General features: G+C 39.9%; 2 protein-coding genes and 1 non-coding gene across 4 annotated transcripts; 1 reads left to right on the top strand and 2 right to left on the bottom strand.

The window, feature by feature from the left end:
- Window positions 1-2,356: 2,356 nt before the first annotated feature.
- LOC140851335 (small nucleolar RNA R71) lies at window positions 2,357-2,463 on the bottom strand. Its single transcript, XR_012134087.1, has one exon. It is a non-coding gene; the product is annotated as a small nucleolar RNA R71 (small nucleolar RNA).
- A 21,258-nt stretch (window positions 2,464-23,721) lies between these two features.
- Window positions 23,722-29,988, bottom strand: LOC105050218 (bZIP transcription factor TGA10). 2 transcript variants are annotated; one of them, XM_010930150.4, is made up of 11 exons: window positions 29,662-29,987; window positions 28,796-28,896; window positions 28,030-28,082; window positions 27,777-27,911; window positions 27,479-27,544; window positions 27,297-27,356; window positions 27,051-27,128; window positions 26,882-26,954; window positions 26,514-26,785; window positions 25,209-25,448; window positions 23,722-24,093 (listed from the first exon to the last, which is right to left on the bottom strand). In XM_010930150.4, exons 1-11 carry the CDS (start codon window positions 29,757-29,759, stop codon window positions 23,947-23,949), a joined length of 1,323 nt encoding a protein of 440 aa, XP_010928452.1. In that variant the 5' UTR covers window positions 29,760-29,987; the 3' UTR covers window positions 23,722-23,946. The 2 variants fall into 2 exon arrangements, with proteins under 2 accessions (XP_010928452.1, XP_029121970.1); XM_029266137.2 differs by lacking the exon at window positions 27,479-27,544 and having other exon boundaries at window positions 29,662-29,988.
- Window positions 29,989-54,844: 24,856 nt separating this feature from the next.
- On the top strand, window positions 54,845-68,957 carry LOC105050216 (uncharacterized). The gene is made up of 9 exons (XM_019852585.2): window positions 54,845-55,401; window positions 56,288-56,428; window positions 59,422-59,844; window positions 63,642-63,746; window positions 65,566-65,706; window positions 66,671-66,874; window positions 67,184-67,276; window positions 67,504-67,615; window positions 68,452-68,957. The coding sequence occupies exons 1-9, from the start codon at window positions 54,886-54,888 to the stop codon at window positions 68,493-68,495; spliced, it is 1,779 nt and encodes a 592-aa protein (XP_019708144.2). The 5' UTR covers window positions 54,845-54,885; the 3' UTR covers window positions 68,496-68,957.
- The last annotated feature ends 3,132 nt before the right edge of the window (window positions 68,958-72,089 follow it).

The raw sequence follows: 72,089 nt of genomic DNA, 5'->3' as shown, positions 1-72,089 counted from the left end.
TCCTAAACCTCCCTAACAGCCCTCTAAAACTTCTTAGTCCCACATCTAAAGTTTTGAAAATCTTATAACCCCCAAATACCTATAAAAAGCCCCCAAAGGCCCTTATTTTAAGGATTCTGGCCTTCCGATCAAGCTTGTAACCCTAGATAGTGGGGTTTTTAGCTTTCTTCTCAAGCCTCGAGCTTTGAGGTTTTTGTAATAAATTTTTTTTATATAAAATCTTATTTTTATGCAATTTTATCTCTTTACATTATGCAATTTATTTTTTTTGCAATTAGGATAGTTTAATTTATGCAATTTAATTTTATGCAATTAGGTTAGTTTAAATTATGCAGTTTAAATTTATACAATTAGGGTAGTTTAATTTATGAAATTAGGGTAGTTTATTTTTCTGTATTTAAATTTTGCAAGTAAATTTAGATCATGTCTAGCTAAGCATCCCTTCTAGGGTTTGCGATGAAGCTAGATCATGAGTAGGGGTTTTACATAGGGTTCTTTCTTTTTCTTAGGGTTTCTTTTTCTTCCTCTTTTGCCAAGAATTTTTGATGAACTACAGTTGGGTCAGAGTCCCTTCATAGTTCATGCTTGATTCAGTGCATAGGAGGAGAAAATCCTAAGGGATCCTAGTTACTACTCCCCTGTAAAGAATCTTGATGGGTTATCGTTGGGCCTTAGTCCCTTCATAATCTATGCTTGGGAAAGACAAGAGGAGTAGTCATTAGGATCAATAAGAAAAATTCTAGGTAGAATTTTCTAATCTAGATCTAATGGATTCAAAAATCCTAGATCCTTAGTCTTATTGTCTTTAGCAAACAACTTTCGATTTTCGATTTTCGTTAAAGCTCGCTTGAGCATAGATTTGAAAATCATTTTTAAACTAAGTTTCTGTGGGATCGATCCGTACTCGCTGGTCGTGCTACTCTGCACACTGTGCACTTGTAATTTTATTTACAAATTTTAAGATTTGCACATCAAGTTTTTCTCGCCGTTGTCGGAGATTTGGCGTTTTAAATTGTTTTCAAATATTTGTTCTTCGTGCTTTATAACTCTCTTTCTTTTTTCTTTAGGTTTCTAGATTTAGTTGGTGATTGCTGGAAAACTCAGGTACGCTTCTAGTTTTTTTTTTTTTTTTAGTTAATTACTTTTCCTTTTAGACCTAATTATTTAAATTTACTTAATCATAAAAAAAAATAAAATAAAATAAAATAAAATAAAAGACATTTCATAATCGTGAAGTAAAATATCAAAATAAAAAAAAAATTTAAATTAAAATCTTTTACATTCTTGGTCATCTTGTTTATTTGCATTTGCATTTTCATAATTAATCTAAGGGCATCAACCCATTAACAAGATAAGGTGGGGATTTCATTACCCTTCCTTAGCCCAAAAACCATCTCCATCATATTGCATTACCTAGACCTTTAATCTTAAAATTAATTAGACGTCAACCTTAAGGAATTCGAGCTCAATAGGACAAGGAACCCTAAGAGTTCTACCAAGTTTGAGTTGTTTGATTAGTTGGTGTCTAGGCAAGTCCCTGAGGGTGGTTTGTTAATTGGTTCAGTTGCTGGCATGGCCAACTCGTTTGGTGTCTAGAAAGGCAACGATGAGTGAACCTCCCACCTCTTATACTTACCTGGCTAACTAGTTGATCAATCTCCACTTGGAAGGCTTGAAGGGTCATCTTGGAACAGTTAGGAGTTGTCTAGATTTAGGTTAACCCTAGGATAGATTGAGTTTAATTTATTGTTTCACTTGTTTGAAAAATAAAAAAAAAATTATTAAAATTTAAATTAATTTGGTTACTTTTCTTTAGATTTAGGACTCCTTAGGATCTTTTCTTTAAAACTTTTTCTCTTTTCTTTCTTTTTCTTATACATAAAAATTTTATAAAAAAAAATTGTATAAACATCGAGAACCGTACACCTCGTGTGTGGAGAAGAATGTCGGGTCGTCTAGTTAGAATTGAGTCAATTCCTGTTGTTCCAATGGCTGAACCAATCCAACCCATGATCCTTAAGGATTTGTGTTATCCAGTTGGCTCCATCCAACCATCTTGTATCAGGTTGCCACAACCCACAGCTAACAATTTTGAAATCAAACCTCAAATCATAGATATGCTTCCAAAATTCACAGGATTAGAGGATGCTTATATATTTATTAGAGAATTTGAGGAGGTATGTGCAACCATGAAACTGCAATTAACAGAGGATGAGATCAAACTTAGATTAATCAAATTTGCCCTTAAGGATAATGCTAAGAAGTGGCTTTAAGTCTGCCAAACCATTCTGTCACTACCTGGGAGGGCTTTGTGAGAACATTTTTGAAAAAGTATTTCCCCCATCATAAAACAGCTAGGATTAGGAATGAAATAAATCAATTTTACCAACTAGCTGGTGAATCATTTTGGAAGTACTTTGATCGTTTCAAGAATCTTTTGACCCAATGCCCACACCATGGAATAGAAACTTGGAGACTATGCCAGATCATCTATGAGGGGTTAGATTCAAACTCAAGAACCATGCTAGAGTCCATGTGCCAAGGCCAATTTATGGATAAAGAAACTACTGAAGCTTGAAAATTCTTAGAAGACCTAGCCGAGAAAAATTTACAGTGGGAAACAACTAGGGAACCTGATAAAGCTACACCTTCAAGAGGAGGAATGCATCAAATTCAACCAACCCTAGCATCAGAGGCCAAGATTGCAACCTTAACACATAGATTGGAAGCCTTAAAATTACAGAGACCAGCCAATGTAAATCAAATATCTGCACCCATGTGTAAAGGGTGCAATGCACCAGACCATGTCTTAGAAGAATGTTCCTACTCGAATGAGTGTGCACAGGTGAATGCCACCTATCAAGGACCATTAAACAATCCTTATGCACCCACATATAACCCAGGTTGGAGGAATCACCCGAATTTCTCATGGTCTCAGAATCCTAATGTAGGCAATCCAAATTTCAATCAGCAAAATCTAAGGTCCAACCCAGTGATGAACAACCCGCCAGGCTTCCATGATAATGACAAGAAAATTACCTCTTTAGAGAAAAGCCTAGAAGCCATGATGAAGACACATACCAGCTTTATGCAAACCACGGGTCAACTTATAAATAATAACATCCAAGCTATAGCCCATCTGAAAATGCAAGTAAGTCAGCTGGCTTCGACCATTAGTGAACGAGAACATGGTAGGTTACCTAGCCAACCTGAGCCAAATCCTAGGAACCAAAATGGTCCACGACCCCAACAAGAAAACCAAGTTAATGGTGTAAATGCCATTCATACCTTAAGATCGAAAAAATAAATAGACAATAAGGTAGTTTCACTTGATGATATAGAGGACTCATCTGCCGAGTCACCTTCTAAAACTACTACCTTTCAACCTCAAGCACCAGAAACTGAAAATTCACCTAGTCCAGTACTTAAAAGTCCTAGAGCTCCTTTTCCAAATAGACTGAAATCCAATAAATCTGAATATTTAGACAAAATTTTAGAGGTATTTAAACAAGTCCAAGTTAATATTTCTCTTTTAAATATAATCCATCAGGTTCCAACTTATTGTTGGGAATAGTGTCCCAAAGCCAATCGTCAGCCTGTTGACGGTTGTGCTCCTTTTGTATTAGTACATGAATTATAAATAAATAAAAGTTATTTTGATATTTTTTCATCACAAATGTTTCATCTTCTAATGAACTCCTGTGTTGTGGTGAAGTCCTTAGGACTATTTAGACTCGACAAAGGAGGATTTGTCGCTTAGTCCTTAAACATGTTCGCGACCAAATGATACGTTGTTACCAAGGACGACAACGTTTATCGAGCATAGGTCATTGTGTGCCATATGGGTTGGTTGTCCTCATAACCAAAGAGTGTGGAGATACTGGTATGGCATACAGGTGAGATGTAATGGTACATCTGCACTGAACGTGACCAACTCCGGAGCTATTTCTGCTGTCAAGATTTGCTCCGATGGGATATGGGTATAAATGTCCCTCCGACCTGAGACCGCCATGGTGACTTGCAAGCAACTCACTGCACTTAGGCACTGGACTACCTGAATTTCTAATTCAGTGACGGAAGGTTGCTGGGTGTAGTCAAGTACTTGACTTGTCGGTGCGTGTGTCAAGATGGGATTGACCACTCCAGTTTAGGAGCTGTGTACAGTCGTGTTTCAATTTAGCAAAATCTTGGCCAGGGTAGTCCTAGTGAGGAGTCACAGGACTAATTGAGTTGAGCACGATTCGGATGATATCATCAGAGTTGACAGTTTAACCTTGAGTCGTCCTAAACACAGGGGTCAAAAGGGATGAATTATACGGTAACCATATTCACGTAGGTTCTGAATGTTGCGATTGCGATTATTCGACCTATCCGATCGTCGGGTACCATTGCTAGATGGTCACTTCGATTAGTACAGAAATTGGTTCCTGTGCTACCGGCTTAGGTTCGAACCTGCGGGGTCACACACATTAGAGGTTCCTTTCTGATCTGATGGCTGATTATGAGTCTTATCTATCTGGGACTCTATGATTGAGAATTAGGATTCTCTAATCATGAGTTCCACACATTTTGGGTACCGGGGTCAAAATTTTGAATTTCAAATTTTGAATTTGAAATTTGAACTCTTTGATCAAGGTTTCATATCGATGGTCTCTGATGCCTGATTGCCCATCGAATTTGGACTCAATATTTATGAGAGGTTTAATTAGTGATTTAATCACTAATTAACTCAATTTGATTGAGTAATTATTTTTGGATCAAGTCCAATTGAATTGGATTCAGTTTGGATTGACCCGATTAGGTTAAATGTTGACCTAATCGCTAAGGTGGTTTAGTCCCTGATTTGATCAGGGGTTAGGTTTAGTTAATTCCTGATTTGATTAAGATTTTATTGAGCCTAATTAAGCTTAATTATGTTGGGTTTAATCTGGTCTAATTGTGCTTAACCTATTTTAAACTAGGTTGGCTCAATTTGAATCAAACCACCTTGTTTTAAATTTCCTGCGACACCCAACTTCCTTGCACCCATTTGAATTCACGAGAAGAAACTTCTCGTGAAATTTTTCTCACACAAAATCTTTCCCCACGCCCTCATTTGTGCGCCATATGGATGGATAAAATAATTAGTTAGCCATTCAAATTCAAAGCATGTTTGAATTTGAATGGATAACTTATCATTTGCCCTTTCATCCTTATCCATTTTGTGCGCCACATTACTTACACGAGAAAAGGTTTCTCGTAAAATATTTTCCACACATAAAGAGCCACGCCCCTTCTCTTCTCACGCCCAAAAGGATAGGGATAAGTTGATTTTCGTTTGAATTCAAATTTGATTTGAATTCAAATGTGTAACCTCTTGTCTTTATCCTCTCACGCGGATAAGACACGTTCGACGTTGTTTTAAAAAGAGGAGAAAGGTGGGACGTGCGTAGAAATTTTAGGAGAGAAACTTTGGGGCATGAGGAAGGCTTCTGTGCAAGGTGAAGGTCCAAAACCTTTCGAGAGAAAAAGAAAGAAAAGAGAGAAAATTGGACGCAGGGTTTTTGATGTGTACCCTAGGATTTCTACCTAGGATTCGGGAAGTGAGATTGGTGTGCCACGAGTGTCGTGAGTCCACCAAATTTTAGAAAGAGATCCATCAACCTCTCAAGCAACCATGCAGATGATCTGAAGCATCCGAGAAGTCAGCATACATCGATCGAAGGAGTTCGATCAACATCTGCCATCAAAAGGGTGAAATCACGAACTAGCATTCGTGAGGAGCTGATCAGACGGGAGCTTCGTGTGGACGATCCGCAGAGGTCAGACATTTGTGTGGCTACGACGTGACAATCAGAGCCCTCCGACGGTGATCAGATTGCTGTGATCGACTACCCGCAAAAGGTGATGTGTTCTGAACACAGTACTGTAAAACGTTTACTGATTCAAATTTGAATTTCAAATTTAAATGCATGCTGTTGTATCATATTTAGATCCTAGTGTAGGGTTAATTAGTATTAATTAATGAGATTAATTAATAATTTTATTATAAAATAGTAATTTTGAAAAAGTTTTAAAATTATCATTTTGCCCCTGCACTAAATTTTCGCTACACTTATGCCAAATTTTTAAAAGATCTTTGCACTAGGAAAAGGACCACTAATGTACCAAAGAAAGCATTTTTGGCTGCAAGTGTCAGTTCATACCTATCTAGCCATGTGCCAATTAAATATAAGGACCCTGGAGCTCCAACAATTTCTTGTGTTATTAGAGAAACCAATATAAAAAAGGTCTTGCTAGATCTAGGAGCTAGTGTGAATATCCTTCCATATTCGATGTATGAGCAACTAGGATTAGAAAAACTTCAACCTACTGGGATCACATTACAGTTAGCCGATAGATCTCTCAGGATCCCTAAGGGAATGGTCGAGGATGTTCTGATAAAGGTTAAAAATTTTATTTTCCCTGTAGATTTTATTGTTTTAGAGACTGAGCCAGTTGCGAATCCTAAAGGACATATACCTGTCATTTTAGGAAGACCATTCTTAGCTACAGTCAATGCTGAAATCAATTGTAGAAATGGTCTAATGAAGTTATCCTTTGGGAATATGACCATTGAGCTTAATGTTTTTAACTTAGAACAGGAATCCTCTTCTCATGCTGATGTCAATGTAGTCCAAGATGGTATTTATGAATCCATTGACATTAGTGATGATGAAGTCGACCTAGAGTCTAACCCCTGGTTAATCCATGAGTCTGAGGATGTCAATGAAATACTTAAAGAAAATCAGATTAATCAGGAATCGACACTTCCTACTGAATCAATCATTGAGATGGTGAAATCATCACCTAAACCATCGATAGAGGAAGCACCCATTTTAGAATTGAAACCCCTCCCAGAACATCTCAAGTATGCATATCTAGGACCCAAAGAAACTTTGCCTGTAATTATTGCATCAGACCTAGATCCCAAGCAAGAGGAGGAGTTAGTGTCAGTTCTAAAAGCAAATCAAGAAGCAATAGGTTGGACCATAGCAGATATCAAAGGAATAAGCCCTTCTATAGTTCAACATAGAATATACTTAGAGGAAGAGGCTAAACCAACAAGAGAAGCCCAAAGAAGGCTTAATCCAGCTATGAAGGATGTAGTTAAAAAGGAGATTCTGAAACTCCTAGATAGTGAAATAATTTATCCTATTTCTGATAGCTCTTGGGTAAGCCCAGTTCAAGTAGTACCCAAGAAATCTGGGGTAACAGTGGTCCAAAATGATGCAAATGAACTTATCCCAACTAGGACCCAAACGGGATGGAGGGTCTGTATAGATTATAGAAAGTTGAATGCTGCGACAAGGAAAGATCGCTTTCCTTTGCCATTTATTGATCAAATATTGGAAAGACTAGCCGGACAAGAGTTTTACTGTTTTCTTGATGGATACTCCGGTTACAACCAGATCCCCATAGCCGCTGAAGATCAAGAAAAGACTACATTCACATGTCCATTTGGTACTTTTGCCTATAGACGAATGCCCTTTGGACTATGTAATACACCGGCAACCTTCCAGAGATGCATGATCAGCATATTTTCAGATATGATAGAACGATTTCTAAAAATTTTTATGGATGACTTTTCTGTTTTTGGTCTAACCTTCTCCGAGTGTCTGAATCACCTGCAATTAGTTCTAGAACGATGTAAGGAGAAGCACTTAGTTCTCAACTGGGAAAAATATCAGTTTATGATCAAACAGGAAATAGTTCTTGGCCATGTCATTTCTAAAAAGGGGATTGAAGTAGACAAGGCCAAAATAGATCTAATTGCAAGTCTTCCACCACCTAAATCTGTGAAAGAAATACGTTCATTTTTAGGTCATGCTGGATTCTATAGAAGGTTTATTGCCAACTTTAGCAAAGTAGCACGTCCACTGACTAATCTTTTGGCAAAGGATACCAAATTTGAATTTACTCATGAGTGCTTGGAATCTTTTGAATTTCTAAAAAAAGCACTTGTATCAGCTCCAATCATTCATCCTCCTGTCTGGTCTGAACCATTTGAATTAATGTGTGATGCGTCCGATCATGTTGTGGGCGCAATCTTAGGTCAACGGATAAATAAGCTGCCTAGAGTGATATATTATGCAAGTAAAACCTTAAATGATACGCAGCTTAGCTACACCACAACTGAGAAGGAGTTCCTTGCAGTTGTCTTTGCTTTAGAGAAATTTAGATCTTATTTGGTTGGGACCCACACCATTGTTTACACCAATCACTCAGCCATTAGACATCTCCTAGCAAAGAAGGATGCTAAGGCATGCTTAATCAGATGGATTTTGCTCCTTCAAGAATTTGACCTAGAAATTAGGGACAAGAAAGGCACTGAGAACGTTGTAGCAGATCATTTATCCCGAATTCCAGTCGCACCACCTAGTGAACCACCCATCAATGAATCTTTTCCAGATGAGCAACTCATGTCTGTGTCTACTGAACCTTGGTTTGCTGATATTGTAAATTATTTAGTCATAGGTAAGATACCTTCTCATTAGACTAAGCAGGATAAATATAAATTCTTTGCCCAAGTGAAGTATTTCATTTGGGATGATCCTTATCTTTTTAAACAATGTCATGATCAAATTATTAGAAGGTGTATCCCAGATAATGAAGTCATGAATATTTTATCTTTTTGTCATGATCAAGCATGTGGGGGTCACTTCGCGTCTAAGAAAACTGCTGCTAAGGTTCTCCAATGTGATTTTTATTGGCCCAATTTGTTTAAGGATGCTCATGAATATTGTAAAAGTTATGCTCAATGTCAGAAAATGGGTCGAATCACCAAGCGACACATGATGCCACTCAACCTAATCTTGGTAGTTGAAGTTTTTGATGTTTGGGGGATCGATTTCATGGGACCATTTTCAAATTCTTTTGAAAATGAATATATTCTAGTAGCAATTGATTATGTTTCAAAATGGGTAGAAGCAATTGCATGTAGAACATCCGATAGCAAAATGGTCATTAAGTTTCTTAAAGAAAATATTCTCTTCCGTTTCGGTATTCCTAGGGCAATCATTAGTGATCGGGGAATCCATTTTTGTAACCGACCTTTTGCAATATTGATGAAAAAGTATAATGTCACCTACAAATTGGCCACACCATATCATCCTCAAACTAGTGGGCAAGTTGAAGTGTCAAACCGACAAATCAAACAGATCCTGGAAAAAACTGTTAGTGCCAATAGAAAGGATTGGTCTTTGAAATTAATTGATGCACTTTGGGCATACCGAACCTCTTTCAAGACCAATCTAGGAATGTCTCCTTATAGGATTGTGTTTGGTAAACCATGTCACTTGCCTATTGAGATAGAACACAAAGCCATGTGGGCCATCAAACAACTAAATACAAATTTGAACGACGCTGGAAACCATAGGAAGCTTCAGTTGAATGAATTAGAAGAACTTAGAAATGAAGCCTATGAAAATGTAAGGATATACAAGGAACGAACCAAAGCATTTCATGATCAATCAATTATGAGAAAAACTTTCAATATCGGACAAAAGGTGCTCTTATATAACTCTAGATTACATCTGTTTTCAGGAAAGCTTAGGTCTAGATGGACATGACCATTTTTAGTAAAGGAAATCTTTTCACACGGAGCTGTTGAGATAGAAAATCCAAGTAATGGTGTTATCTTTAAAGTTAATGGTCAACGATTAAAATCATTCTTGGAATTACCTGTCAAGACTGTTGAAGATGCCATGGTTCTTTATGAACCAACTTATTCTGATTAAATTGCTTCGAGGTTTGGTCTGGCTGAAGACATAAAACTTAGCGCTTCTGGGAGACAACCCAGCTTATTTAATTTCTAATGCTTTCTTTATTTTCGTTTGCTTAGGACAAATAAATTAGATAAACTCCATTGGGGATAATGTCGGTCAAGTTGGGGGGGGAGCTTGAACAAAATCAGGTGTTATCATTTCCTTTTCCTTCCACTATGAGTTATTTTTTGCATTTAATATATTAAAAAAAAAATTAAAATAAATTAATCTAGAAAAGAAATAAGAGTAAGTTAGAAAGTATTTGCTAATAAATGTAGTGAGTCATGGAGAAGATTAGCTGGTTAGACTCTTGGTGGCCTAGGTCATTTAAAGACTATTAGCACTTCCAATTGCACATGCACACTAACAAGGTAAAGTAGGTGTTAATTGTAAGGCCAATTAAGGATTTGAGTATTATTTAAATTAGATAATTTTCTCTACACTCTAATTGAAAAAATTTGAATTTAAGGAAAGAGCTACCTGCCTGAAATAAAATGCAAAACATAGAGTAAATGTGGATTGCCCTAAGCCTAGTAACCGGGTCTCTTCACCTAAGTCAAGTGTTGAGATTCGGATCAAACGGTGGTGGGAAGGCCAGGATGCTCGGCAAAAAAAAAAAAAAAAAAAAAACAGTGTGAAAGCTATCTTAGTTCTTTGTTTAATCTGGGGTGTATAGAAAATTAATCGAACTAAGTTATGAAAAATGATACAATTGGCCTGTACAAGTTAATACTGAAATATTAAGTTAGTTATCACTCACACAAGTGCTATAAAACTTTAAGTATACTCTAAGAAAGCTCCTAAGTAGACTGACTACCGATTCTAATTCGAAGCTCATTACTTAGTAATACTAGAAAACTTCTTGAATTTCGATCTTAAATTAATTTACAAAGGAAGGATCTTTTTGGAATATGATCTTATTTTGGTACATTGCTAAGGGACTAGCAATGATTAAGTTGGGGGGTGTGATTTATGTCACAAATTGACATAAAAAGTATCAATTAATATCTAAATTATCTAATTTTATTAGGAAATTGATACTTGTTATTATATTTTATAGAAGAAGAGGTCATCAATAGAAAGAACAAGGAAAGAGGATTCCAACGGCGTAAATTTTATGCAAAATAGAGTTAAATTGACCCAGAAATTGAAGAATGAAGAAAGAAGACTCAATTGGATCAAACTCGAGTCAAATCAGATAAAAATTGATCAAAAATCAACTGATTTGGTGATCTGGTTAGCCGCCTGATCCACAGCAACAGGCGCCTGGACCATGGACCCATCGACGCACCATAAACCAGCCAATCAGCGAGTCTCGGCTCACCGCAATGCATCGCGAGCCTGATCCACGTGCGCGGTCCAGGGCTCATGAGGAGAGAGAAAAAGGTCTGAAGGGCAACCTGATAACTTCACATCACTTGATGGTCCGATCTTCTCTGATAAAGATCCAACGCTCCATATTTTTTGCACCATCGGACGGTCACCATCGCAGCCGATCAAGATCCAACCGTAATCAAGACAATTGCAAGAATCAATAAACACTAGGACAACACGGGATCCTTCTGCAGCGCGATCCAACGGACGAAATCTTCCAGCGCCTTGATCGGACTGTCCGCGATGCATCCGACCTGATCCCATCTCTGCAGCGCGATCCAACGGCAGCGCTTCACCCAGATCGTGATCCGACGGCCCAGAATCGCTTCCGGCTTGATTTATTAGATGAATTGGGTCCTTTAGATGAAGATCGGACGGCTGAAAAAATTTTTAGAGTTTCTTGATGGATTTAAGTACTTTTTAAGCGAGATTTGAGCCCCTAAACCCTCCTAACAGCCCTCTAAAACCTCTTAGTCTCACATCTAAAGTTTTGAAAACCTTATAACCCCCAAATGCCTATAAAAAGCCCCCAAAGGCCCTTGTTTTAAGGATTCTGGCCTTCCGATCAAGCTTGTAACCCTAGATAGTGGGGTTTTTAGCTTTCTTCTCAAGCCTCGAGCTTTGAGGTTTTTGTAATAATTTTTTTTTATATAAAATCTTATTTTTATGTAATTTTATCTCTTTACATTATGTAATTTATTTTTCTTGCAATTTGGATAGTTTAATTTATGCAATTTAATTTTATGCAATTAGGTTAGTTTAAATTATGCAGTTTAAATTTATGTAATTAGGATAGTTTAATTTATGAAATTAGGGTAGTTTATTTTTCTGTATTTAAATTTTGCAAGTAGATTTAGATCATGTCTAGCTAAGCATCCCTTCTAGGGTTTGCGATGAAGCTAGATCATGAGTAGGGGTTTTACATAGGATTCTTTCTTTTTCTTAGGATTTCTTTTTCTTCCTCTTTTGCCAAAAATTTTTGATGAACTACAGTTGAGTCAGAGTCCCTTCAAAGTTCATGCTTGATTCAGTGCATAGGAGGAGAAAACCCTAAGGGATCCTAGTTACTACTCCCCTGTAAAGAATCTTGATGGGTTATCGTTGGACCTTAGTCCCTTCATAATCTATGCTTGGGAAAGACAAGAGGAATAGTCATTAGGATCAATAAGAAAAATTCTAGGTAGAATTTCCTAATCTAGATCTAGTGGATTCAAAAATCCTAAATCCTTAGTCTTATTATCTTTAGCAAACAACTTTCGATTTTCGATTTTCGTTAAAGCTTGCTTGAGCATAGATTTGAAAATTATTTTTAAATCAAGTCTCTGTGGGATCGACCTGTACTCACTGGTCGTGCTACTCTGCATACTGTGCACTTGCGGTTTTATTTATAAATTTTAAGATTTGCACATCAGTAAGATTTGATCCCATTTCAGTTGATCCAACAACCAAAGACTTTACCAACTTAATATGTGTATATATATACATATATACATACACACACACATATATATATAGGCACACACATGTACATACATACGTACGTACATACATACATACATACATACATTCATACATACATACATACATATATATATATATATATATATATATATATATCACATATATCATTGCATTATCCAAATTAAAAAAAAATTTTGAACGATTATTAGCGACGGAATAAAATTTTCATCGCTAATTATATAAATAGCGCTGAAACAACTTATTTTCATCGTAAATAATATTTTTCAGGGACATAAATTTTTTCAGCAAAAAATTTTTTTTATGGTGGGAATTATTAGCGACAGAAAAACTTTTCCATCGCTAATAATGTTATTAGAGATGAAAATATATTTTTCATTGTAAATATTTTTTTTGTTTAATTTATTTGCGATGAAAATTAATTATTGGCGACGAAAAATTATGTCGCTAATACCCCGCATCCCTTCACGTCCCATCAGAAATCTATTTTTCTTCCTCTCCCCTCCCATGGCATTTGGCCTCCCACATTCTTCTCCCTGCCTCCCGCATTCTTCTCCCGGCCTCCCTGCCTCCCGCGTCCCCTCCGGCTTCCTCTGCCATTCGAAGCTCTTCTGCCGCTGTCGCTGCCGTTGAGGTGAGTCGTGTTAAGCTCTTTTTTTTTTGGATTGTGTTTGGGCCGGGGACGGGGGTGAGGCCAGCATGCTGCGGCTGGCGTGCCGGGCACGGTGTCAACGTGTCGAGGACAGCCGCCTGGGCCGAGACGACGGTTTGCGACCGCATGGGGCCTGTGAGCTGCGGCCACACGGCGGCCGACGTGCCGCGATCGACGTGCCGTTGACGGCTGCTTGGGCCGAGAAAGCGCGCCTGTGCGCTTGCGTGCTGGGACCGGCGTGCCAGGGATGGCCGCTTGGGCCGAGATGGTGGCCTGCAGCCGCATGGGGCCTGTGGGCTGCGGCCACACGGTGGCGGCATTCCACGACCGACGTGCCAGGGATGACCGCCTAGGTCGGGATGGCGAGCCTGCATGCCTACGTGTCAGGATCGGCATGCCGGGCATGGTGCCGGCATGCTGTGGCTGGCGTGACACGGCCGGTGTGCGTGCCGAGTCCTAGGGCTGGGGCGGGGCGGGTCAGGTCGGGCTGGATCGGGTCGGGTCGGGCTAGGGCTGGTCGGGTGGAGTCGGGTCGGGTCGGGTTGGGTCGAGTCGGGCCGGGATGGGGTGGGTCGGGCCGGGTCGAGTCGGGCTGGGGCGAGTTGGGTGGAGTCAGATCCGGTCGGGTCGGGCTGGGGCGAGTCGGGTGGAGCCGAGTCGGGTCGGGCTGGGGTGGGTCAGGTGGAGCTAGGGCGGGTCGGGTCTGGTTCGGGCCGAGTCGGGGATGGTAGGGTCTGGGCCGGGTCGGTTCTGGGTCGGGCCGGGATGAGGCGGGTTGGGCCGGGTCGAGTCGGGCTGGGGCAAGTCGGGTGGAGCCGGGTTGGGTCAAGCTGGGGCGGGTCGGGTGGAGCTAGGGCGGGTCGGGTCGGGTCGGGTTCGGTCCGGTCCGTGCCGGGTCGAGGATGGTAGGGTCTGGGCCGGGTCGGTTCCGGGTCGAGCCGGGATGAGGTGGGTCGGGTCGGTTTGAGTCGGGCTGGGGCGAGTTGGGCAGAGCCGGGTGGGTCGGGTCAGGTCGAGGTGAATCTGGTGGAGCCGGGTGGGTCGGGTCGGGCTGGGGCGATCGGGTGGAATCGAGTTGGGTCGAGCTAGGGTGGGTCGAGTGGAGCTGGGCAGGTCCGGTCCGATCCATGCCGAGTCAGAGATGGTAGGGTCCGGGCCAAGTCGATTCCTGGTCGGACCGAGATAAGGTGGGTCGAGTCAGCCTGGGGCGAGTCGGATAGAGTCGGGTCGGGTCAGGTCGGATCGGGGCGGATCTGGTGGAGCTGGGGCAGGACGGGTCGGGTCCGTGCCGGGTCGGGTCGGGTTCGGAGAGTGTCGGGCCAGGCTAGGGCATCTGAATTATTATAATTATTGCATATAATTATAATTATTGCATATTATTTTTTAGTATTACTGCTGAAGTTAGTTAATTATTTGATTGATTATTTTTTCACTAACACAATGCACATTGCTGTTCTTGTTACAATTAAATTATTTTATGTACTGTTTTATATACTGCTGAAATTATAAATAAAAAAGATATTTTTATTTTAGAGAAAATTCTATTGAAATTTTTGATCAAAAAAATTTTAATACGAAGTTATTTTTTTTTTATAAATTAGAAATCCATCTTCGAATGCATGTTCAAAGATGGTACTTAAATTACATTGAGCCGTAGATTCTCGTTCAAGTTTCGATTTTCATCGAGATCGAAACTTAAATGTCCCATATTCAGACTTTTTAAAAAAGTAATAATATTATTATTGTTAATAGTTGATATTTTATTTTATTATATGGTATTCAGTAGTTATCTGTCCATTAATCTCCAAGTATGTGGTGGATAAGGTGCGTGGGTACCATATCCACATCGTATACTTGGAAAACCATGGAGAGATAGTGCTGAAATTTTTATAAAAATGAGATGAAATATCTACTAATAACAATAATGAGATTATTATTTTTCTGAAAGGGATAGGGTCACACCTGTTAGTAATGATTTGAAAAGAATAGGATCATGCATTTTTACTTCATAAAGGGATAGGGCCACACATTTTATGTGTTAATGTTCAGTCTGCATGTCCTTTTTAATATGTGTTATTTTGTATGAAGTGATTCAGATCTGGATCCGAGTCGGAATTTTGCCTGAAATTTGAAATGCGATTCAGTCCGAAATTCGAATCGGGATCCTAAATACCATGAAACTTTTTTTGGTTGTTAATGATTTTATATTTATTGTTAGATGAATATCAACAAAAGTTGGATGAATACTAGAAAAATTTTTTTGTCTGAATATTAAGATTTTATTGACTTTACACGGTATAAGGCTGACAGTGCTAGTCGAATAAAGTGTCCATATAAGAGATGTGTCAATATGGCATATCGTCACATAACACTTGTTGAGGAGCATTTGCTACAATATGGTATGGATAAGAAGTATACTTGTTGGATATGGCATGGAGAGGGTGATCCGACTGAGGTGGTGCGCGACGATGACGATACTGAAGATGATAGTGATACTGATGGACCTGTCGAACATAGTGGTATAGAAGAATTGTTAGATGATTTACATCAAGATGCTTATTCAAATGTATGGATGAATATTGCTGCATCTGAAAGCAATTCTGATCATGAATATAATATCCAACTTGAGGTAGAAGGGACCTCTAAACAGTTTGCAAAGCTTGTAAGGGATGTATGAGAGCCACTTTATCCAAATTGTACAAAATTTTTCAAGTTAGAGTTTTTTATAAAATTGCTTCATATTAAAATCATGAACCGATGGAGTCAGAAGTCATTTGATCAAATTTTAACATTGATTAAAGTAGCTCTGCCCGATGGAGAGAGATGGTTGAAATCATATTCTGAAGCAAAAATATATATGCAAAAAATTAGACTTGGCTATACTCCTATACATGCCTGCAAAAATGACTACATATTATTTTATAAGGATAACGAACAAGCAATTGAATGATCGAATTGTGGTGAGCCTAGATACAAAATCAATAATAGAAAAGGAAAGAAGATACCTCAAAAGATTTTGAGATATTTTCATTGATATCAAGACTTCAAAGATTGTATATGTCCACAAAGATAGCTGAAGAAATGATATGGCATTATGAGCAACGGATCTTGGAGGAGAATAGATTTAGCCATCCGACTGACTCTTTAGTGTAGAAAGACTTCGATACAAAGCATCTGTACTTTACGAGTGACCCGCACAATATCAGGCTTGGTCTAGTCACAGATAGATTTAATCCCTTTGGCAATATGAGTACCTCTTATAGTATGTGGCCTGTGATGCTAGTTGTATACCATGTGTCATCTCGAAAGTGCATGAAAGAATCATTTATTTTTATGTCACTGTTGATTCTGGATCTGAAAGCACCAGCTAATGAAATTGATGTATATCTACGACCTTTGATTGATGATCTGAAGGAGTTATGGAAAAATGGGGTTCAGACATATGATTATGTGAGTCGAAGTAATTTTAAGTTGCATGCTTCGATTTTATGGACTATAAATAATTTTCTGATATATAAAAATTTATTTGGATGGAGCATCAAAAGATATCTGGCATGTCCAATAAGCCATAGGGATGTATCCTCCTTATATTTAAAGTACGGACAGAAAATATGTTTCATGGGTCATCGACGGTTTCTTCCTCCTAATCATTCTTGGAGGATCTGTTATAATCAATTTTTTGATGGTAAGTCCGATCAATGTCCGTCACCCAAGGAGTTAAGTGGATCCAAAATTTTAGAACAACTTGAAGTCATTGAAAATATCCAATTTGAAAAAATATCAGGTACTTGCAAGCGGAAGTGTACTGAAGCTGAGCTGAATTGGACGAAGTGAAGCATGTTTTTTGAATTACCGTATTGGAAGCAGCTACTACTTCGTCATAATCTAGATGTAATGTATATTGAAAAGAATATTTGTGATAATATCATCAGTACTATATTGAATATTTCAGAAAAAATAAAAGATGGTACAAAAGCTCATCTTGATCTGCAGAAAATGAGAATCCAGTCAGAATTGCATTTAGTTCATCGAGGTGAGAGATGTTTTATGTCACCCGCATATTATTCGCTGTTTGAAGAGGAAAAGAAGAATTTTTGTGGATGCTTCAAAATCATAAAGTTTTCTGATGCATACGCTTCAAATGTATCACGATGTATTGAGAACAACGACGGTAATGTCTCTGACATAAAAAGTCATGACTCCCATGTGATGATGCAACGTTTGCTTCCCGTGGTCATGTGTGGCTATTTGAGTAGTGATGTTCAAACTGTATTGATTGAGCTGGGAGTATTCTTTTGAGAACTATGTTGTCGAAAATTGAAGATTAACTTACTTGAGAGATCAAAGAAAGATATCGTACTCATTCTTTGAAAGTTAGAAAAAAAATTTTCATCATCATTTTTTGATGTTATGGTGCATCTGGCTATCCATCTTCCAAAGGAAGCTCTTTTGATTGGATCAGTACATTATCGATGGATGTATCCTATTGAAAGGTAAAGAAGTTATATGTATTTTGTCATATCAATTATAAGATGTAAATATATTTATAAAATTTAAATTTATTTTTGTTTGTAGATTCTTATACACCTTAAAAAATATGTGCATAATAAAGTAAGACCTGAAGGGTCTATAGCGGAAGCATATGTAGCTATCGAGTCTGTCACATTCTGCTCGATGTATCTTGATAATATCGAAATAAAATTCAATCGTGCAAATCGTAATGCAGACTGTGAATGGGGTGATAATGAGCCAATGTTGTTTATATTTAAACAAACGGTTCGATCTATTAATGCAAGAAAATTTGAATTTATGGACGTAAACGAGCTATTTAAGGTACATTTTTACGTTCTAAACAATTATGAAGAAATTGAAGATTTTATTGAGTAAGTATCATCTTATGATACTGTTTAATGATAAAAAAAAATTTTCATGTCGGTATAAAATTAAAAATTATAACTTCTTACAGTGAGCACAAGAGTATACTATGTAGAGAGAATAATATGGATGTCGATGATCGACATAGAAGAAAATTTATAAAATGATTTGATGATTTTATAAGTTGTATTAGTGATATGTTATTTATTTACTTATAAATAATATTATTTCAATTAATATAATTTTTTATCTTATGATGCAGATAAAATATAAGTATTTCAATAAAAAAGTGGGTGCAACCGATAAGTTGCACGATTTAGCATGTGATCCCGATTGAAGGGTTAATCACTACACATCCTGTATTATTGGAGGAATGAGATTTCACACAAAGGAGCTTGAGATGCAACGATAGATCCAGAATAGTAAAATTGCTACAACAAGATATGAAGGAGAAAAAGAGATTGATTATTATGGTGTACTAGTAGATATTATAAAACTGAAGTATGCATCCAATAATTCTGTATTTTTATTTTAGTGTGAATGGTGAGATATTAATAATAAAAAGATCGGGATTCATGTCGATTTACAATTTATCAGTGTAAATCTTGCACAAACATGGTACCAAAATGAGCCGTACATATTAGCAACTCAAGCGAAACAAGTAATATATTTGAAAGACCTAAAGTATCGAGGTAATTGGCATGTCATACAAAAAATAACATCTAGAGGCATATATGACATACCAACTCGATTAGAGATGGATGAAATTTTAGATTTATATGAAGAGAAAGCCTTTCAGTAAGAAGAACAAACATCAGCCAAGTTTTCGGTTGATGAAAAACTTGTAACGGCACCTTTGAATAGGGCTGATCTCCCATCCAACGAAGTTAAAGCTGATTTTGTATCTAATCTGGATGAGTCGAAGGGCAACGATCAGTTCAAAAATGACGATGAGATAGAAGACGATATATATATCGATTACTGTGATTCGGATGAGGATCTACACATCGAAGAAGATACAAATATTGATGAGTAGATATTTATTCTTCGTTCAATTTTGTGTTGCAATAATGGTATGCGATATAATTGTATTCATTAGAATATTATTTAATTATTATTATTATTATTATATAATATTATATTTATTTACATCTCAATTCTTGCAGATATGGCATCAGGAGATAGACGACGACGGTCGCATTCACAATTACCCGCAGACAGCTTGAAGGTTGAGGCACCTTCACCAATCTCTATGGCCTCTTCGGCTCCAGTGTCAGTGGGTCCTGCACTGGCAGGTCCCAGTGAGGCAGATCCCAGTGAGGCTGGTCCTAGTGGTATTAATCATTACACTTCATATATAATCAAATTTGATTCTTTTATTTGGATCATACTAATGATTTATTTATTGTTGTTTCAGGTCAGTCTACATCGGTGGTCAGACGAGGACGAGATCTATCGAAGAACCTCGCTTTAGAGAGTTGGAGACGTGAGCACCCGGGACAGTGTCTCTGGATAGAGATACCGGCCGGCTACACCAGACCCATTAGGGGATGGTGTGAGCCATAGTAGATCGAGCTGGGCATCATATGCCACAACTATGCCCTGGTGACGCTCTTCGATTGGCGTCATGTTGTCCCAGCTCAGAAATAGATTTTCTACACCCACTTATAGGTAAAATAAATTATATTATGAATATTTAATTTGCATAGAATTCTTCTAATGTTTGTTATTGGCAGGGTGTATTTGATATCATTAATTTCGAGGATGATTGTGTGAGGCGAGCTATCGATACCCATCTATCCTTGTGCTTCAAGGATTATCGCGGTCACATATATCAGCATTGGTACCGGGGTGGTACAGGCTGATGGGTACTGATGGGCAGGAGGCAGCATGGCTGCAGCCCTACGGCTGCATCACCATCAACGATTGGACTACCATATGCTGGCATTACGAGGATCCGGCATATCAGGTTACACATCTAAACTTTTTTTTTAGATTTTAATAATTTAATCATTTATTCTTAAATTATATTTATTATCTACTAATTTTACTGCTAATTTTATAGAAATGATGTGCCCAGAATGGGATGAACCGGACGAGACAGACCGTGCCACATTGTGGGGGTTCGAGATCATTTGCTTGCCATATGGAGCACATGGTACGTATTTTTTAAATTTTTAATTAGATATATTTCTTTAATTATTTATTTTTTTAAATAATTCTCAAATTGCAGAGAGATGCTGAGAGTGGTAAGCTTTTTGGATCGATATCTACCAGCGGACCCACCAGCGACGGTCGGAGGAGTGGACGACGGAGAGCCAGGAGCTCTTTGTAAGTTTTTTCAATTAATTTTTTATTCATAACTTGATCTTTATTAGAAAATTAAAATAACACTAATTTTTATTTTTGGGATCGTATGACCAATATGAGATCCCAGCCTACCTCTGAGGGCTCGACTGCACCCACAGATGATGAGATCTGTGATCAGGTGCTCAGTACGAGATCCTGTTATGTTAGGGGTCTAGGATATAGGATCACTGCTCCTTCATCTTCACGATCATCTAGGGCTGAGATCCATTCTACGTGCCAGGCTCGGTTGATGGAGGTGCAAAGACAGATTGTCGAGGATCGACAACAGACTGAGCAACAAGCTCAGGAGCTGACTGAATGTATCGATCAGTATCAGCAGTTTCAGATCCAGATGATGGATCAGATGGCACAGATGGAGCAAATGATCTAGATGCTGAGGCAACAGCAGGCCGGTCCGAGCTCCATCGTCGGTTCGAGCTCCGTCGAGCATTCTCCATCCCCACCTCATTCTCCACATACCGATATGTGACGGCTCTTTGATGTATTTTTTTTAAACTCTTATAATTTTAATTTGATATAATAAAATAATAAAATTTATTTATTATTTTATTGTATAAATTTTTTATTCGAATTTTTTAATTTATAAAAAAATATTATACATATAACTTAAAAAAATATATCTAAAATTTAAAAAAAATAATTAGCGATGAAATTATTACTGACAAAATTTCATCATAAAAAATCTATAAAAATGATTTAATTTTTTAAAAATATATAATTAACAACGATGAAAAATTTTCGTCGCAAATACTTATTAGCGATGTAAAGTTTCGTCGAAAAAATATTTATTTACGATGTAAATATTAGTCGCTAAAGTTTTTTAATTATTATTTTTTTATTAAATAAATTTTTTTACGATAAAAAATTTTCGTCGCTAAAAGTGAATAATAGCGACGAATATATTTTTGTCGCTATTAATTATTATTAGTGACTGTTATTTTCATCGTAAATTATTTTTTTATAAATAAATTTTTTCATTTTTTATTTTTTACAACTAAAATATTTCATCGTAAATTAAGGTTATTTGCGATGAAAATAGATTTTTCACTGTAAAATATTATCAACGACAGTATTTTTTGCAATGCAATTTTAGCGGCAAAATTTTCGTCGCTAATTATTATTAGCGACGAATTTGACTTATTAACGACGAAAATTTTTCATAGTTAATAACTTTTTTTTTTGTAGTGCCTCCTCACACATACTCCCTCTTGATCGGAGGGTGGAGCTATGTTATGGTGTAGAGATGATCTTTTTAGTTCCATATTGATTATGAATCAAGAAAGAGTATGGCTTATATGGATTAGAATTTTTTTTTTTTTGTGAGGTACCTTTTAAAAGTCAAAATCGTGAGGCTTCATGTGATAGCGCTAAAGATCCAAATGGATAATATCTGATGTATACCGGTGTGAAAATATAAACTAATTATTTGAGCTATCTGACTCTCCTGGCCTATGATCGCAACAATAATTACATGCAATTAAGCTCTGCACCACTGACACAAAGTCTACTTATATGCGGATACAGCTAAGTTTATATAAATCTCTGGTGTGGGACTAATCATAACCCACTTCAAGTTTCTATGTACGCATTCACGTACCCCACTGCTACCATCCCTCTGGAGATTTCAATTTTAACTCACAGTATATGACTTTCAATTTTTCTTTTTTTTTTGATTTTTTTATGCATAATATGTAGTTTTTAATTTTGCAATGGTGGGTTTCTATATGCCCAATTCAGAATAAATATACGTACATACACACAATTAATACATATATATATATATATAATAAATAGTGAAAAATGCTAAATTTTGACTAAATTTAACCATCCATCACCAGACTTGGAATATTGAATGATCAAAACATCATGCAAACCTGAAATTATCGCAAATCATATTGTGAATTACAATGTCATTTCATGCATGATGCTGGAACTTGCACGGCAAGTTGAACACTCGTGCGTGTTAATATTTTATTCTCTCACGACATGCACATGCCTCCTCTTTTCCACCTGGCGCAGATGGGATTCTAGGCGATGACCAAGAAAAAGCTCATGCTGATGTTTGTGCAGTCCGTCTACTTCGTAAACACATTGCCGATTGAAAAATTAACTCTGCCGCAAGGATTCAAGATAGAGCTAGAAAAGGACCCAAGGCTTACAAGGCTAAAGGTTGAATGAGAACAAACAAATGCTCCGACTACGGCTTTGTATCTTTAGCAATATATATCTGCCTTTCTACATAAACCGTTTCATTAATAGGATTTTTAATTGTCTCAATTCCTCCGTTTTTCAGCTTAGAAAAAGCAAGATCATCCAAAGTACAGAGTAAAATAATATAAAGTATATTATAGCCTTTTTTTTCTTGGGAAAACCTAACTAGCTAGCATACGACTGCATATAGGTTTCTTATGTGAATGTGCGTTTGTGGTCAAATCACATGCTATCATCAGAGTTCACTTTGTAGCCGTTTCACATGTAAGATAATAAAGCTCGGCTTTGAGCTTTCTTAGGCAAAAAAAAAAAAATAAAGGAGTCAAGGCCTTTATTCCACTCACAAAATCTGAAAATTAGTAGCATGAAAGAACGAGATTCTGCAAGTAATTGATCTCAAACCTTGGTGTTCTTGTAGTTTGAAACCTAGGTTCCATACGGACGGTTTGTGCTACGTCATGAACATGAAGCCCTTTAGTAGTTTGTTAGCCAGTGAGGAGTATTTCTCCCGGAAAGTCCTGTCTAGCTAAAAAGCCATCAGCCTTCTTGCATGAAAAACAAAAACAAAGACGAGTAGATGACCACAGCAAAAAACTCGAAACATAAAGTTTTCAGCTTTAAAAAAAAAAAAGGAAACGCAAAATACAAGCTAAATAAGATGTGGCCAGCCAAAGTCAATACAAAACCCTTACTCTGCCGCCTTCACCAAACATTACAAAGACATGCAGGGTAGGGGGAGCCACGCAGTGACGTGTGTACAAGTGGACCCACCCATCCCTCCTCTCTGTGCTAACACCTAATAGTCTTGCTTTATCTTCTCCTCCTTAAAATTAATTCTCCTAAGGATCTTCTCACCTCCCTTCTCTTTCTCCTCCCTCCATCAACCAAGTCGTCAGGAAAGATTGCCTCAATCTCTACTTCCCACAAATCACCCCCATGATAATTAGGAAAGCTAAGAAATAACAAAAGAAGATGGATGTGAAGTCTAGGCCACATTTCATCGATTCAGTGTGTCTACGTATGATATATCTATCTATACATCTTTAGAAAGGAGTCAAATGTATCCCTCTACTTCTCCATAGAAATCCCATTCAATACCTAGGAAAGAGATGGAGGTGGCACGTACGCTACTATAACCTTACTCCCGATCTCCCTTTTTTTTCCTCCTTTTATGTTGCACTCGCAGGGTTTAGAGAATCACTATTGTCTTGGTCTCGAGAGCCACAGGGAGCTCAGTGCACGGAGGCGGTGGAAGTACTCTGCGATGGCTAACAAGCATCTGGCCATTTGACGGGTTGTCAAAATCTGGTGAAGCCGGTGGAAGGTCTGCTGCCTCAGATTATCTGCCTGTAAGCATGCATTTTCTTAGAATTAATATTAACCTCATATATAGTGTGTATGTGTGTGTGTGTGTGGGTGGGTGGGTGGGTATACATAATACATTTGCACGTGTGTTGGTGTCCATCATGTCACCATTGGAAATATGAATGCCTACTTCATCATAGTTGACCATGTGAAGAACGTGGGGACAGAAGGTTGATTCACCTAAATTTGTGAAGAAAATGAGGAAAGATCGATGTTGAAAAATTTATTCATCTGGTGAGGAGGAGTTTTATACAGTGGGGTTTCTCTCCTTCGGAGGGAGTATCTATCCCCACTGGAAACAAAGTTGCTATATTGACCAAGATGTCACATGTGTGTGATGTTTCAATCTGGCAAATTAGCATGTTAAGGAGGGGGTATGAGTTGTATCTTTCATGCAGAAGAAGGATTTACCTTCATTCACACGAAGCCACCTCTGGATCGTATAATCATTGTTTCAAGATCTGTGCAGCATGATGATGAGGGAGTTCGGAGTACTTTTAAAAGACCGATTATTCTTTCGCACCAAAGGTACAACCCGAACCCTTGATGTCATATGGATGATGGTTATGGTGAGGAACTCTTGAAAATAATTGAATCTTGCTTAATTACCTCAAGTCCATCCAATACATGCCAGCGTGTGCATGCATTTGCCTACTTATATATTTATAACTAATTGAAGAGTGTGGTTGTACCGGTTTCTCGGAAAACTACTTTTATTACCAGAATAACACCTAACCTATTTTACTAAGTTGCCCCCACAACAACCCCCATGGCAGTGACTTTTAAATAACTAGGAATTTAGTACGACCTTCTCTCTCTGCTCAATCTCATACCCTTGTCTCTTACCTACAGGGTGTGAGTCTGTCTTGCGAGACGTGACCTGTACGTATGGTTCAACAAATTATAAAAAAATAGTACATAAGTGATAGTCTAATGATGTTCATGTAGGTGAGAGTAATTAATTAGGGTGGCATCTGCGGTTGTATTGCAGAATGACTGCTGTTTAATAATGTACGTTTCTAATTAATTATCTTAATTTCAATTACGGGATTAATTAATTATTTAAAAAAGAAAGTATTAGTGATGGTGGTGCTTACTTGTCGAACAAAACCCTCAAGGGAGGTGAGCTTGCTCATGGCAATGACCATTTGGCCCATGTAGTTAGCCATATTGGACGGGCAGCTCAGCGCATCGGAGGCCACGATATCCGACAGAGACTGGTTGAGGGCTTCTAGCCCTTGGCTCAGCGCTTCCTCCGTCTCCTGCGTCGACTGTTGCAGACCACACACCCCCAATATCTGTTGCTCTGTAAGTGGCTCTAGGTGGCTCAAGAGCATCTAAATGCCCATATATTTTAAGCACATAAAAAAGAGCTAAGTAAGTATGTATTTGTTGTACAGTTCTAAATAATACCGTACAATAAAAAAAAAAAAAGAGGGGAAAAAGAATTCCAACTGGCATTTTCTTATTGAAACTGATAGTGGTTGTACTGTTATCAGTGGATATTTCAATAAACCACAGTATAATGTCAGCTTTACTGCATATAGAAATGCATGAAAAGAATAGGTGTCATATAGCTATTTATTATGTGAAGAACAAAAGCAAATCTGTAAATGAGTTGAGAAATTAGGGGACCATGCTTGCACGGCTCAACAGTAAGTTTTTATGTGAGGTTTGATTCCTTTTCTCCTTCCATGTCGAAACCGACACCACTTTATGGAATATCTGAAGGCAAGGCCACATCTCCATCAATTATAGGTAAAGGAAAACCTTCACCCGTCAACTATCTTCCCAGTGCCCGTACCCCCAAGCCCAACTCCTCCACATCAGTAGTCTATGACATGAGGTTCATGTCAAAATTTTTTATAAAACTAAATTGTTGCTGGAATCACAAATTAATTTAGACGGAAAACACAATCCTTTCATTGTTGGAGATTGTTTCAACTATTCCCATAGCCATATCTAAATGTTGGCACCCATTATATATTTCAAACTTACAAAAATTTGTGAACTTTTAAAAGGTGGATTACCTATGATTACAGTCACCGGTTGTTGCCCTGGGTATATATGAACAGTCATCTTTTTGACAATGATGAGAACAGCAATAATCGGTAGGCAATTAATGGAGTAGAGATAGCTAGTTGGTCTTACCATTGTTGACCAATTTAAGCCTTTGAAACCCGGCATGGACATTAACATTGTTTTGTTAAACCCTTTTGCGTTGGGACTTAATTAGAGGTCTACAGTGGCAGCTGAACTACATGCATCTCCTATTGCATCAAATCGTGTCCACATCAGTGCCAGGGACGTGTCTCGTTGAATTTAGTGATAACCACATGCTGGATATCCATGCAGAATTGGGAACATGCAAAGGGATAGAGAAGGGTTAGGGTTTGGAGAACCTTGATGAGCTCGGAGGGGCGGAAGTCACCCATCCACATGAAGCAACGCTCGGCGGGGGTCTTCCACATGCCGGCGATGAGGTGGAAGACGTCGGACTTGATAACTATACTCTTGAGGTTCACCATCTCTTCATAGTGGGCGACGCAGTTATCCACAAACATCCGGAGCTCGGTCTCTGGTAGGTGCTCTTGCACTGCAGCCCGGAGGTTGCACATCCGCCGGTGGTGCTCCTCAAGCCACTTCGCATACTCCATATCAAACATCGCCGCATCTGAAAACAAATATGATTCATTGTAACAGAAAAAACTGATCATTTAAATACTATATATAGAAGATTATCGATATGTTCATATGTATATGATAATGCCTGAGCTGAGTGAGCTGATCCCGGGTGGGAAACCTTGGTCCCCAAGAAGTGCTCCACCACCGAAGAACAAACCCTAGTTAGGAAAATATGACTGTTATTCGAAGGGAAAAAAAAATGGCTCTATGATTGAAGCTCAAATGGTTGAGTGTGTTGGTATAGAACTTCACACCTGAGCTCTTGCCCTCTGGAGCTCTTGTTCTAGCTGAGTTAGCTTGATCCTACTGTTCTCGAGTTGTTGGACGTAAGCCTGTTGAGGAAAGAGAGAGAAGGAAAAATAAATAAATGAGACTTTTCTATGGTTGATTGTTTCCAGGGATAAGTAAAAACCCAACTAAAACAACATAAAGGGTGGATTAGATGGTAGTTTTCTTCTCCTTTATGTTATATTCTTTCCTTTTTCTTTTACTTGACTGACCTTCTTCCTTAGCCTGCTTTTCCTGGCTGCCTCCCTATTCTGAGCTAGCCTTCTGAGCGTCTGCCCACAGAAATCAAATTACAGATAGTATGGTAGAGCAGAAACTTACTCTACCTTGGGAAAGCAGCAACTTAGAAAGCTCCAGATGATACATAGCTCTCTTTTATGCAGATGCAACTTACCTTAGGATCTGGTGTTCTGGGCCCTCCTTGTTCTGAAATAGATTTGCCCTTTCTATTTCCTTCCTTCTATCCATATGAAAGAATAACGGTGACCAACATATTTAAGTGGAAAACCCACTCTGGGTTCTCTCAAGAAGTTGTAAAAAAGATCATTCCAATCGTTGAACTGAAAACCAGACATGGCTTCAATATTGTCTTTGTGTTAGCCTCTTCTTTTTTTTTTATGTGTGTTTGTGTTTTTGGTTTTGTTTGGTGGGGAGAAGGGGGGGGGGGGGAGTGCGGGAAGACTGTGTTTCACCTTTACTACTGCTTTGATATCCTTCCCAGTGTCTGGCAAAGCTGGGGGATCGCTTATTGGGTTGCCCAACTCCATGATTTGATCTGATGACTTCTTAGTACCACTGCCCGTTGGAGAAACAAAGCTAATGCCGCCCTATAAAAAACAAAGAAGCATATGAGAAGTTCATGTGAGCTAGACCAGCTCATCAAATACTCCAACAAAAAGTATTGACGAAGAAACAAGGAGAAGGTCGTGTTTTGAATCCCCGTACCTTTGTAGATGGCTCTACATGCATGGGCTGAGAAGGGAAAATGTTCAGAGTCCCTGCATACATGAAGCCCTGCAAGCATTAAACCCCTGAAGGTACGTGCACCTCAAACGTCCCACTGGAAGACCATTAATAGAGAACGGTCTCCCTCGGGAAACATGCGCACCACCTTTTATTTCCACATACAACCATGACGGCAAAATCGGATCTTTTAGATATAATATAGAGCACTGTTGTGTGCGCGTGTCTGAGAGAGCGAGAGAGAGAAAGAGAGAAATGCATGAGATACAGATGAGACACAACTAGCGCTTCATATTTTTCCATGACCTTGTGGAAAGGTAAAGAAAAATAGAACCATAGAAGTGTGAAATAACGAGAGAGCAGATGGGAAGGAAAGGGAGACAGCAATTTTTTCCTGGCCTTTTCAGTGCAGGAACTTGAATCATGAGTGGTTTGTTATATGTCACAGTCTTTAGGGAAAAATATACTTTTACTTGTTTTCCAAAAATTCGATTTTGTAAACCTATCAACACAAATCTGGTCAAATATGCAGGACAGCAAGATCTGTTTGCCATGATCTTCTCATGACCCCAAAAAGCTTTTCTTGAAGGGAATCTCTACAGCTATCTCATATTCCCCATATCCCCTACAAATCTATAGACCTTGTGACATGATAACCTTTTGGATATCCCATTGAAATCAACATAGGAGATGAGGCCCAAAGAGGACAGAATTAAAAGAAGAGAAAGAATAATTGGAGGGGACTCACGTCTTTGTTCTTGAGCTGATGGGGAATCCTGCCCATTAAGATACATGAACAAGGCTTGGTCCAGCTCCCCCAAGTCAAAGGCCCCAGTTTCCTTACTTTTGCTATCATATCAAGAAAAGAATCCAAACAAGAAAAGAAATCAAAAACAAAGCTTTTTTCTATGAAGCAGTTATGAAGGCCAACTTTGCAGTTAATTTACACCATGAATGAACCAACTATTCTATAAAAACACAAATTCTAACTCTGGAATTTAGCTTTCCTCGACTTTAATCACATGAAATAGAATCCGAGACATGAGCATCTCAACTCAACGAAAATTCCTACACGTACACGGGTCTTTCACTACTCCATTTGTTATCAATCCTTCATTTCCTCCCCACCGAAAAAACATCTAAGCTGGTCTAATCTACAAAAAATCAATATATACAAGATTCCCTAAGAAAATGAAATCCAAATCAAAACCTGTCCTATTTAACAGACACCAAAACAACCTTTGCACCATAAAAGAACCAACTTTTCTTAAAAGAAGAAAACATCTCTGCATAAATTTAAATTTTAGCTATCTTCCACCTTGATCACAGGGAATAAAATCCCAAGACTCAAACTTGGTCAACCTTAAAATCAAAACTACAATCCCACCACGGGTCTTCATCTACTCCACTCCTAACCAATACTAATCTAACTTTGAGTCACAAAATAAACCTCTTTCCCCCGAAATAAATCAGATTCTAAGACATGCTTCGCGCTCTCTCTACTCCACCTCTTTATCTCTCATCAAACTAAATGAACTAAAACGATTTCAAAGCCTCGTGATCTCTCTTCTAGTTCTCATCATAATTAATTCTATTATCTCAAGCGTTAATTACATGAAGTTTCCATGCGTCGAAGAGGAGGGCTGGATCAAGCCAAAAGAGATATGCTGCTCTTGCTGCTGCCTCAGCGTCGAACTCCCTTTATTTGCCATCAAATTCCTCCGAGGCTCTCCCTTTTCTCTCTATCTCCTTGTTTCTCTCTCTCCCACCAGCATCAAGAGAGTCCATTAATGGCGCAACCAACTTCTGTTTTTTCCCATAGGCGATCTTCGCGGCAAAACAATATAAAAAGCCAACTTTTTCTTACTTTTTTTTTTTTGGGCCTCTCGTATGATCTTTCTCTCTCACCTCTCTGTTGTCTTCCTTCTTACTGAGAGCACGCCTTGAGACCTTGAAGGAAGCCGCCTTCCAGATAAGGCGGGGTGCGGAGTGACGGTAAAATGACCGCCCCAACCTAACGCCTGGACGAGGACAAGAACCGCGGTAGACCAATTGAAAACTACCGCTGGGAGAAGGTGGATACCGCTTTTGCTGGTGACCCGAACACGAGTGGCGGTTTTCCGAGAGCGGGTTTGGCTGCCTTCGTGGACTTCAGACTAGATTGCCCTTGTCTGCCTCTCCTATGGCGGTTTGTATGGGCATTAACTAGGTCGCATCAAAGGTTAGGTGGGCGTAAGGCTTATAGAAAAGAATTCTAATTTTATCAGAATTTCATTGCAGATCAGGTTTCTTTGAGGTCTATGACTGATGGACTTTATTTGGAAGGTTCAAGGAGGAAATGTAGGAAGTTAAGGGCTATAAATTTATCAGTTGCTTGGTGTACATGTTCCTTGATGATGGTGATGCCAGCATCCTCAGAAGCTAGTTCTAAATTGTTGAACCATGGTTGGAAGTAGGACAATAGAATTTTCAACTGATATTTGAGATTTGTAGTGGTTGAGAGGGGAATTCTAAGCGTCATGATCAATTGAGACAATCTAAAAAATGACTGTTGCAAATCTAGCTAAGGTATCCAGTCATGTTCATACTAATTCTGTATTTGAACAAATGTAGTATGATCTTTGGCACCATAGGCTAAAGAATGTCTTGCCTCGACCCAGAATAGCAAGGTTCCTACAACAACAATAGTGCTAAAGAAAGGGCTGAGTGAGGTGCACATGCTTTGTTCTTGGTAACGCGAGATTAATTTATATATTTCTTCTACCGTAGCTTAATTATTTAACATTGTTGTATTTTAAGCATGGATGTTACAATTCTTGAAAAAGAAAAATATACCATAAGATTAGGAAAGCAATCCACTGGGTCTTATATAATAAATAAAATTACATTAGAGAGGGATAAGAAGATTTTTTTTTTTTTTAAACCAACAAAGAAGGATGAGAAGATCAAAGTAAGCAACTCTTCCATTAGATTTAAGTCAACAATGATGAGAGTTGCTTTTTGCATATTTATTTATTTTCTTGCATAATATCTGTAAGCACAATGCATAAAGAATCTAATTAAGAAACATGCCACCAATGCGATCACGAAAGTTCGTACGTACACAAGTATCACTTAAAATGCCTTTAAAAACCTTTATCGAGCTGCTGGTGCACAGCTTATAGTTGGTACAGCTGAGTACATGAAAAACTTAGTTGTGACGTGGAAGTCTAAAGATTTGTTTGGTTGGTGCGAAGAATTTTATTTTTTATAAAATAATTTTTTTAAAATAATTTTTTTTAAAAATTATTTTTTATAAATAAAATTTTAATATATTTAATTGATCATAAAAAAATAATTTATTGTAGAATAGCTGATTGAGTATTTATTTTTCTGAAAAAATTACTTAAAATATTTATTATATCCTTAGCAAATATAAGACCATATATTTTTACTCCTAAATTTTATATAAATATTAATATAATATTTATATTAATATAAGTATAATATTAATATATTATAATACAATATTAAACCATAATAATTTATTATGTTAATATAATACTAATATATATTAATATAATATTAATATTTTAATATAATAAATCTATTAATATAGATATAAATATTATATTATATTATATTATTATTAATACAAATATTATATTAATATAAATATTAAAATAATATTAAAATATAATAAATATTATAATATTAATATTATATTTATATAAATATTAAGATAATATTAATATAATATTATATCACTATTCAATATTTTATCTTAATTATCTATTGATATTTTGTAAAACCTTAGAAATTGATCTAAAGACATATTTTGAAAAAGAATAAAATATCTTATCTTATGAAAAATGTCAAAATTTATTTTTTTTTATAAATTTTTATTTTTTATAAAATTTAGAAGATAATTTTTTATAAAAAAAATTTTCTCTTTTAAAATTTTAATTAAATAAAAAATTTCTTATCTTTTTTTCAAAAAATATTTCTTCCCTCCTTCACTTCCCGTCAACCAAACGACCCTGAATGGTTACCATTAAACGGTCAGAGGCAACCATCAATCCATGACAAGAAAGACAGCAGGTTTGCTCGGTACGTTTAAAAAGAAATGGCTCTAACTCGGTCATTGCACCCATTTGAGTCCGGGCACCGCTTGTGGATGATGCGAGAATGACGCTAGGATGACCGGTCCCAGCCACGTGCGCAGGTATTGCGAGCTGGTCCACACTCCCTTTTTAGAAAGGGATTTAGGAAGTGGGCCCCCACAACCCTAAAGACGGTTCCAAACCTCCACGCAACCGGACGGCCACGATCTCCCGATGGCCCACTACCCGTCAAACATCTCGATAGAGTAAATCTACAGGCACTCAAACATAGACCCCCGTAAGCGACCTCATCTCCGCATTGGTCCCATTCTCCCCCTCGGGGCTTCGTCCGTGCACGTGGGGCCCGGATGGCTTCTGGTTTGGTACGGCGTTGGACTGGTCAACGGAGTTCGTGTAACGTTGGTCTCGGATAAGTTTCTGGAACACCCGACCGGCTTCACCCCGTGTCCGTTTCTCTGGATGCGGGCCCTCTTTTCATTTAACTTCACTAGTACGTAAGGTGGGCCATGCGACTGGGTTTGAATAATAACCATGGTTTAAAATAACCGGGATTTATGGTGTTGACATTGCCACGGCTTTACTGGGCCTTGCTGCGTGGTAAAATATGCATAGCAGGCATTTAAAATACAATTGTTGGTTAATTGTAATTGTATTCAATTGCAATGTGTTAGAGTGGTCATTATAAAATAACAATTATGTCCATTTTTTTAATCTATTCATAGTTGATAAATTAAATTCTTTTTTTATTTTAGTTATATTTATATATAGATTATTGATCCAAAGAATAATCAATAACATGAAAAAACACTATTATTTGATGTTATTATCCGTTGTAACAGCCAATAACGACCATTACGCATAAAATCCATTATATTATTCCGAGGTATTAAAGGGAGGTTAGGTAAACACAAAAACAAAAAAAAAAAAACATGTTGTTAACATTTTTTTCGAGAAAAGATTTTTTTGTTTGACATTATAATAATAATGAAAACACTAAAAGGCTGCGATAAGGAGAAAATGCCAATCTTGTTTCTATTACATATGGCCTGTATAATGCCATTTATGCTGCCTACTATTATCTACACCTATCCTTGGAATTGCTGTGGATCAGGTAAACCTATTTTATTAGGATCGGGACCAGTTGATTATCTGATTAGGTGGAGTAAATTGTCGCTCCCAGTCTCTTTCATTTGTGAGCATATTGAATAGAGGTTATACCATAAGTACGAGATTAATTGCATTAGCCAAATTAAAATTATCTATTCTTTTGAAATTTGTAATTATAGAAAGGGAGAATAAATAATTTTTACACTGGAGTAGCTAATAAAATCCAATATGCTTTGCTCTAAAGAACATCAGGTGACCCGAATAACCCCTTCCTTTTCTTGAAAAAAAAGGAGAAAAAAATAAAGGCTTGAATTCTATCAACACTTGATTAATTTCAAAACGTGTGATATTCTTAGATCTCCATTTTACACTCACATGATAGAAAAGATAATAAAATATCAACATGAGTACAGCATCTTTGAGTAAGATTTATTGATCACGGCTCCGACATGTTGGGTCACCTTTTCTTAATATTGAGAGGACACTGAACCTTGAGAGAATAAGGACTGTTTGATGAATTACTAAAATAAGGAATTTGGTAGTTGACTTTAGTTCATAACTTGCATGGATGGGATGAGAAATTAATCGACGACTTTTGGGATGTAGTAGTTTTTTTAATCAACTTTTATCTCTCAAGGCATTTATTTTCAAGATCCATGGGTTCTCTTCCAATTCAACAAATCAAAGATATTGAGTATGATCCAAAAAGATCATTGAACTTGATATGAATTACTATAACTATTAAAGGAATCACTTGATAAGATCTAGGAACGAAATTTGTCATATTAAAAAATTGAATTAAATATTAAACTTTTGAATGCTTATATTTGCTTGTGGGGCATCTGTTTAAAGTTTTTTTTTTTTTTTTGAATTCGGATAACATTTCAAACTCTATGATATAATATCATCTTTTAAGGGTGCAATACACCCAGCAATTAGAATCAAACTTTATCTTTTGGAACTCAAGACAAGCCTAATAATTTTTTTTTTCTTTTTTTGAGGACTTTGGCCAAATATATCCCATATTATCTAAAGAATTAGACGAAGCAATTGAAGACAAAGTCAATCTAGAAGCCAGGATCTAACTTCTATGAGACTTTAGTTTTTTCATGATTATTTTCACTGATTATTCTATTTATTGTATTCTTTTTTAATTAGAATATGAATCTAATTCAAATTTTATAAGGATAAGCCCTAGTATAAACAGAATTTTTGCACATAATATGATCATTAATAAAATAAAAGGAGCCTTAGACTTCACTCTCACTAATCAAAGATTTGATTGATCGAAGAAATTTCTTTCTTCTCATTAATTGGATCAAAATCATAATGTTTCATAATGTCTTATGATTAAAGTTTATATTGTTAGAAAAAAATATTTATTGCTCTATTTTAAATTTAACCAAACCTAACCATTTGCATCGTTTTTCTAGATTTTTCTATATTTAGTTATTACCGGTCATTCATTACTCTATTTATGTTGTTTACTATTTATCTTGACCATTATGTATCATGTTAGTGTATATTATTTATTGTGGTGTAGGAGAAAATGCATCATTGATATCACATTGGTGGTAAGTCAAGAAGAACTTTGGCTTATATAGGAAGGGTTCAGTCTTTCTATATGAGGTATTTTTTGAGGAATAAAATCATAAAATCGATAGATCAGAGCGGACAATATCTTACGTGCTGAGTCATGAGCCCTTGACTACAATAGTGATATGCCAGAAAGGGAGTTACCTCTGCAACTGTGGGTCTCCTTCTGTCCGTATACAAAATATGGTAAAAATAAGGAGGAGGCCATATTTGAATTGTAAGTTAACCGGGACTCTAACTTATTAGAAAGGGACCACACTTCTCATGTAGGGCTGGAAGTGGGCTCGGGCCGATCCCATCGGGTTGGGCTGGTTTCGAACTTGGTCCTAAACTATTCAGGCCGCGCTCTTGCCAAAAAATAGGATCCGTTTTACTTTTGGATCAGGTTCGGACAGACCTTTGGCTTGATTAGGGTCCGGCTCAGACCCAAGCTCGAAACTCAGCCCATATTCGGCTTGAGCTTGCACGCTACAACTCTCCATCCCTCTTTCGATCTTTTCTCCTTTCTCTTCTTTAACCTCTCTCCGCTGTCCCCTAGGATCAAGGACTCTCGCTCGGTTCTGACTGTGACTGATGATCAGTGCAGCGGTGATGTGATCTCCAAAGCCACAGTGAGAGCATCGGTATCATCGTCGCTGGCCGCAGCCGGCATCCATCTCAGCTTGCAGGGCCCGCAGCAGTCCCAAAGTAAGCCTCGACGGTGTTGGTCGTTGGAGCTGCATCGTCGCTTCACGGCTGCCCTTTAGCATCTCGATGGTGGCCAAGGCACCGATCTTCATCCTCCGACGATCCAGAGGAGCTCGTCCGCATCGCACTCCAGGCCGTCCTCCTCGCCGATAGCTTCGCCACTAAGTTCCGCCCCATCACCCTTGAGCGCCCCAAGGTAACCCTAAGCAACTCATTGAGTTTTAGGATTCCGTTAGCATTGGCCTCCACCATTGGCTCTGCCATTGACTTCCGACGGTGAGGGCCACAGCAGGGATGATCGAGAGGATATTTTGAATCCGATGATGGGCGGCAGAGGCATTGACGTCAACGGTGGAGGGGGGGCATCGGGGGCGGGGAAGAAGTTGAGCGGAGAGCCGCTGTTGCTTTCCTGGAGGTCAGACGGTCTGGTGCTGGGGATGGTTGGGGAGTCGAGCAAGGTGGGAGAGCTGAGGGTGGGAGAGAAATTGGGCCTCAGCCCAATTGGGCTCAGGCAGGGCTTGGTTGGGCTAGGGTCAGGATCGGGCCCGTATTTTTTTCAAAAAAAGTTGGGCCTAAGCCCAGCTCGAAGATCGAAAAATTATTTTGGACCGAGCTCGGGCAGAGGTATGACCCGATCCGACCTGATCCAATTTCAATCTTATTCTCATGTAAAGCATCTTTTGAAAAATAAAATCGTGTGATCCATGAGTTAAAGTAGACAATACCTCACGTATCGAACGGTGAGCTCTTGACTGTAACATTACTTAATTCTTAGATTAGTAGCTTTAATATTGCAATCAAGATCGTCCACGTAAGCAGTATTTATAATTTTAGAGCTACAGCTCCGACATGGCTATGAAGATCAAGCATGCAAGCAAAATATCTACACTCATTTCCTTTTCATTTACGAAGTCTATTTAATTAAGAGTCTAATAGTATTAGACCATCATGAGTAGAAGCAAATGTATAGGAACTTAACTTATATCTATTAAACACATTAAGAAGCCCGATTCTTTTGCCATCTGTGTGTCATCCTCTTTTGACATCAGAAGGCAATAGAAAAAGAAGGTGAAAAAGAATTTTCGAATGCAAAGGCTTTTCTATCTGGTTATTTATTTTGGATATAGACTCCACATGTAATATATATATAGGTGGAAGAAATATGACAACAACATCACATTTTCCACTTCCCTTTCTTCAAATCCACTGTCAATATCAAAGGTGTTCCAGCATATGCTTATACAAAGGAATAAAATGGGAGAAGTACAGCTTTCTAGCTTTTGTACCTTGGCCTACAAACCATTCTTATTTGCTGGTGTGAAATTATAATTGGATTAGGTATTATCAAACACATGGAATAAAAAATCCCGAAAACAAATTGGCTTCCATAGACTTTGACACCAGCTCTCTAGAATAATCGAGGGCAGCTATGTCTTCCCCAACCACTCTCATTAGGATAGAAACCAACTTGAAAATGATAGAATGCATGAATAAACCAAAGTATCCTAGCCACGACGGATCCAAAGAAGACCCTTGTAATGTATACGTACATTCTAACAATATATAATTAATTATCTGATATTCTTATCATCAATGGATATAGACTTTAAAGTGGAGGTAATAAAGAAAAGATTAGAAAGGATTAGGTTGTCCACCTCTAATTTATTACTAATTTTTTCCCTTGCAACTGGTAGTCTAAAATCCAATAATTCATCCTGAGATGTTCTCCCATGGCACAAGCGTAACTGTTGATTCTCTGATCACTAACGTCTCTAAGTCTTGGGTGGTAATAGGACTGACAAAATATGATTCAATCCATCAATTTGATCTGTGTTTGATTCATTATAAATAGATTTGAATTTAGGTTAAACAAATTTGAACCATAAACAGATCGATCAATTTAATCTATTAAATAATTACATCAAATTTATATTTTAAATATCTGAATCGTTTAATTCATTTAATATTCAGATCGAATTGAGTCAGATAACCTATTTAACCTATTTAACCTGTTTAAACTATTTTTAATCTATTTAATTCGATCTGTTTAACATGTTTAATCTATTGAAGATTTATTTAACCTGTTTAAAATCTGTTTAATTTGTTTCTGATCCATTTAGCTTGATCTTTTTATTGTATTTAATTTATTTAATTAATTTAATTTAATTTATTTAATAAATAAATTAAATGAATCGAATCAGATTATTTATTTAATAAGTTCTTCGAATTCAAATTTAAAATTTTAATTAATTTAATAAATAAATTAAATTTAAATTGATAATTTTTTATTTGATCCATAATAATTTAATTTATTTACGATCGATTGCCACTCGTGGGTGGTAACCCCAGTCATGTCACAAGCCTTCCATTACTTCGTTTTCTTAAAAGAAGAAGGAGAGATATTGGCGTGCATTTTGCTGGAAAAACCCTAAAAGCACGGACATTGAGAACGCACAGACTGGCATCCACTGGTGATGACACGGGTATCAAGCTAATGCCCAAACGTTGTCCTACGAGATTTAGGTATATCAGCTAGGGCAAAAGTGGGATGATGTACGTGGCCTGGGGATCTTTCTTGTCACTGAGGGGACATTGGGGTGACCGGAAATTTCCATAAATAGAATATTCCAGCATACGGTGGCTACGATAACAACATGCATGCTATGCTGGGATTGGTCCATACTGTTGTTTATTGCTCTCAATAAGCCTTTCTAAATGTGGTAATATTTATTTTCTTCTTTGGCAGCTACAGGCTTTCAGTACGAGTTCCAACTTGCTCCTCCTTTGTCTTTACCACCACGCTCCCATACCTTAAGAATTCCCCTATGATCTTAGCCTTTCTCTAACTCTCGCGTAGCCAGGTATGTGGCTTGGCCCAAAGAAAAAATTGCTATCAGGTCCGAATCAATTACCGAAGAGTTTTGTCTAACTCTTGCGTGTAACCCCACATTTGTCCTGCTCACCATGGACTGTGAATAGGTGGACCTATCTGCCATGACCCATAATGAGTTAATGACTAATCCATCCTTCCTGTATATATAGTAGCATCTCTCTCTCTCTCTCTCTTTCTGGGACTAAACAAACCTAAACAAATATGTACTGGAGTACAGAATCCTTTTGAAAGGCTGTGGGTCACTCCAAGAGCCAGCCAGTGCAGCAGATAATAGCTCTTTGATCTCTTCCTCAAGCCATTACTGTTCTAGAACAATGTTCCCCATCTTTTCCTAATTTTCTAAAAACCAGCTGAGAACTGCTATGAAAAAAGAAATTAAGCAAACCAGGGATATAATAAAGTCCTCAAATAATCCACAGTTTAATATAAAAACTAATAGCTTTCAGAGTTCAAAATTCAATGAATTAGCCATAAACTTCTACATCTAGCCATGAAGGGAATTCATTCCATACCTGAGACATAAACATAAGGACAACAGCAATTGAATATAAACAAAAATTTTATGTGTATTGAAAGAAGACATAATGCAAATTTTTTTTTAAAAAAAAGGTCAAGGGAAATGGCGGATGGGGCTCTGGTTGTGGTGAATGGGGTCAGGGCCGGTGGGGACCTGCCTTGCCGACTCCTTGCCCATTGATGTCATAATGTTTGAGCCAACTTGGTCCCTTTCCCTGTCTTCCCTCTGCTGTCCTCCACCCTATATTTTTACCCAAAGATAGTTCATATAGGTATATCAGAAAAATTTGGTGCATTTAGTTATATCAAAAAAATAAGAAAAGCCTTTTCAGATAGGTTCTAGAGCCTATGCAATATTAATATATATACACACACATACACACACAATACGTATCATTTTTATTGTTTATTTTTTGAATACTTACCTTGAAGATATTTGATACCGTTACCATCTTTTCATTCTTTAAACCTGCCATGAAAGATAAGCATGTTTTTTTGACAAAGAAAAATAAACATGTTTAAAACAGGATTTAGAACAAATAAACACACACACAGATAGAGAGAGAGGGGGGGGGGGAGCAGAGAGAGAGTACCAGGACGAGAAGCAAGAACGAGGAGAGGGGGTGGCAAAAGTGCCACTGATGTGATGAGGGAGGCGATTAAGAACCAGGTAGTAACCGCCATGTAGAAGAAGCTAGACGAGAAGAAGAAGAAGAAGAAGAAGAAGAAAGGAGAAGCGCTCTGTTTCCAATTTCTTTTGTCTTTTTCATATTAAGGATAATGATAAACTTTAAAAATAAACTTAAAATTGAAGAGAATAGAAATTTTGTGGAAAAAAAGGCGTCGCTTTCTCTTCTCTCCTCCTGTGGCATTTGGCTGGTCGGTTCCATTGCTTTGAGAGCGCTGTCATCGCACGAGCGAACGGGTTGGCGGGAAGCGCGAAATAGCTGGCGACGCACTAGGCGCCGTTGGCACGTACGCTGCGGCCGCATGGCGCTGTACGTAAGCGAAACCACGGTCCAGCGGCAGCAAAGGCTCGCGTAAACAGCGCTGGGTTTTGGCCGAAATTACAAAGGATACCCAAAATTTTGGACGTTACCTACTTTTATCCCGTTGTGTGCCTCTTTATTGACAGAAACAACCCTACTTATATTGACAATGACTCGTTCTGTTTGAAGAGACTAAAGAGAGGACGATGTGCACTCAGACACTCGATGAATTTGATCTTGGGAGGGCGTTTTAGTAATTTCATGACAAGGGTGTGGCCGTTTCTGCAGTCAGGAGGTGGGCGTCAGAACAAGGGAGATACCAGGACGGAGTCCTGCAATTACCAAATTACCAAAACAGCCCTTCTCGTCGGTCTTTGTGATTTTGATCGGACGGGTGAGATGGCGCTTGCTACGATTGTCATAACGGCTATAATTAGGTCTGGGATCAAGATATTTTACATTTTGAGTTTGTAAATTCTAAATTCTTATCTGTGTAAAAAAAAAAAACTCTAATTTCTTATCCATCTTATTATCTAGTCCGCTAATTCACATGGAAAAACATTGGTGATGCTTTGCATATCATATGTATTATTATTTATAGAGGATAAAATATATACACTACAATTATAAGCATATGGTAATTTGGTTTAGGTTGCCAATCATACCTAACTTGATTTAGATTTTGGTAATGCAGGTCTAGGATGACCTGTTTTATAGTTACAACTATGTAACAACAAATGAGAATGGAAATTAAGCTGCCTTTCCTTTAACATCTAAGGATCTTGGAATTCAGCAACATTGGGATGCAATTTGGAATAGACACAACTTGTACCCACTCGCCTAAGTTGCTTATAGGATTGTATTAAGGTTTTATAAGTTTAGGCTAACCTTGGGATCAAAAATCTCAGCCCACCTCAAAGTCAAATGGATTAAGATTGACCTTCAATGCACCCCAAATGCCACCCAATCTGAGCTAATCCGGCTTAGCCTAACCAAACCCTATAATGTAGGTACAAAAATAACTCATATTTATGTTTTATATAGATTACTTATACATTTATATAATTATATATTTGATCTTCTTGAATTATATTTAAGTGTATCATTAAAATTTATCAAAGATTAGGATCTCAATCCAACAAATATTGATTTAGCAAAAATGTCTCAAACCCTTCCTTCTTGGTTTTAATCCAATTAACATGGCACAACCCAGTTATCTATCCCAATTGGACTTGCCTAACTCGATCCAATGCAAATTTTTGCTTACAATTAGACTGGTTGGATAAGAGAAATTCCAACATGGGACTAGATTTTTTAAGGCTAATTTTGATTGGAGTTTCTTCTTGCCCAACTCAGACGACATGAGTTGCAATCTTATCTAGTGTCATGATCTCATAGTCCAAAAGCTTGAGCTAATAGTAGGAGGATAGACCCAAGCTAATAAACCTATATAACACTCCTTTGATTAATCATTGTGGCATTAAGATAATCTTTTCTAACTAATCTCTACTCGAGAGAGGGGGCCCACCTATAATCTAGATCCTCCTTAACATTGATATCCCTCAACAAGGGGTCCATGTAACTAATAAATGTAGTGATGCATGATGAACTTACTTTTGATACCACTTGTCATAAACTCACAGCCCAAAATGCTTACTCTATTGGGAGGAGAACCGTCCTCAGCTAATAAAGCCTCGTGGCACTCCTTGGATCAGACAATATGGCACTATGACACTCGGCATCTTTGTACTTTTTCTTAATCTAATAATTTTATCATTAAATAAGTAGTTTCCTTTGACTTAACCTAATCAATCCAAGTTAAGTACGTAATCAATCCAAGCCCATCTACAACCAACGTATACTTGGAGTCAATCATCCCATTATCCCTACGTGTGTGCAATCTAAATGTCAATTGGGCCTCCCATGATCCATTAAGACTTCAGAAAAAGAAACTATCCAATCAAAAGAATGAAATGGGAAAATGAAAAGAAGATGAGCAGTGGCACTTATGACATCATAAGCTTCTTATACTCACTTATGATCCCAAGTACTCGATTATATTGTCACAGAATATTTTCGCAGACACTAGATAGTTCATTCATCCCGATGAGATCTGAAGGCTACCCATTGAAAGAATCTTCAACAAGCTTATCATCGTAGAAATGTTCATCCAAGAAAGGATGCATCTCTCCAGCAATTACATTTGAAATTCCATTCGGTGCCATTGCATGCCCTTAGATATTGAAGCCAACAACCTCAGGCCTCGTATGATCAGAAATAGATTCAGGCTGCTGATCGTTCTGTGCAAGGCTTTACAATCTGACACCAACAGCTTCAAAATCTGAACCATCATCTAAATCACGAGCAGCCATTGCAAGGTGATCCATGGTGTTAGATTTCAACACCTGATGGGAACTTTTGTTAACATGTTCGCTGGGAAAAACTTCTCCTGGGGGATCGGTCAATTTAAATCCTGCGCAACGGACTAAATAAAAGAAAATCGAATTAAAAATGATATGAATAATATGATGAATCTCCGGATACCACAACAAACCAATTTCTGCAGCTGATATCTCCATTGCCAAATATTGTTCTCCAGTATGAATTTATGTTAATAAAACTCGACTCAACTAAGCCTTCCTGTCAAGTTATTGGACTTTGCTATAGGATTAATCCTTTGCCTCTATTATACTCGGTCTAACAAAAGAAAGCTATAAATAATAATAAATTTAAGGTTGTAAATTGGTTGAGTTGACCTGTGACCCAATCCATTTTGCTTTGTTTAGATTCGATCTGATCTTTTTTTTAAAAAAGAAAATTATAGTGATATCCTCTCAACTTTGAACGTATTCTAGAAACATTGCCCAAACTTCAAAAAAATTTTAAACCAGCTTCAACCATAAAAGTTTCCAAGCCATCCAAATTCTCTTCTGGATGACTAATAGATTGATTTTTTGTTTGTAGTACGTCTTATCTTGGAAGAACCATGTTGAACTAAGGATTGTTGTAGAAGAAGATTAGCTCATGATAACTAGAAGTTGAAGGCTATCATGAATTGTGCATGCCTTCGCATACGTTTTGGAAAATATAAGAACATACGCCTTGGATCAAGGATGACTAAAATAGGATATAGAATTGAATTAGCGGACATTAAAGCCCTTAATATGCTCATATTAGACCTCGTATCAGCTAACCTATACAATACTGCATATCTCCACAACCCCCCTTCCTCCCAAAAAACTCCACTTTCCCCTCTCTCTCTCTCTCACCATGTGGTCAAAATATTTCAGTTTTTGCATAAATAACTATATTGAATGTTGGGATATACCGACTGACTCCTCTCCGCCGACTTACCCTCGGACCGATCCGACCGACGTCCGACTCTACCGACCGGACCGACCGATGACTCCGACGGACGACCTCGACGATGACTACCGACAGTGGTTGCCGACAATACTCGAACGAAGGTACGTCGGTCGAACAGACCCATACTGTTCCCGTCCGGCCAAGCGACTGAGCCCAAATTACCGACTCAATGTCGGGGGTGGCGGCCGACGTCCGACTTTCGCGAAGCACCGGACCAGCCGACAATATCTCCAGGTCATCACCCGACGTCCCGGTAGCTGAGTACCGACATATAGTCGACCAGCCCACCCAAGCACCGTACGACCGCTATGGGCAGTTGTCCTATCAAGGACATGCGGCATGGCCATCCTGGAATATTGTCCTGCCAAAGACACAGATTGATCCCAGTGACTTGACAGCCCACGGAGATTTGATAGTCCCCGACGATTTGACAACTCTTCAGTTGTCTGCGCCATTAATGATGGGACCATACCACATTTCACTATAAAAACGGGGTAAGGCAATAGTATAAGTAAGTTTTCAAATCCTAAAAATCAGGCGAGTTTTCTCAAGCTCCGAGACGCACCCCTAAGCTCTTGAGCTCTCTCTCTCTCTCCCACTGAGCCTCTGATTTTTCACTGTTGCCTTGTCTCTTCTCTGACTTGACCGTCGGAGGGTCCCCGTCGGAGGCATCTCCGGTCTGTGAGGACTTTTCTTACAGATGCGCGACGCTGGTGATCAGGCGACGGAGGGATTGGCCGCAACAGATTTGGTGCGCCAAGAAGGGGACTCACTCGACAGAGGTAAGCCAGCGAGCCCCACAGAGCTCGAAAAATCTCTCGAAATGATGAAAACCAGAGCTCAGCGATCGAGAGCTACCGGATCGGCGAGGCGCTCTTTCCGTCGAGAAGAGGCCCCTCTCTCACCTTCCATGGCGGAGCCCAGCTCTCTGCATTCGGTGGTAACTACGGAGGTACAAATCGCGGCGATCGTGCGGCAAATGACCGTTCTGACAGATGCGGTCAAAAATCTCCAACAGCAACCGACTCAGTTGCCGCAACCGCCGGCGGAGCAACCGACGGCGCACCCTCTACCATCCAGAAGCAGCCACCGACGTCCGCGTCAGCTTCCGTCCCCTCCTCAAGAGCAACCGTCTCAGTACTCCCATCGAGAGAGAGTGAGACGGCTGCGGTGCGACACCCACCGGTCTCGATGTCCTTCTCCTTCCCAGTTGGAGCAGGTAAGGAAGGAAAAGCGGCCGCAGACACCGTCCGCATCACTCTCAAGTTCATCGGGAGGTTCGACCCTTAGGATTTCTCAACACCGACAGTTGGACGACTACGAATGCAGGTTCGAGAAAATCGACCGTCGGCTTGTCCAACTCCAAGTGGATGGTCAGAAGTCTTTGAACGACGTCGACTTTCGGACCACCCAACCTCTCTCTCGATTTATTCTCGACGAATCTATCTCTAGTCGGTTTAAGATGCCGCACGTGGAGCCCTATGACGGCTCCACCGACCCAGTTGACCATCTGGAGAGCTACAAGGCTCTCATGACAATTCAGGGGGCGACCGATGCCCTCCTTTGCATCGGCTTCCCCACAATGCTTCGTAAAGCCGCTCGAACCTGGTACTCCGACCTTCGCTCAAGGAGTATCCACTCCTTCGGGCAGCTCGAGCATTCTTTCGTGGCCCACTTCAGCACCAGTCGGAAGTCACCACGAACCTCGGACAGCCTTTTCTCCTTTAAATAGGGAGAAAACGAGATGCTCCGGCATTTTATGGCCTGATTCAACGCTGCCACGCTTGAGGTCCGGGACCTCAACGAAGACATGGCTATCTCGACCATGAAGAGGGGGCTAAGGGGGTCCCGGTTCACCTATTTCTTGGACAAGACCCTCCTTCGGACGTATGTCAAATTGCTGGAGCGCGCGTACAAATACATGCGCGTGGATGAAGGAGCTTCCGATCGGCGTCTGACTGAAGGTGCGGGTCAAAAGGAGAAGTGGAAGAAAAATCGAGCTGCTGTTGAACCCAGCAGGCCCCCGACTGACAAACAGGTCTCGCCCCGATGCCAGAGCCTGAGATCGCCCCGACGTCGGAGTCCGAAATCGATGCCCCACAGGTATGACTCCTACATCCCTCTCACCACTCCTCATGCGCAGATCCTGATGGAGATCGAAGGAGCGGAATATCTGCGACGGCCCCCACCTCTGAAGGCAAAGGACCTCAATCGGAGGAGGTACTGTTGATTTCATCGGGGACACAGTCACACCACCGAGCAGTGCATCCAGCTCAAGGATGAGATAGATGCCCTCATATGACGAGGGCATCTCAAAAAGTACCGAAGGGACCCGCCGGTTCGGCCCCTTCCCGACCGACAACCCCAGCCGACTGATGAGGCAGCGAATAATCAACCTACTGCTGGAATCATTAACATGATCTCCAGATGACTGGATCGAGGAACGACTGCTGAAGGAGAGTCGACAAAAAGGTCGCGCCAGAACGATGTAATCATCTTTACAGATGAGGATGGTCGGGGAGTCCAAACTCCCCATGATGACGCTGTTGTTGTCTCGGCGACAATAGCGAACTATGATGTAAAAAAGATTCTTGTAGATAATGAAAGTTTGATTAATATTTTATTTTACTCAGCCTTTTTCTGAATGCGACTGTCGACCGACCGACTCAAAAGAGTCTCTATGCCCCTAGTGGGTTTCACCGGGGAAGCCATCGCGGTGGAAGGTGAAGTTACTCTTTCTGTGACAGCTGGGACCGAACCACAACAAAGCACCATCCACATAACATTCGCTGTCGTCCAAGTACCTTCGGCCTACAATACCATACTTGGAAGACCCAGACTAAACACCCTCAGGGCGATAGTCTCGATGTACCACTTGCTAGTCCAGTTCCCAACTAAAAATGAAGCCAGAGAAATGTGCGGGGATCAACAGCTCGCTCGGCAGTGCTTTCAAATCTCTACTCAAAGCAATGAATCAAAGGACTCCTTGACGGTCGACAAGCTGGACCAACGGGAAGAGGAGCGGGGTGAACCGGCTGAACAGTTGATTTCTATCCCGATGATCGAGAATCCTAAACAGGTCGTCTGGGTCGGGTCGCAGTTGTCCGACCTAGAGCGACGGCAGCTGATAGAGCTGTTGAAAGCTAACGTCGATGTATTCGCTTGGTCGACGGCGGATATATCCGGCATACTTTCGGAAACAATGACATACCGACTCAACATCGCCCCTGGCGCGAAGCCGGTGAGATAGAAGAAATGAGCTTTCGCCCCCGAAAGACAGAAGGCCATCGACGAGGAAGTGGATAAGCTACTCGAGGTGGGCTTCATCAGAGAAACCACATACCCCGACTGGCTCGCGAATGTCGTTATGGTGAAGAAAGCCAATGGAAAATGGAGGATCTTTATCGACTATACCGACTTGAATCGGGCCTGCCCGAAGGACAGCTTCCCACTGCCGAAGATCGACCAGCTGGTGGACGCGACGTCCGGCTATCGACTGCTCAGCTTCATGGATGCCTTTGCCGGATATAACCAAATCCAGATGGCGCCCGAGGACGAAGAGCATACGGCCTTCGTGACCGACAAAGGCCTTTCCTGCTACAGGGTGATGCCCTTCGGTTTAAAGAATGCCGGAGCCACCTACCAACGCCTCGTCAATAAGATCTTCAAAGATCAAATTGGATGCAACATGGAGGTGTACGTAGACGACATGCTGGTGAAGAGCGTGCAAGCTTCGAATTATGTCCAGGATTTTGAAGAAACCTTTCACACTCTTCGACGATATTGGATGAAGCTAAATCCGACTAAGTGCGCCTTCGGGGTAGCTTCGGGGAAGTTCCTCGGGTTCCTCATTTTTCAATGCAAAATCGAGGCTAACCCTGAGAAGATAAAGACGATCATCGACATGCGGCACCCGAACACTAAAATAGAAGTGCAGCAGCTCAATGGAAGGATCATCGCGCTCAGTCGATTCATCTCTCGATCGGCTGAGAGGTGCCTCCCATTCTTCAAAACCCTAAGGCAGACAAAAGACTTCTCGTGGCTGGATGGGTGCCAACAAGTCTTTGAAGATTTGAAGAAGTACCTGACTTCTCCCTCCCTGCTTGTGAAGCCGGAGGTTGGAGAAACATTGTATCTTTATCTGGCAACCTCTCCAGAGACAGTTAGTTTGGTACTTGTCCGGAAGAACGAGAGTCGGACTCACCAGCCCATATACTATACCAGCAAAGTGCTCCACGGGATCGAAACTCGGCACTCAAGGGTGGAAAAGATGATATTTACCCGGGTCGTATCAATGCAGCGACTCCGTCCATATTTTCAGGCACACGCCATCGTGGTCCTCACCGACCAGCCCCTGAGGGTGATCCTCCGTCGCCCCGACACATCAGGATGACTGGCGAAGTGGGCAATGAGACTAAGCGAGTTTGATATTCAATACCGATCGTGACCCACTTTGAAAGCCCAGGTCCTGACCGACTTTATTACGGAATGCCCGACAGCCGATCAAATATCGAAAGACGGAGGCTCCAAAGAAGCTGCGACTCCTGAATTTGACCCCGAGTCGACCTGGGTGTTACACATAGATGGAGCTTCCAATGCCCAAGGGAGCGGGGCCGGGTTCCTGCTCACCAACTCGGAGGGAGTGGTTACCGAGTATGCCCTCCAATTCAACTTTAAAGCCTCCAATAATCAAGCCGAGTATGAAGCGCTTCTCGCTGGCTTGAGAGTGGTGAAGGAGCTCGGGATCGACAGTCTCAGAGTCTTCTTCGACTCCCAGCTGATTGTGGGGAAAGTCAAAGGCGAATTCGAAGCACGGGACCCGACCATGACGAAATATTCCCAAAAGTTGAGAGATCTCGTGGTACGTCTCAAGTATTTCGAGATCTCCCACATTCTCAGGTCGGAGAATACTCGGGCCGACGCACTCTCCAGGCTTGCAACATCTGCTTACGGTACTTTGGGTCGGACGCTTGTGGAGAGTCTCGAGCAACCAAGCATCGACAAGATTGAGGAGGTATTACAACTGATGACCGAGCCAAGCTGGATGGATCCGATCGTTCAGTATTTGACCGATGGAACCAGCCTCGAAAATCCTGTGGAAGCCTGGCGACTCCGGTGGACAGCCTCCCAATATGTGATGATGAACGAACGACTCTACAAAAGGTCGTTCTCCCTTCTCCTGCTACGATGTCTGGGATCGACGGATGTGGACTACGCACTTAGGGAGGTGCATGAAGGGATCTGCGAGAGTCACATGGGGGACAAATCTTTGGCCTACAAAGTCCTACGGTAAGGTTACTACTGGCCCACCATGAAGAAAGATGCGGCTGATCTGGTTCGGAGGTGTGAGCTGTGTCAGAAGTACGCTAACTTACAACATCGGCTCGCCAACCAACTGACTGCTATTGTCGCCCCATGGCCCTTCGCCCAATGGGGGATCGATATACTCGGCTCTTTCCCTCCGACGTCTGGCCAGAGAAAATTTATAGTTGTCGCCATCGATTATTTCACCAAATGGGTGGAGGCCGAACCTCTGGCGCAAATTACCGAACGCAAGATGGAAGACTTTGTCCAGAAAGCCATCATCTTTAGGTTCGGGCTATCGTACACCATCATCACCGACAATGGGCGACAGTTCGATAACAATGATTTCAGAGAGTTTTGTGTGAGATTTCATATCACGCACAGGCTGACCTCGATCGGCCATCCACAGTCCAACGAAAAAGTTGAAGTGACCAACCGGACCATTCTGCATGGGTTGAAGACCCGACTGAACGAAGCCAAAGGCCTTTGGGTCGAAGAGTTGCACTCGATCCTGTGGGCATACCGAACGACACCCCGAGTCCCGATCGAAGAATCTCCTTTCAGCCTGGCCTATGGGACGGAAGTAATGATCCCACTAGAGATCGGCCTACCATCGACTAGGGTTGAGCAATACTGTGAACCGGACAACTCTGAGTGCCGGAGGGCCGACTTGGACCTCCTGCCCGAGCTTCGACGCGAGGCTTAACTCCGCATGGCTTCTTATTGATAAAGAGTGGCTCGATACTATAACGCTAAAGTTAGGCCAAAAGCCTTCAGATCCGGAGATCTGGTTTTGAGGAAGGTGAAAATTTTGAAGCCTCAGGATCAAGGAAAACTATCTCCGAACTGGGAAGGACCCTACAAGATTGCGGACACCTGTAGGTCAGGCGCCTACCGACTTGAAACCCTGGAGGGGATGGCCATTCCCCAGACTTGGAATGCTGACAACCTGAAATTGTATTATCAATGAATTCTGTATGCCCTTCTCGCTCGGAATACAAATCAATTTTCAAAATCCAGAGTCTATAAAATTCGGCCCTCCGACGAAGGTCGGCTCTTGCAAGGAGCATGAGCCTCGACGTCCCAACATGGTCCCAGCGTCTCATTGGGAATCGCCGAATCTACGACTCTTCGTCGAATCTACGACTCGATCGTCGAACCAACGGTCTTCATCTCTAAAAGCAAAAGGGCTTCGACCAACACGACTGGCTAACTTGCCCACTTGGTTTTGACTAAGAAGGACAAAATACCAGGACAACCGTAATCACACTGGCGACATGCCGACTTGGTTACGACCGATCGAAGGATATTCGGCTTGCCATCGTTTATCATACGCCATGACGTACCCGTCCGACCAAGGTCTGGGCAACGGGTATTCGACTTGTGACGAACCGACTTGGTCACAACCGATCTAAGGATATTCGGCTTGCCACCATTTATCATATGTCCCGACGCGCATGCCCGATCAAGGATCGGACAACGGATATTCGACTTATCATCGTTACCCTATCCAAATACTTCGGACACCACTCGACTATCAGACTCTACAAAATGGTCGTGCCGACAAGCCAAGCTCGGTGGTTGGTCGACACTCGGCCTAACGGACACAACCGACCAAGGTTCGGGCGATGGATATTCAACCTAGAATCGGTACGGCTCTCGACCATCGGACTCTACGTTATCTGTATAACGTTCGGGATGCCGACATGCGATCGGGGCTTGCGCTGCCTTAGGCGAAGTGCATGCTACTGACTATTTTGATCGGCTACGCTAGATCCTATCGAATATCCTAACGAGGAGCATCGGAGCTACGACCTATGCACTCGGGGATGGCTCGGCAAATCAAACACCTTCAAACTGCACGCAAGAAAGTGTGAAAAGTCTTCGATCTTTGTTAAGTTGAAATAACTTACAAAATTGAGCCGAAGTCCGGCTACAAAATTGGGACGAAGCTCGATTACAAACATCAAAAACAAAACAGAAACAAAAAAAATATATAAAGATAATGGAGCGGACACCTCGACTATTCGTCGGAGTCGACTTCTTACATCGGGAAGAGCTCGGGAGCGACCGGCATGCCCGCTCGGATCGGGGAGGGATCGGAGGTTGGAGCTGCCTCACCTTCGACAACTTGTCCCGTCAGCGGTAGGTCGGCCTCCTCCTCTGGGGCTTGGTCCTCCGACCCTAGAGGGACGATGCCGCTCAGGTCAAGCTCCGGGTGTAAATTCTGAATCGCGTCCCGGACGTCCTCATAGCCCACCCGATAGGAGGCGAAGCCACTATCCAGGAGCTCCTTCTGGTACTCATCCGAGCCATGAAAGTCCTCCACCGCCCGACTCAGTGCCTCCTTGGCTGACTCCGCCTCCGCCTTCGCTATGTCGGCGTCGGCTTGGGTGGAGGACAAGTTCTCCTTGGCCTTAGAGAGGTTCTCCAGGCTAACACGAAGCTGTTCGCGCTCGGCCTCGAGCTCCCTAACGCAGCCATCCCGCTCGCACCGCAGTCGATGGACGGAGCAGGTCTTGCGCCGAACTTGCTCTCGAGCCGACTGAAGCTCGACCTCCGAGGCGGCTAGGCCATTGGTAAGTCGGAAGATCTCCTCCTCGAGCCTAGCCTCGCAGTCGACCAACGACTTTAGCTGATCGACCAGCGTTGCCTTCTCAACTTCGACAGTCTAGGCCCTATTCTTCCAGACCGTCCGAAGATCGCCGAACCTCCAATACCCGACCTCCAGCTCGGACATATTGTAGATCAGCTGCAAGCAACAGGCCAGTTGTCAGAAAACTGAGTTGATAGAAAACAACAATGAAAATGAAAGAGGAAGAACAGAAGCTCACCTGGATCATAGTCGGGTAAAAGGAAGAAAGCATGTTGCTCACCCGCCGACTCTTCACGATCTCTCGATCGGTCGGAAGGATGGTCGCCTGACACAACATCCTGGCCAAATCATGGTTGGCCAGGGCCGACGCTCCTTCGGGCAGCTGAAAGTCAGACGATGCTGCGCGGCCTGCCGACCTGGTGTCGTCGCCCCGAGCCATCGAAGCCTTCCCTCGTTCGACCGCCCGGGCCCAGAAGTCAGAAAGAGATGGGAAGCTCGAACTCGATTGGATCCCTCCCGAGGCCGCGACGGCCGCCGCTGCAGGACGTTCGGGCTCATGAGCTTCGGCCTGAACCTCTTCCATAGGTGGGGGAGCCGACGCTCCTTCGGCTGCCCCCTCAGCCGCCCCTTCCTCGGGCGGCGCTTCGGGTGGCACCATCGGTGCCGACAGGGCTATGATCGGCTCATAGCCCGATGCCAGTTCGGTGTTGGGCTGCTCTGCCGCCTTCGCGACGTCGACCGGGGATGCTATCTGAGGCCTCTTAGGAGGCCGCGAAGGTCCGGCTCCGGGTGCCGGCCTCTTCCTCACCGTGTGTTGTCGAATGTCGGCATCTGTCAACCTCACCCTCGGCGATATGCCTGTAATTTCAACAAAGGATCAGCACAAGTCCAAAGATGGGTAAAGAAGATAAAAACGACCGACCGACCGAACAGTACCTAAACGGAGAATCGAACTCAGGCCGACGTCGTACAGAGCTTGCTCAGTGACGAGCTTCCTCTGCATCGGTACTGATACATCCTTCAGTCGATAAAAATCCTCTCGGTCTCCAGCCTCCACCCGACTGTTTTCATTCGGTTGAGTCCGAGGGTTGCCCCAACGGGAAGGGAACCCCCAAGGAAGCGAAGAGAAAGCAAAGAAAAACTAATTCTTCCATCCATGGATCGACGATGGAAGACCAGTGATGAACGAGAGGCCCTTCCGGAGACTAAAGAACCACCACCCTCGGGCTTTCAGATGGAATCAGAGGACGAAGAACGTCCGAAAGAGAAATACGAGGATAGGTCGGCAAAAGCCGACACAGCAAGGCAAAGCTGATTATCAGCACTGAGTTTGGCACCAGTTGCACCGGATAGAGCCCGTAGTAATCTAAGACGTTCCGGATGAACTCCAGAATCGAAAAACGAAGACTTGCCCAAAGGTCCTCGGCATAGAAGGCCACCTGATCTGGAGGCAGGTTGTTAACCCGACCCTCAGCCCCAGGGGCGAAGAGCTCGAACTGCTCCGGGATACTATACTGCTCCCTGAGCCATTCGATATTTGCCCCCGAAAGTGAAGAAACCTCCACCTCCGGGGTCAATCGGGAATCGTCGGTCGGGTTCCCCAACTGACTTCCTCGGGGAGAGGTTCTGGCCATGGCGCTAGCCCTAGAAAGGAGAACAAAAAGGAAATGACAAAGAAGGAAGGACGCAAGGAGACAAGAATGGAAAAAACTTCGAGGAGGACCCAAAAGGGGAAGACGGAGACAACTACCTGGACCGAGGGACAACACGACAGAGCCTCAGCGTCAGAAAAAGATTTGCAGCAGAAAGTGAGGTTTTGGATGCAAGTGGCCGCATATATATAGGGCCCTTCGACGGTCGAGATGAAAGTGCGCCGAACGAGGGTTTCCTAAATGTCGACACGTGGCAGCGCCCGGACCCTTCTTTGGTCCGTCGATTCGACGCACCTGCCCCCAGATCAAGCCACGTCGCCTCCATCCGCGTGAACGGCCCAGGCCCAATAGCGCGCTGACACGTGGCGAAAAAACTGCATCTCGAAATTCGCTAACCGATGGCGGTTCGTATTTTCAAGGAGGAGGCGGTTCATATTTTTAAGGAGACGGCGGTTTGCGTTCCCAATGCGACGTCTGACACCGGATCGTTCGTCGGTACGGTCGCCAGAGTCGGGGCATGATGTGCTGGAAAATCACTCTTTCGCCCGAAGCCGTCGCCCACGTGGAAACGCTGGTCAACACGGCATCCGACTCAGGAGTGGGGGGGTAACTGTTGGGATATACCGACTGACCCCTCTCCGTTGACTTACTCTCGGACCGGTCCGACTCTACCGACCGGACCGACCGACGACTCCGACAGATGATCCTGACGATGACTACCGACAGTGGTTGCCGACAATACTCGAATGAAGGTACGTCGGTCGAACAGACCCATACTGTTCCCGTCCGGCCAAGCGACCGAGCCCAAATTACCGACTCAATATCGGGGGTGGCAGTCGACGTCCGACTTTCGCGAAGCACCGGACCAGCGATAATATCTCGGATCATCACCCGACGTCCCGGCAGCTGAGTACCGACATATAGTCGGCCAGCCCATCCAAGCACCGTACGACCGCTATGGGTAGTTGTCCTATCAAGAACATGCGGCATGGCCGCCCTGGGGCATTGTCCTGCCAAGGATACAGATTGATCTCAGTGACTTGACAGTCCACGGTGATTTGACAGCCTCCGACGATTTGACAACTCTTCAGTTGTCTGTGCCATTAATGATGTGACCATACCATATTCCACTATAAAAATGGGGTAAGGCAACAGTATAAGTAAGTTTTCAAATCCTAAAGACCAGGTGAGTTTTCTCAAGCTTCGAGATGCGTCCCTAAGCTCTTGAGCTCTCTCTCTCCCGCTGAGCCCCTAATTTTTTACTGTTATCTTGTCTCCTCTCTGACTTGACCGTCGGAGGGTCTCCGTCAGAAGTATCTCCGGTCTGTGAGGACTTTTCTTGCAGGTGTGTGACATCGGCGATCGAGCGATGGAAGGATTGGCCGCAACATTGAATAATGCTGTATTTGATGATGACTATCATATAGCAAGACAAACTATCGAAGAATATATGATTTATGATGTAATCAACTACACTCAATAGATATTGACTGAAGGAAGTATCCTTTATCACACATAGAGGCAAAAACAGCCCAAGGGTGCTTTTTAAATAGAACTGCTTGGCCAAGGATGTTGCTAAACGGACATTGCCTTCTTTGGAAGGGCCTAACATCAGGCACAGCAGAGCCCGCAAACCGTTGGAAAAGGATGAGATTTGCCATATTTTGTAGCGACATAAAATAATATTATTTTTATTTAATATATATATATTGTTGCAACAAGTTCAAATAGCCAAACTAATAAATGTTTCTTCCAGCCAGTGGCTCCATCAAAATAATTTTTTTTTTTTTTTGAATAGATAAAAAAGAAGTGACAATTGCTTGGAAGGGATAATAGCGATAAATTCATATCTGTCAAGGATATAAATGCAAATGATATATTATAAATTTAAATATATGAAAAGCGATAAGCCGCTGGTAAGGTGTTATCTGCAAAAAGCTTAAACAATTCTGTTCCGCAATTCTGTTTCACTCCCCTTCGATATCATTCGCGCTGAGATCTGCGCGCCCTGTACTTTTCTCTCTGGCCTATGACCACGAGCAGAGCAGGCGAAGTGGGCGAAGCGGAGATGAGCGACGAGAGACCCGACCCCTCGACCCCCACGACCCCTCCCCCGCCCTCCGCCAGCGCCGCCGGCGTCCCTCTCCTCCTCCGCCCCCGCCGCGAGCCCTTCGAGTACGGCCTCCTCCCCATCCCCAAGCTTATCTTCTCCGACGGAACCCTAACCCTAGGCCCCCTCCGCGACAAGCTCCTCGGCTTGTCCTCTCCCTGTTCCGGCTGCGTCGATGCCCTGGCCCTCGCCGAGGCCCTCCAGATCTCGCCCGACCTCGCCCGCCTCGTCCTCGATACCCTCGCCTCCGTTCTCCCCTCCGATACCCCCGACCCCGCCGGGACGGCCGACGTCTATGACCTCGTTCTCTTTCTCTATATCCAGTCCTACAAGCGCCTCCTCCCCAAGGCGCACAAAGATTCCGCCGCCGTCGCCGATGTCTGGCCCTCCACCTCCGCCTTCGACGGGTATTTCTCTGCCCTCTCGCCGATTCAGGTAGAGGCTTTTCTTTCAATTGCCGCTTCTTTCTTTCTTTCGAAGTTCTAATGCATGATTTGAAATCAATCCGTATTTTCCTGGAATTAGTCTAGTATGACATCAGATAGAGTTGCTTGCGACAAAATTTCGGAGTGTAAAAGTGAAAAAAGAGGAACTTTAGTTCGAATGCCTTTCATTTTGTCCGACCATGTGATAAAAGTGCCTTTTGATTCGTGACGCTTCAGTGGGATTGCTAAGGTCATACTGAATATTTCATTCGTGCGACTGATGGATACTTTCCCAAAGCTTCTTGTCATTTAGTAGAGTTGCTACTGTGGGAAATGTTGGAAACTGAAAAAAGATCAAGCTTCAAATGGAAAGGGACATTGTAATGCATGGAATTGATTGTGAAATTCTCCCATTGAAACATGTATAAATGAACAATGTTTGTGCTGATATTTGAAACCTGGTGAATGGTGTTGATGCGCACAGCGAGTAGCTTCGTCATAGATGGAAGCATGGGTGATCTATTGAGCATGTACTGAAGTAGTAAATAATTGAAATTCCTGTTAATCTACTGGTTCAATTTGAGTTTTCAAATGAATGGGAAGACATGTGGCTTTTCCTGGATGAGGCTGACATAAATGTAGAGATGCTTTCAGTGTGTATGTTACTCTGATTTCCTTTGGATGGAGAAGCTTCAGATATCATACTTTATAAGAAAAAAAATCAAACATCGAAGGTCAAAAGCGGACCCTGCACTCATCATCTTGAAATTAGTCATCATATTGATCATACATGCATCATGTTTTGGCAGTTAAATCATGATAATGTGACATATGTTTACTGTGTATTCATGCTTTAGAGGTTTTAGTGATTTAAGATTGTGTTTTTTTAATTGCAGCTCGTACGTAGTAATAGTCGGCGTTCTATGCCTTCACAAGCTGATGAAGAGGCACATCAGTTGTCTTATCTGCAGAAGCATATGGCCAACATACTCGGTCTTTTGGCAGAATCAGTTGAAGGCGAGGATGATGAGTCTCTGGTGGGTATACAGATGCAATTCTTGTCCAGAACCATGTTTTTGTAATTTTAGTCGGTATTATTTGCAACCTTTGTCTGCATTGCTTCCTTTCTGTGTTTCTTTTCTTTTCTTAGAATAAAGAAAAATACCATTTTTTAATGATTAGATTATATAATATATGCTTCAGCAACCAGATTATTTAATAATTTGTGTTTCTCTCCTGCAGTGTAAGTTGGCTAAAAGCATGATTGATAGTTACATTTCATAAGTTTTCCAATATTATAATCTTAAGAAGCAAGGAAGCTACTTTTGCTCATAATAGTTAGAAAAACTCACTAATGACAATGAATATTTTGAATGTTTTGATGGAAAAATTGCCAAGTAGTAGTTGTAATCAATGCTTGATGTAGGTCATATGTGATGCTTCATATGGACTGTCGGGATTTCAGGATAATGGATATAACACGCACCCCGTGATTGACAACTCTAGTGATAAAAATATTTTGTGAAGAACTAAAGTGGACTTTGATTAATTTGGGTAATGCTTGATTTTTAGGGTGTTATAAATCTTAAATTGTTTGGATCATTTGTTTTAACTTAGATATATGTCACATATCAATTCTGTTGCACCAAAATTAATTTTTGTCTCCATTTGTTAATTCCTACTACCCTTGCTCATGTCTTTGCGGAACTTGAGCTCTTTTGGGTGCAATGGTTTTGTTCTTCGGCCATCCTATCCTCAGCCCTCACCATTCATAGGTTGGGTGTCTCTCTTGGCCTGCTCGAGCTTGAAGACTTTTGGGTGGGCTCAGGCCAAAGGTTTTAGGTCGGCCAAGCTAGGGCTAAGCTTAGGTTTAGGGATTAAGCCTGGCCGAAGTTTGACCTAGCCTTTTTTTTTTTAAAAAAAAAAATTTCTTTCTTGTGTTATTTGTTTATGTTTGGTGTATTTGTAGACTTAATTGACAATTGTTGTTGATATGTGAACTGAATAGGATAATAGACATGTTGTAGGTTGTTGGTAATATTTAATTATTCATATTTAACTTTTTTCTAATTTTTTAGAGTCTTTCTTAGTATTTTTTTAGTACCTTTAGAAGGAAAAAAAATGGTTATGATGCCTCAGGCTTAGGCCTGGATGGTAGGCCCATAGGCTGGGCCAGTCTTGGACCTAAGAAAATTGTGTTGACATTTGGCCAAAGCCCGGCCTGACCCAGCCCAGCCCGATTCATGAACAGGTATAGCTGCGACATTAATTTGCTGCATGTGCAGGGCCATCACAGGTAGTTGATGGTACCTGCCACCTATTTGTTGCCTTTTAGCTTATGGAGGTGCAGAACATTGTAGATATCCAAGGAGAACCACGAAAGCTCTACTTGCCTTGAATCCTACAAACTCAGTCATGTGCTTTCAGAAAAGTTTTGTGGTTGTGCTTGGGCTTGCCCTAGTAATTTTGATTAGGGCTTGCTATATCCATCAGATTGTCAGAAAAGTTTTGTGGTTGTGCTTGGGCTTGGCCTAATAATTTTGATTAGGGCTTACTATATCTGTAAGATTACTTTGAGTAGTTTACTTCAAGACCAAGCTAGGGCTGGCCATACTGAAGCTTGGCTTGTTAATAGTCCTATGTGGTGGCCATCCCTGAAGAATTCAAGGGGCTTGTTTCCATATTGGAGTCACACAATGTTGTCTATCTTTTAAAGCAGGATGTAATGAGAATTTATAGCTGGAGTGTTAGGATCAATTCCACTGTGAAGTAATATCACCTAGTTATAGATGGAGGTCTGTGATTTATCCTCAAAAGGGGCAAACATTGCATGGCTAGTGAGCATGTTAAAATATTTACCATGACATCCATCTAAAAGTAGATCATAGTGAAAACTATAAGCTTACAAAAAGTGAGGATTATGGACCCCTCTTTTGCTCTACCTTGTGATTCAAGGGAAATATATAGGTGGCTATGCGGCCTTGTCCCAGTTTTCTGGTGAGGCAAGGGGGAGTAGGCACCATATTGAAATGCGTCCCACTTCCTCATTTCATTTTTTGAGAACATTCTATCTCTGCTATGCAGGTGGGGATTGTTTGAGTGCTCCTCTTACCCTACGTTTTGTCTTTTTGATCTCCTCATACTGCTTTGGCAAGGAAAGCTGTATTCTTCATATCTTCTTTCTTATTTGTTTGCATGGTAATCTAAAAGTTCCATGAGGAAACTGACTTACCCAATACATTATGTTAGAAATATTTGACAATCTAACATGGCATTGTTTCCTTATTTGGATGGTGGAAATAATATTGAGTGTTATTCCAATTGATCAGATGGCAATGATCATTCATATTAATTTTGAGTGTTAAACCATAAGTGTTTTGATTAAGATCTAGTGACTGATTAATTCATTTTGCTTTGCTGATTTGGGAAGATGTGGGATCATTAGCAAGGACAAGAATTATTACACTACAGGGATAACTGATAATTTGACATGATTAACCAGAAATTCCATTGACTAATACTTTGCAAACATATGGCCTGTGCAGCCTAGGAATGAAAAGCGACATGACGTTACATGTACCAGATGATATGTATTACAAAGCGACTAAATAGTAAAATTGTAAAGAGATCGGGTTAGATCAGTCATTAAACTGATCATAAAATTCAGGATTTGGTATTTCCCCAAGGAAATATTATGATATTAAATGCTAAATCGAAATGTCATACGCTAAAATTTAGATCACTTTGAAGCACTTAGCTGGATCATTTAATATCTGTAAATGGATGCTGTGATGAAATCCATATAATTAATTCCCAATATCAATTTGCAACTTCATTTAGCCTTCTCAGACTTTATATAGTATTCAATAATAATTGACAATGTTTATCAATTTATTCTGATGACATCCTACACTCATTTAATGGTACCTATTGGAAAACTGGACTTTCTGCATTCCATAGCCCAAATGTCATAGTTATTTAAAAGGTCATTGTTGGCTTCTTAATTACCTTTTGTTCCAATTGCCTGTAGGTTTTGACATTAGAAAGGTTTGAACACCTTAGTTTCCTCATTCAAATTAGTGAGAAGGGTGGTGAGGAAATACCATTGAGACAGGCACCTCCTTTCTTTGCAAATTCAGATCCAGACATGCCTGCTGTTCCTGTGCCTGCTGCACAAGTTCATGACTGGCTTTTACAGAATATAGCTGATTCATTGGAGCATGCTGCTGAGAAAGTACGAGTCAAAGAAAACGGGCCAGTTAACACCTCAGATCTAGATGTGGCTATGACTGATGCCTGCATGAGTCATACAAGGACCCAAAGCAGCAGCTCGCTGAGTGGAACCTCTGTGCATAACAATGCCGGATATTCAAGGAGCCAGAGTTTTGTGGAGGGTTTTTCTAAAGCTTCTGTAGTGAAGCAGGCATCTGATATTAAGGGCCACTCTGTTAAGGTGAGGGAAAAATATACAAAAATTTTAATGTTGGAAGTAGGCATATGATCCAGGAATCTCTTGGTCCTTATGTACAAATTATGATGCACCCTTGTTTACATTTTAATCTGTTGAACTTTGCCATGGTTGTAATGTCGCATGTGGTATTACTGATATGCTTTCTACTTGGAGAAACTGTTATTTTTGGAAAAACAGGGGGCCTCAAATTTTATAGTGAATGCTAAATAATTCATCTTATTTTTATTAAATTTAAATTAAAAATCATAATAATCCATTTACTTGTGAAACTGCCTTTTCTTTTTTTTTAAATGGGGTGTGGTTGTTCCGGCAATACAAGAAAGTAAAGGCCCATTTCTTACTTAAAATGCTTTGAGCTGTTTCTTGCTTCTAGTTTAACTTGATTGTTTCATAGAAGAATTCATGAATTGCTGTTTGTTTGCCATGTTTTAGTGATTTCATTAGAAAAGAACCCAGCATGGTAGAACAAAATAATAGAAAATCAACCAGAGCCCATTCTCAGTTGTTGAATCTTTAGATAAATACACCATATTCAAATCTCATGACTCCAGTGCTCTCTAGCATGGAAAATTTCTTTGGTGGAGACGCTGGGGGTAAAGACGGAAACCTACCTTGGCAGGAAATTAACCCTTTCCAACCCTCATTGCAGGATACAAATTATGTTGGTTGGTATCCAACATTAGAGGAGCCAATGTATTATGCAAACCATATATCATTTTAATAGCCTTTCGGCTCCTTGTTAGTTGGGCCTGTATCAGATGCTTTAGTCGGTTTGCTAGGAGAGTTTGTCTATGGAAAGAGCGTAGCAAGAAATATTGAAGTTAAAAAATAGAAGTTTATAAAGCTTTATTTAGAAAGTATTGAACTTATAGAGAGATTTCAGTCAGTTAGCTATTTATTCCATTACATGCTTTCAAATTACAAACTCTATACCTTGTATTAGCCTACCAGCTTTAGGATCACCCATAAAACAAAATATAATCAATTGTGATTTCATATTAATCCCATGTAAAAGAAAAGGTTCTGGAAGGTGCTTAAATTCTATATTTTTATTCAAAGATGAATCTTTAGCCCATTAAAGATTTTCTTCACTATTAGTTCTTGATCTAAGAATAAGATAACCGAAAACTTGCAGATTTGGGACTGCTTCTTTTTGTCCAAGTTGTATCAAACTCGGTGCTGAAACAAATGCTGGAAAGAAGGGTATTTGTCTTGCAGTGCATAACCATTCCAACAATTAAGAATATCAACCTACAGCGTGACTTAAACTCCTTATAAGCAATTTCTGCCCTTAAAGAATTTATACATGTGGGTGGATTACCATTGTCATTTGGTGCAAAGGCTTTCTCCTCATCCCCTGCATCCGAAATTGAAATATCAAATGCTATATGCAAGAAAGTTTAATGCTTTGCAGTGATGTCCACTCAGTTTCCTTTGTGCCTGTAGATTTAAAGCTAGTATATTCATCAACAGAATGAAGAAACCTTGTTTAATTGGGTCTGAGAACTACATGCAACTTTACTTATGTTGACCAGCCATCCTTTACTCTTATACTTAAACAGTTCATTGATAATTTTCTCTCATTTATGAGGACACAAACAACAGGCAAGATATAGAAAACACATCCTTGAAATGGTGCTATCTGGTTGCAACCATGCATTTGATTTTATTGATCATTATTTTGTTTGTTGTCATTACCTTTTGACTGAAATACGTAATTGTTGGTGTTTGCTGATTTGATTCAGATTGAATCACATAGATGTTAACAAGAAACTATGGCATGTTATGCTGCATGATGAAAATTGTTAAAATTCTTGAGAGAAAGAAAGAACACCTTGGGGGAAGTTATCATATATTGCTTGCCAAGCTGCTCCCCAACCTTTTTTTTCCTTTCTAAGGAATGTTTGGGGTGCATTTCCAATTTTGGCGTTGAATTGATTTTTCATATTTGAATAGCATGCATATATCGATTGCAAATTAAAGCTGGTTCTTGTCTTCATTTATAGCTCAAGAGAGTTTTGCAATTTATAACTTATGAAGGGTATATGTTGAAGCAAATTGTTCTTCTTAATTATGATGATGATATTGGATGCTTATGAAAAATCAAAAAAGAATGAGTGTACATTTCTTTTGAAATCTATAGAGATGATAATAGTAAGAAAATATGATAATGTGAAACAAAATGGCAATATCAATTTGTTACAAAGAAAATATGACAATAGTCTTTTTGTTGGTATGGTTGATAACCATTCTGCTACCATAAAAATATGAAATACAGGAAAAAAAAACTGGATGCCAGTTTTGAGATGTATATTGTTAAATGACTGTTATAGATTAGCATGCCTTATATATAAAAAAATGCAATCTTCCATAACAAAGCAATGAAAAAAAAAAAAAAAAAGGATCTGAGGAACGATACAACTGCCCCAATGAGGACAAATTAGCTGCCAAGGTTCCCAGGAGCACAAATAAGTTGGTGGTTCCTAACTAGGACATGACATAATCCTGATAAAGCCAATATTATATATTTGTTCAGTGTTTACTTCATCGTGGATCAAATGCTTCTCTCTTTCTACGCCTACCTTTAAACAACATGGAGGATGATGGCCAGTATATTGTTAAATGACTGTTATAGATTAGCATGCCTTATATATAAAAAATGCAATCTTCCATAACAAAGCAATGAAAAAAAAAAAAAGGATCTGAGGAACAATACAACTGCCCAAGTCAGAACAAATTAGCTGCCAAGGTCCCCAGGAGCACAAATAAGTTGCTGGTTCCTAACTAGGACATGACATAATCCTGATAAAGCCAATATTGTGTATTTGTTGAGTGTTTACTTCATCATGGATCAAATGCTTCTCTCTTTCTACACCTACCTTTAAACAACATGGAGGATGATGGCCAGTAGCTCATACTCATTCTCACAAATGTATATACCTTTTCTGTGGGGAGAAAAGAAATGATGCAGTACCATTACTTCTTGTTGGCTGGGAGTCTGTCTTCTCTACTCAAAAAGTCATGAGTTCTGTTTGAGATGATTCAACTGAAAGATCTTCTTGACAGATGCTAAGACAACACAATTTTTGTTTTGATGGTTTAAGTGGATCTCAAATATTTTACTTGGACGACTTTTTTTGATTTGTTAGAAAGCCACAGACATGGAGGCCTTACTATGTCCAATTCTAATTTTTCTTTTAGGTTTACCATAACCCAACCAGGCAAAAAGAAGAGTTGCCTTGTCCAATTTAAACTTAAACCGAATCAAATCCTTCTTTCATATAAAGAGGAAGGTTGTGTTAACCAACACATAATCGATCAGAGAATGTTTCATGGTCAGTTCCTAACTAATGCCAACCCTCTTAGCTCTCTCCACTGCAAAAATCAATCAAATTCCTTTGGGAAACTATTTATTAGTTGTTTCAATTTCTTTTGCAATAGTTTCTTCTTTCTGTAAGATGGTAATTTACAATTAGTTCGGTAATTGATGACTTGCATATCTCACTTTTGGAGACACCAGGGCTAATATGAGCAATTTGATATTTCCTTCAATTTGACACTGAAAAGGTCGGTAATGTTATGATGATTTTATTCCTGCAATATGTGCACAATGATACATATCAACTGCTAATTTGCATATACTATAATTCATTCTTAGTATCATATTGTTGTATTTACCCATTCAGTTAATTAATTGAAATTAGCAAAGCTTTTATCGAGCTAAAAATTTTAGAGTTCATTACAAGAATTTCCCCATAGATTTATTTGGTGCACTGCAGGTCTTGAATTGCCATGACTCAGTAATTTATGTACTGGCACCTCTAAAGTATGCTACAATTTATGGATGTTCTGATGCAACTGTTGTGTTAGGAGCTATTGGTAAGGTATGCACGATGCTTTATGATTTCACTCTCAAGTTGTTTATTACCTCCATTGTAGGAAATACAATCAAAACCAATGTTCTACATGCCGGACCATGCTGGCCAGCATGGGATGTACTTTGCACAGTAATCGTAAGGAATTGGTTCTCAGCACACCCTCTATTTCAAGTATTGGTACAAAGAAATGTATCATACCAAGTGTTGGTACCAAGAGGACTGTACCAAATTTTGGTACGGGGTGTACTGGTACCAAAATCAGTACCTGAAACCTTGATAAGAACAATTTAAATATCTATATCATTTTATTTCTGCATTGAATTGATGTATAGAATTTCTCTGCTCATGATTTATTTATCTGTACACTATTGTTGAATGTTTCATGGTTTCATGCTGTACAAGGTTGCTGGTCTGGTTTTAGTTCATGATGCAGTCATTCTATATCATCCTACATGTGCTTATTAAAGTGTTGTATTCCAGCTTGTCCATGAAATATATGTCTAGCTCGTAGTTTCAACTTGTTGGAGACCTTATGAGATTCTTAGCATATAAATTTAAATGTTTTAGTAGCAAAATTCAGAATGTGCTTGTAGATTATACGTTGATCAAGGGACTGAATCAAAATTAGATGCTGTCATACTGAATTGTTTTGATTTCTTTTCAAAGCCATATAATAACATGATAAAATTAACCAACTAGTCTGTAGAAATTACAAATGTAGCGCTGTCAAATGGAGGAAGAACTATTATTAGAATGTACAGATACCTTTTATTGCAACAATTCAATTGGAAGCTCAGAACATCATAATTGCACATAGTAATCAATATAAGGTTATTAGTCCATATGAACCACTAATATACAAGACATGCAAAAGTTACTAAGCCCCTCAAACAGTCAATGTTTGCATAATGAGGGGATGCAGAATCAACTAGCCAATAATGGATTTGTCCCATTTTAGATGCCACTTTCTGTCACAGGTATCTCATTTTATATGAATGAAACTTACATCCCCCCTTCCCCTTTTTATGGCCATGGGGATGAACCCACAATAGTTTAGGTTGCAACTTCTGAAACTTTGTTTGTATAAACTAATAAATGCTTACATGCTTTTGGATTTGGTTATCAGCTTGAGAAATTAAAATTAAATAATTTCTGTTGAAAGCAAGATTTGTCTATCGGACCAAATTGGGCGGTACGGGAACATACCATACTATACCGGTTCGGTACCAATATATGCTAGGGGGGTCTACTAACACTCGATACGCCGAACTGGCCCCGTACTGACACAGTAACAGATTGGCATTGGTACGGGGCCCGATATCGAGACGGCGAATCTACTTGAAAGTACTAATATAGCTAATAATATATTGTGGTGTCCATGGTGCCATGCAACAAAAATGTCATCTTTATAGTAGATTGTCCTACAAGGCTCTAACATAGCTAATAATGGGAATTGAAGGAAACCAGAAGAGCAATCCTTGTTCACTATATTATAAGCATATATATTTGGAACAAATATCTGGTGTTCGTAGGGTCTGGCTGCCAAGATGAAAGTGGAACAGCATTAAAGATGGATTACGTTTTCATGTTGTTTACCGGCAAACAACATCTGGGTTCCAGAGTTTGGAGAATGTTGGAAATGTCATCTCAGTAGATTTTCCATGCTATTGAATTTGGTGATTTTGGTATTTGTAGTTATAAATTGCTATGGCTTTTATGCATAGAAGATCAAAATATTGGAGGCTAAGCTAGACACAATCATGCCGAATATCTGCTGTACTTGCTTGCTGTGAATGTCATAATTACGATTTTTACATGTTTGCAGGCTGTGAGAGTGGAGCATTGTGAAAGGGTACAAGTCATTACAGCCGCAAGACGCATACGTATTGCAAATTGTCGTGAATGTGTGTTTTTCTTGGGGGTTAATCAGCAACCTCTTATTCTAGGAGATAATCATAAATTACAAGTGAGTTGGTGGTTTAACTTTCAGCTCAATATCCTGTTAGCGTAGATTTGAATTTGCAACTCAGGATCATGCATATGGTTTGTGTAAATTCCATAGGGGACCTGGCATGTGCTTGGAGTTTTGAATTTCATGTAATTGTTAGTTTAAAGATACAAGAATACTGATAATTTGGAAATTCTAACAACTTCACTCAGTCCTAAACTAATTCCCCTCTTGAAATTGTGAAAGCAATATTGAAATAGGACTGATCTGGGTAGTCAATGTGGGGAAGTGGGTCATATAAAAGAGTATCATAAAATCACACTTTTGTACTCTTGACTTGCTACTGGAACCAATCTCTACAGAAAAAGTTGGTTCAACGGTTAGTCTAGGTACTAGGTAGTTAAAGAAGTGGGTACATAATTAACCAAAACTTTGGTCATTACATCATCTTCAGCCAGGGATAAAGCATGCTCTCTGTTTCAATGTGAAATGACTTCCACAGGCTTACTCATTGGTCTTCTAGTTTATTACTGACACCTGATTCTCCTCGCCTAGATCCACTCCAACCTACCACCTCCTGGAGTCCTTGTATGATTGTCTTTTGCATATTAATTTCTCCTGCACATTTCCAGACATTTCTTCTTTTCGTTTATCCAAATGATGCTCCACCAAACTAAAATCATTCATGTATTAACTGGAGAGACAGATAAAAACATCTAAAGCCTCCATAGAGTGATGCTGTTAAAGAATGGGCCTGCATGTTGCATGGGTTACTGCTACAATATCTTTGGATCAATGCTGCAAATCCATTCCCAGAAGTCCCCTTTCACTTTAACATCGATCTTAAATAAGCAGTGGTTCTGTTTAAATTGTTACAGTTTAGACCATGTATGACCTGATTCTCTTTTAACTGTAAACATCTGTAGATGGACTTATCTAATTTGTCTTCAAAATTAAGATCTTATCTTTTTTCTTTCAACAGGTGGCGCCCTTCAATACCTTTTATTCACAGCTGGAGGAACACATGGCTCAAGTTGGCATTGATGCAACTATCAGTAGATGGAATGAACCCCTTGTGCTGGGCATGGTTGATCCTCATGATTCACTTTCTCATCCTGCAGGAGTCTCTGATGTCCAAGCTGAGTCTGCAACATGTCTTGACCCTGATCAGTTCTCATCTTTTCTGGTATGCTTCATCATTTTTTTTGGTTGCTCTATGGATGTGAAGTTGTCAGGTGTTATGTCATCCTGTGCCCCTGGGATAGTATATTTTCTTTCATGAATTGCTTGTCTTTGGACATGTCTCTTAGTAGGTGACAATTAATATTTTCCTCGTGACTCTTGGATTTGCTTGTGCTGCACAAAATGTTTTTTTCTCTTACTTCCACTTGGATACCTAAGTTATATTATAACTGGATAAATTAAACTTGTGCATTCTTCTGTCATTGGTATCTGTTGCAGGACTAGATGTTTGACCTTTCATACCTTATTGCAGATTCCGAAATGGCTTGGAGTTGAATCACTAGGGTCCACAAAATACAATCCATTTCCATTGCCTGAGATTTATAAGGCATCCGAGAAGAAAAATGTATGTGGCCTAATCCTAGAAGGCTACCAACTTATATTGCTGCTATGCATTGGCTTTCATCTGTATATATGTATATATGATTTTGCAAAACATGTTCTTTAGTCTTGATTTCATATAACCTGTTACAGCACTCTTGCTTTGCATTTTGTTTACATTCTTTGTTTTGCATAAATTTTGGTCATGAGTCCGATCCATCAAGATATTCTATATGAATTGTTCTTTTCCAGAATTCAGTTGTGTGCGACATCCAACAAGCTATAAGGGATGCACAACTTGAGGAGAGCAGGAAACGGGAATTGGCATGTGCTCTTCACGTTCATTTTAAGGACTGGCTCTATGGTAATTTACTCTGCCTTCTGCCTCCTAGACAAATTTGGTGTTTTGTATCTAGATCACTCATGCATCACATCAATTGAAATAGATGATATTCTACAGATAATGTTCATTATCTCATGAGCATAAATGACTTCCATGTTTGTTAGAAAGATTTCATGGCAACTTGACTGGGAAAATACATATTTTATTATAACTCATTTGCTATAATTCATTTCTCCAACATTCCTAGCTTGGATCTCCAAAAAACACCAAAATAATGTTCACACTCAGACCATAGCTCATGCATTTTGCAACGACAGCTGGAATCCAGATGCCTCTCACTTTGGGTTTCATTTTCTTTTCATTGGAAGTACATGATGCGCTCATTCATCCAAAGCTAATATGTTAATTAAAGACATTTATTTAGCTATCCAACAGTGGCAACCATTTTGTATATCATTTTTGTTTGGGATAAAACATGTTATGCAGCAAATTAATGCATGCACTTTCCACAACAAAAAGCAAAGCAACATCACACTGGAATCTTCAGATAACATTTTATCTTTCAACTATTGCGCATAAGGATTTTCCTGATGGTCGTTAATGAATGGCTACTAAAAGGATGCAATCTTGTATTAAGCTTAGAATCAAGCCCAGTGCAACAGTTTGATATAACTTCAACTTGAGAAGTTGGCACTTGTGTCCAAGGAGAGCCAGATGGCCTTGCTTTTCTACCAATCAGTTCTCAAATTAATTGCTGATATGTGTTCATGTGAATGTGATCATTTGAATTCTGTGCTTCATTACAAAACTGAGACAAAAAGTTTTACTGAAGTCTGTGTTTATAATTCTAATGGCAGCTTCTGGGAACATCCGCCAGCTTTACTGTCTACAGGGTGATTGAGCTGGTGAGCATTTAGTGCAAAGAAATTGAGTCTATGTGGTGACTGAGCAGGTGAGAATTTGTAACAGAGGCATTTTGCTGCTCCTCGGCATTACGAGAAGTGGGAAAAAGGAAATCTGTCTCGATCTCCCCCACCTTTTTCTGTGCCACTGTTGATTTTTTTTTTAAATAATAAATTTACTACGTTTTTTTTTTTTGAGGATTGTCTTTACTGTACGATAACTCAAAATATAACATGATTGCTCGAGAAAGCGATCTGAGTATCAGTGCATCTCCTTTTACTTGTTTCCATTCTCCTTGATTGTCGTAGTCAGGTGGTGGCGTTCTGTGTAATGGCCATGGTTTTATGATGGCTCATGTACGATGTTGTTTGACTGAAGATGCCTGTGTTTAGATGAGCAGGTAGTTATACTGTATCGATTTATTCCATATCGGGCAATAAAACTTGATATTGAGACATAAGCCTTTTTGTATATTCATTTGCATATTCCTCAACTCATCTGTTAGCCTTTTTGCCCAGTCATTTATATCGATCTTTCTCCTTCCCGTTATGGAGGACCAAATCTCATATATGATCCTTAAAGCATGATCTCTCCCTACTTAGGTACGACAAATATGGATGAAGTTCCATGCATCTTTATCATATATATGCATTAGATGTGATAAGATCGTCAACGGGAGGTTGACCGGGCGCCATTTCTGCCGTTTGATACCGCACTGCCCTGCGGCCAAGGGCAGCCGTGTGGGCCTGTAACTCGAACAGGGGCAATAAGATGACCCTGACTTGTTCGAAGGTGCCCAAGTTAAAACATAATTTTTAAAAAAGACATTAGGATGGAAGGGAAATTAAGCACTCGACGATATTTGTGAGAACCGGGTCCAATCAGTGTGAAGACAGCAAGCTTTAATTCGAATGGGTGCAATAAGATGACCCTGGCTTGTTCGAAGGTGCCCAAGCAAAAACATAATTTTAAAAAACATAATTTTAAAAAAGATATTAGGATGTAAGGGAAATTAAGCACTCGACGATATTTGTGAGAACCGGGTCCAATCGATATTTGTGACAACCGGTCCCATTGGACCCGGTTCAGCGTGAAGCCGGCAAACCTTGCAGTCTTCACCGGAACTCTTAAAAAAAAAAAAAAAAAAAGAAAAAAAAGAAACAGAGAAACTATCAGAACAGGGGAAGCTTACCCACCTCTTGGAGAGGGATAAGGTTGCGCGGATGATCAGATAGGAGTCGCAGGCTAGGGAAGGACGATTGGAGGCCGTTTGGATGAGATACGTCGGTGAAGTCCTGCTTTAGTCAAGAAGGATCGAGCTTATCCCCTTTCCGCCTCTTCTTCTTAAGCCTCCCTCCTCTTGATTGATCCACCACGGAAGCGTCCCTCTCCCTTCTCCTTCACCTCCGGCCGTCACCGGATTGCCGCATTCAAGTTGCCATCATCGGAAATCCTCCTTTCTCCCTCTTTAATTCCACTGTTTCCACTTGCTTTGTTGGGAATTGGCGGCGCCGGCCAAGCCACCATCGCCGTCAATCCCGTCGGCCGCACTATGTCGCCGCCGCCACCGTCGATGAGCCTCCTCCCCTCTACTCTCCCCTTTAGTGAAACCTTTGTTGGCTACGGGAAAAAGAGAGATCGAGAGAGAGAAAAGAGATGGAGAGAGAGAGAAAAGAGGAAAAAAAAAGAGAAGAAAAAAAAGAGAGAGAGAGAGAGAGAAAAAAAAAATCAAAGAAAAAACCTATTTTTTTTTAAATCAGTTTCATTCATTAAATCTCAATCGAATTAAATTTAGATCAATCCAAAATGATTAAATTTATCTCATGATCTGATCTAAATCATAATCTAGATCGAACATCTTTCTTCTTTTTAGATTAATTAAGTTAGATTAAATAGATTGCATTTTGATTTGCTCTCTCCTTTATATCTCTTCTGATTGGTCGGATCAAATCTAATTAGCCTAATTTTTTTTTGATTAATGAAATAGATCTAATTCAAAATTTTGATCTAGATCGAAAAGAACAAAGATCTGAGGATTGGACCATCTGTCGAAGATCATGACTTTTGAATTTGACCGACAATATGTTTCTTATGTTCTCTGAAATTTTTATCATATATTTCAAATTGATTTTATAAAATAATATATATAAATATTTAAAAATTTGAAAAAATTATTTATATTGTGCATTTTCTCATGAAAATGATTATTTAAATTATTGATCAAACATAAGGTGACTGATATGATTATTGCAAACAACAATTTTGAAATAAATTAATTTTTTTATTTTAAATCTATTCTACGGTATTTGGAAAGGAGATTATTAATATTGCATGATTTTGGAAATAAAAATTTTACATGTTCACCCTTGCATCAGTTTTTTGAATAAAAAAATATTATATTGCTTTTTGAAAATTCGACATGGAGGTTTGAATTATTATTGTCATGAAAAATGGTATGATTATGCTATAAAAGCTAGTTATTATGGTAAAATTATGAGAAAAAGCTCTATAGTTAGACTATGATCTGGATCTAAGCAACGGGATTAGTCATTGGCCACACGTCAGAAACACATTTCTTCTGAGCTTAGCCAATCAGTGCTGATCACTGATAGAGTTATTCTTTTTGGGCCTAGTCAGTTGGGGCTGATCGCTGGCACATACTAATGCGTCGCGTGTTTTTTACTTCAAAACTAATCTCTTTGCCTTGTCATAGAGTAAATCGTGGTCATATGAATTAGAGTTAGTTCTCTCCTGAGCCTAGCTAGTGGGGTTGATCATTAGTACACGCCAATGGATCGGATGTTCTGTATTTAGGAGCTAGTCTCTCCTGAACCTTATCACGGGATTGATTGTGGCTGTAGTCAACGAAGACTGAGAGAGGTTTTAAATCTTACTGTTACATATGACATGTCTTGAAAATTTAAATTTTATTGATATTTATATTTATTAGTATATATTTAAAAAAATTTTTAATTATGTTTGATCCCTCAGTGAAATTGATAATTTACTGAGTTTGTAAAGTTCAGCCCCTCTTTTCTATTTTTTTTTCAGATTTAAAAGATTCTATTGGGCTTGGAATCCGAGTAGTGAGAGGCATAAGATATTAGAAGATTTCGTTTAATTTATTTTTGAATAGATGTTCATCTTGAGTATGATGAGATTAATGAACTATATTTTATTTGAATAAAAAAATTATTTGATATACTTTTACCACTGTCTTAGTAGAATTGTGTATTGACAAGCCTAACATATTCTTTAGGATCTTGTCCTAAGAAGTATGCGGCCATCACATGCCCTATCTGAATATTGAATTTTGAAGTATGATAATATTACTCAAAATTTATGAAATATCAAAAAACTTTTTTCTCTATTTATATAGTGTCTTTGGTCCAGAGGATCGTATCGCTAATGGTCATCTTTTTAGCATGTATCTTGGCAGAGCTATCAAGATTGGACTCGTTTGGTTCACGAGAAGAACTTTTCTTTCCAGGAAGTTACTTTCTGAAAATAAGATTTTGATATATTTGATTAACCATGGGAAGATGACTTATTATAAAGTAACTTATGTTTGGATGAACACCTATTTTTCTGA

Source organism: Elaeis guineensis, chromosome 8, assembly GCF_000442705.2.
Source record: "Elaeis guineensis isolate ETL-2024a chromosome 8, EG11, whole genome shotgun sequence".
NCBI classification, from domain to species: domain Eukaryota; kingdom Viridiplantae; phylum Streptophyta; class Magnoliopsida; order Arecales; family Arecaceae; genus Elaeis; species Elaeis guineensis.
Note: the sequence above shows the minus strand (reverse complement) of the source record. Positions and strands in the feature narration are given on the sequence as shown.

Excerpts from the sequence above, each read along its gene's own strand:
- LOC105050218 (XM_010930150.4), bottom strand. The coding sequence starts at position 29,759 with ATGGCAAATAAAGGGAGTTCGACGCTGAGGCAGCAGCAAGAGCAGCAT. Across the intron at positions 25,449-26,513 it reads GCCCCTCCGAGCTCATCAAG|ATGCTCTTGAGCCACCTAGA; the intron begins GTTCTCCAAACC and ends ATGGGCATTTAG. Across the intron at positions 24,094-25,208 it reads TTGAGGGTTTTGTTCGACAA|GCAGATAATCTGAGGCAGCA; the intron begins GTAAGCACCACC and ends GCATGCTTACAG.
- LOC105050216 (XM_019852585.2), top strand. The coding sequence starts at position 54,886 with ATGACCACGAGCAGAGCAGGCGAAGTGGGCGAAGCGGAGATGAGCGAC. Across the intron at positions 56,429-59,421 it reads GCGAGGATGATGAGTCTCTG|GTTTTGACATTAGAAAGGTT; the intron begins GTGGGTATACAG and ends AATTGCCTGTAG. Across the intron at positions 67,277-67,503 it reads AGGCATCCGAGAAGAAAAAT|AATTCAGTTGTGTGCGACAT; the intron begins GTATGTGGCCTA and ends GTTCTTTTCCAG.